The 72,089-nt window shown below is 45.3% G+C and overlaps 1 long non-coding RNA gene across 2 annotated transcripts; it reads left to right on the top strand.

The window, feature by feature from the left end:
* The first annotated feature begins 62,931 nt into the window (after nucleotides 1-62,931).
* On the top strand, nucleotides 62,932-69,836 carry LOC310703465. Of its 2 annotated transcripts, none has more exons than XR_014524154.1 (3): nucleotides 62,932-63,104; nucleotides 68,169-68,370; nucleotides 69,596-69,836. It is a non-coding gene; the product is annotated as an uncharacterized lncRNA (long non-coding RNA). The 2 variants fall into 2 exon arrangements; XR_014524155.1 differs by lacking the exon at nucleotides 62,932-63,104 and adding an exon at nucleotides 65,739-66,030.
* Nucleotides 69,837-72,089: the final 2,253 nt, after the last annotated feature.

Here is a 72,089-nt window from a genome sequence, read left to right as displayed (position 1 = left end):
TTTGACCCTGCTGCAAAGTTTTAAGACAACACTGTTTTATATATTTTAAAGTTTTCATTATTGCGATGTCTTGCTGTTTTAAAGGTTTTTTTTACAATGCTTCGGGGCCCTTTAATTTTCAAGCAGAGAATGCAGAATAAAAGTTTGAAATAGAGTAAGTTTAACTGAGGCAGACAGCTCCTGAGCCAGTGTGGTGTAGTGGTTAAGAGCGGTAGTGTCCTAATCTGGGGAACCGGGTTCGCGTCTCCGCTCCTCCACATGCAGCTGCTGGGTGACCTTGGGCCAGTCACACTTCTCTGAAGTCTCTCAGCCTCACTCACCTCACAGAGTGTTTGTTGTGGGGGAGGAAGGGAAAGGAGAATGTTAGCCGCTTTGAGACTCCTTAAAGGGAGTGAAAGGCGGTGTTATGTAGTGTAGTTTCACCCTGGGCCAACAGGGGGATACTGTATATAGTTTTCACTCAGGTCTGTAGATAGTTTTCACTCAGGTCCGCGTCTGTTATTTTAGGCGGGAACTCTGGGCTGTTGTGGTTACAATGTTGACAGCCGGCTGCCTATAAATACAGGCCGGCTGAGCTGTTCGCAGTCAGTTCTATTCCAGCTTACCATAATAAAGAGCTACATGAAGAAATCGCTGTGCCGGCTGCTATGTCAACCCACGACTTAATACTGGCGACGAGGATGGGATAGATGGACATCAGAGCACAGCCAGATGCGGCCAGCCTCTGAACTAAGCTGAATCACTGAGCTGAATCACAGAGCGAAATCACTGAGCGAAATCACTGGGCAGAACCAATTCAGAGCTGACTGTTCTGGCTAGAGCACTGTGTTCCATCCATCGCCCTTCACGCCGGCATCGGAATCATGGCTTCACTTGTGCCTCTACCGCCTTTTGCGCCAGCCTCTGAATCATGGGACTCCTACCTCGCTCGGTTCGACTGCTACCTCCAAGCCAACGAGCTGACAGAAGTACCACAGGAGCGGAAGCGGGGCCTATTCCTCAGCCTCTGTGGGCCTGAGGTGTTTGAGACGGCCCGAGCGTTGGTTGCGCCTGAAGCAGTCCAGGCAACACCATGGGACACGATCCAAGAGAAGCTCCGCAACCACTACGCACCAAAGCCGTCCAAGATTGCTGCCCGCCATGCGTTCTACCACCGGAACCAGGCAGAGGGGGAGTCAATCAACAACTACACCACCGCCCTGCGACAGGCTGCAATGCACTGTGAGTTCCGAGACTTAGACGATGCCCTGATGGATCGAATCGTCTGCGGGGTCCGGGACATCCATCTGCAATGGCGCCTCCTAGCCAAGCCAGACCTCACGCTACAGAAAGCCATTGAGGAGGCTGTGGCCTCAGAAGCTGCTGAACGCTCCGCCCAGGAGATCCGCAAGTCCAGCAGCCCGCGTCTTGCTAGGGAGCCAGTTCCGGTGCATCATGAAGAGGCCAGCAGTGAGGAGGCATCCTCCAGTGAAGACGATGACGTGCACCAGACAAAGCGGGAGCGCAGGAAGTTCCAACAGAAGTCCAAGGGCCAACCGGAATGTGCTGGCTGCGGAGGCAACCATTCCCGTGCCAAGTGTCGATTCAGAGACGCCATCTGTAGGAAGTGTTCCAGAAGGGGCCACATCGCTAAGGTCTGCCGATCGGCTCCGTCTGACACCCCCCCTTCATCGACTCGCAAGTCCAAGTCTTCACTCCAGTCTGCCAAGGAAAGTTGTTTCGCTCTCACCAACTGCCGCTGCCCGTCTGGAACCACGATTGGCCAAACCGACTCGCCTACGCGACGCAAGCTGAACGTCACGGTGCTCATTGAAGGAGCTCCATGTGACATGGAGATCGACACCGGGTCTGCCCTGTCCATCGTGTCATGGAGCACCATCAAAAGACTGGTACCCAGAGTGTCCAAAAGGCAACTCGACTCTCACCGCGTACACCTGAGAGACTACCAGGGAAACGACATTCCCGTGGTAGGCGTTGGCCGGTTCCGGATCGCCTTCAAGGATTTTTCGGGCCTGCTCCGGTTGGTGGTGGTCGAAGGTCAGCGGCCAAGCCTCCTAGGGCTAGACTGGTTTGATGCCCTCGGCCTGGAAGTCACCGGCATCAACTGCATCTCTAACGCAGAGACTGAGGGTCTGGTCAAAGACTTTGCCGAGGTTTTTGACGGCACCTTGGGCCAATATACAGGTACGCCCATCTCCTTTAGCCTTGATCCACAAGTCGCCCCCATCAAGCTAAAGCCACGCCGGGTTCCCTTTGCTCTCAAGGCTAAGGTGGACGAACAACTGGACAAACTGATCGCCCAAGGAGTTTTGGAGCCGGTTGACCACGCAAAGTGGGAAACCCCCATCGTCACGCCTGTCAAGCCAGATGGGTCGGTGAGAATCTGCGCTGACTACAAGTGCACGATCAACAAGGCACTTCAGCAGCACGCTTACCCGGTTCCTGTTGTCCAACACCTGCTGCATTCCCTGGGTGAGGGTAAGGTCTTCGCTAAGCTGGACCTTGCCCAAGCCTATCAACAACTGCCAGTCGATGATGCCACTGCTGAAGCCCAGACGATCGTCACCCACCGGGGGGCTTTCCGTTGCCGCCGGTTGCAGTTCGGGGTGAGTGTGGCTCCTGGCATCTTCCAAAGCCTTATGGAGCGTCTCCTGCAAGGGCTTCCGGGCGTGGTACCATATTTTGATGACGTCTTGGTGTCTGCAGACTCACACCAGCAGCTGTTCGAGCGCCTCCGTGCCGTGCTGACCAGGTTCCAGGAGGCCGGGCTCAAGGTAAAGAGGGACAAGTGCCAGATCGCCGTTCCACAGGTAGAGTTCCTGGGCTATCTTATCGATGCCTCCGGTCTTCATCCAACCACATCCAAGATCCGCGCTATCCAGCAGGCCCCCACCCCAAAGAACAAAACGGAGTTGCAGGCATTCCTGGGGCTGCTGAACTTTTATAACATGTTCCTGCCCCACAAAGCCACAGTGGCTGAGCCTCTTCACCGACTCCTTAGCACTAAGACGCCTTGGGGCTGGGGTCATTGGGAGACGGCGGCCTTCAACGCGGTCAAGGCTCTCCTTTCTTCAGACAGTGTGCTGGTACAGTACAGTGAATCCAGGCCGCTGGTCCTTGCCTGCGACGCCTCACCTTTTGGCATCGGTGCTGTCCTTAGTCACCGTTTTCCAGATGGAAGAGAAGCACCGCTCGCCTACTTTTCCAGGACACTATCTCCGACGGAACGGAATTACAGCCAGCTCAACAAGGAGGCATTGGCACTTGTGGCTGGAGTGAAGAGGTTCCATGAATACCTCTATGGCAGGACTTTTGACCTCATCACTGACCACAAGCCATTCCTGGGCCTCCTCGCCGGTGATCGTCCAACTCCATCGGTCCTCTCACCACGCATGCTGCGATGGACTGTTTACCTGGCTGCCTACCACTACCGGTTCATCCATCGCCCGGGGAAATCGATGGGCCATGCCGACGGCCTCAGCCGTTGCCCTCTTCCAGCATTTGTGGAAGACCCGGCTCCAGCTTCATTGCTCCTTCTGATTGAGGATCTTCCGGCAGCGCCTGTATCGGCTGCCACTGTGGCCTCCGCATCTGCCCAGGATCGCACCATCAGCCGGGTGCTCAACTGGGTGTGGAGGGGGTGGCCACAAGGGCCTTTTGCATCGGAGTTCCAGCCCTTCGCAACCAGACAACATGAACTCTCAGCTCATCGCGGCTGCCTGCTGTGGGGAGACCGCGTCGTGATTCCCCAGGGACTCCGTCAGCGCGTCCTGGAGGCTCTGCACGTTGGCCACCCGGGAATTGTCAAAATGAAGGCGTTGGCTCGGTGTTACGTCTGGTGGCCTAATATGGACGATGCCATCACTGCCTGGGTGTCCGCCTGTCAAGCGTGCCAGGAGTCGAGGCCTGCACCACCGGCAGCTAAGGGACACACCTGGGAGACGCCAAAGACACCCTGGTCGAGGGTGCACATCGATCTGGCTGGCCCCTTTCACGGCCGGACCTTTATGGTAGTGGTGGACGCCTATTCCAAATGGCTGGAGGTCGCCCTGATGCCCTCCACCACTACCGAAGCTGTCATCCGGGTGCTGCGAGGCCTGTTTGCAATGCATGGGTGTCCTGATGTCCTTGTCTCTGACAACGGACCGCAGTTCACGTCAGGCACGTTTGAGCGGTATCTTTTGGGACTGGGCATCCGCCATGCCCTAACGGCACCCTTTCATCCATCCAGCAACGGGCAAGCGGAAAGAATGGTGCGCTCGACAAAAGAGGCACTGGCGCGCCTGGACCGGGGAGACTGGCATGAGCGGGTCGCCGAATACTTGTTCATGCAACACATCACCCCTCATGCGGCCACAGGGAGGAGTCCTGCTGAACTGCTTATGGGCCGCCGCCTCAGGTCACCGCTCGACCGGCTACACCCAGACTTTGCCGTTGCTGAACCCCCAGGCTGTGCCAACGCACCACGGTCATTTGTCCCAGGAAACCAGGTCTTTGCCCGGAACTATGTGGGGGACATCCCTTGGGTGCCAGCCACAGTAGTGGGAGTCACTGGACCTCGCTCGTACCAGGTGGCACTCGAAGACGGACGCTTGTGGCGACGGCACATAGACCAGCTTAGGCGCAGGGTTGGGGACTTGGACACTACCGAGGTGCCCCCAACTGCGCTTGCGGCTCCAGAAGAGACACGTACAGATGGCGAGGCCCCACCTACACCTCCCTCGCAAGCTGCCAGCGTGGAGCCGAACCAAGCCGTTTCAGAACAGACTCAGACCACTCCACTTGCGGAGGCTCCACCCACAGCAGCGGATCCAGGGGAGTTGGTTCCAACGCCACCTAGGGTCGCACCACAGCCTCAGTGAGAACTGTGTGGCTCTCCGGACTTGGCTACCAGTCCCCGGCGGTCTGGCAGAGTTTCCAAGCGCCCAACTTATTTAAAGGACTATGTTGTTGGACAGGTATCACTGTTGGTCTAAGTATGGGAAATGTAACCGATATGCTTTTGTGCTTAATTGAACCATTACGCGTAGTGCTGTATATAAGGAAACCATTACGATTGTAACTAACGCCTTATCTCGGTGGGGAGGGGTGTTATGTAGTGTAGTTTCACCCTGGGCCAACAGGGGGATACTGTATATAGTTTTCACTCAGGTCTGTAGATAGTTTTCACTCAGGTCCGCGTCTGTTATTTTAGGCGGGAACTCTGGGCTGTTGTGGTTACAATGTTGACAGCCGGCTGCCTATAAATACAGGCCGGCTGAGCTGTTCGCAGTCAGTTCTATTCCAGCTTACCATAATAAAGAGCTACTTGAAGAAATCGCTGTGCCGGCTGCTATGTCAACCCACGACTTAACAGGCGGGATATCAAATCCAAACTCTTCTCTTCTTCTTCTTCTTCCTGAGCTGGCCTTGTCTGCAAAGCAACCAACACTGGTCTGTTGTAACAATGTGCAAGAGTACAAAGACAATAGTTCGGCACCTCACTGAGGCCACAAATCTGTAGGACTGCAACAACCATCTTCTAAGTTGAGTATCATTGACCCTGTGCCCAAATATGAATGATACCTTCAATACTCTGTATGCCTGGAGCAATAGGAATGACTTGCACATGTTCTTGTTTCCTCCCTCCACAGAATAGAATATCCTTTACAAATCTGTAAGTGTGCATAGGATCAGAGCTCCAGGTATGTTCTCAATCTAATAAGTGTGGTCCCTTCTAAGAACATAGACCAGAAAATAAAAAATTGCCTTGCCAATCAAGCTGAGGCCCATCTAGCTGAATGTTCTGCTTCAGCCAGAGTCCTTTGGGCATTCACAATCAAAGCGTAAAGTTGATGGCGTTCTCCTGGCCTGTGCAGTGCATTTCTGAGGGCTATTCTTGTGTCTGGTCTTGACTAAGGCACAGACAGAGCATCAATGCCAGCATGAGTAAAGCAAAACTCTTTCCTATTCTTCTGCCGCCTGTTTGCAGATGGTCCCTGTGCTATCCTAGTCCCAGATTCATATTTTATTTTTAGTAGAGATTGAGTCATCTCCTTCACGTTAATCTGCATTCAAGGCACAAAGATTACACTAACATACTACTGGCATGTGCCAAGCACATTTTGGTTTATATGACATAGTTCTAAATTTCTGAACTTCATGTAAGACCTGATCTAGCTTGGGTTAAAGCCAATAGAATAATTTATCGCTGGATCTGGACCTGCTTCTTAGGTTGGAGTCGTGAGATTGCTTGTGGCCAACATTTTTAAAGAAGAAGCATCCCTTGAAATGATTAGAAGTAGACAAAACAAGGGGGAAATTTCTCTCATGGCGAGAGAATATATCCAAATGACCTAATAGAGCCTTTCCAATGACAACATATCTGCGCTTTCAGGATTTGGAATCAAATTGTTAAATATTAGGGGATACATTTTCCAAATAGACGAGTGGGCTGAAGCCCAATAGTTTCTGGAGGGGGTTTACAACCTCAAGTTATAGAGAGTGCCATAATCTCTTCTCTCCAACCCACATATTGGAGTGAGATTTTTCGCTGCAAAATTCACTGTAATAAACAAGTTTCATTAAAAATACGTTCAGCAGCAACTGGAGCTATATGGGTTTCTCGGCCACTGATGATAAGCAAAATCAATGTTAGCACACAAAGACAATGTAAGACATTTTGATGCCTAAGGCAGAAAACCCAAATAGCAGCCATCTTTGTGAAGGTAACCTAACAACAACAAGAATAAACTGAGTATGCAATCATACAAACATTTTGTTGGGATTAAGGTAAAAAGGTAAAAGGTAAAGGACCTTTGGACGGTGAAGTCCAGTCAAAGGCGACTATGGGGTTGCAGCACTCCTCTCACTTTCAGGCCGAGGGAGCCAGTGTTTGTCCACAGACAGCTTTCCGGGTTGTGTGGCCAGCAGGACTAAACTGCTTATGGCGCAACAGAACATTGAGCACAGTGGGATTTCCAAGTAAAAGTGGGGTAGGATGATATTCTCAGGCAGAGATGGGGAAGCTGTGGCCCTCCATATGTTTTTGGGGCTCCAACTTTCATCAGCTACAGCCAGCATGGCCAGTGGATAGGGGCAACTTGGTGCCCTAAAGATGCTTTGGACTACAACTTCCATCAGCACCGGCCAGCATGCTAGGGAGCTTGTCACAGCAGAAGGGGGAGACACCCATAACTCTTCACCAGCCTGACTCATCTCTGCTTCTTGGCCTCCCTCATCCTACTCTCCTGCTTCAGCTTCTGCCTCTGATTCTGGACTTCTCTCTGCCACAGACTCTCCCTTCTCACTAAGCCCTACGGCCTCTTCATCTTCTGATACCTCCTCCCCACAGTCTTCTTCCTCTCCTTCCTCTGACCACTCATTGCCATCAATCCACTGCTAGGGTTGTCACCTTTTTTCTGTAAAAATACAGGACGGTGCAGTTGGGGGGTGATTCCCCCCCTCATCTGGTGCTGGAGTGACTTCAAAGCAATCCATTACGGTAGTACCTTGGGTTACAGACGCTTCAGGTTACAGACGCTTCAGGTTACAGACCTTGTTAACCCAGAAATAGTACCTCGGGTTAAGAACTTTGCTTCAGGATGAGAACAGAAATCACATGGCGGCGGCAGCAGTGGCAGCGAGAGGCCCCATTAGCTGAAGTGGTACCTCAGGTTATGAACCGTTGCAGGTTAAGAACAGACCTCTGGAATGAATTAAATTCTTAACCCGAGGTACCACTGTACAATCTTCTTGTTGTTTAGTCATTTAGTCGTGTCCGACTATTCGTGACCCCATGGACCTGAGTACGCCAGGCACTCCTGTCTTCCACTGCCTCCCGCAGTTTGGTCAGACTCATGCTGGTAGCTTCGAGAACACTGCAGCCTAACACAGTGGCCCCTCTGGAATTTGTCACACGCGTACGTGCACATGCAAATACACATTTATTTGTAAATCTTTCTGTGCTTGGCTATCCAGAGCTTAAATACATGGCCTTTCACACACCTTTTCAAGCACATGCATTTGGAGAGGATCCCTAACTTGGCAGAGACAGAGAGGGAGAGAGACCAGACCTGAAATACAGGACAAAACTGTATCAATGCAGGATGTAGCATTTTAACATTAAATATTGGACAATCTTGTATTATACGGGACAGGTGGCAACCCTCTGGACACTCTTCCCTTGGGGGTTCCTCAGTTGGTCCCTCCTATCAGTCCTCTGCATTCAACAGTCCGTGAGAATTTGCATCCACCCTTTTATTGCCTCTGTCAGGACAACTTTGATAGCATGGGCCTGACAGTCAAGCTGCTGCTGCTGCTGCTGATTCGGCAGAATCACTCTGCGTTAACTTTCTGAAACAATTCCAACGGACCTTCAGGGTGGAATCTGAGTCAGAGTCCAATCAGATCCCCTCACACGCTCTCCCATTCTGCCTGCAGGAGCTGATCAGAGATTGCACAGCTAAGCTTCGAACCAAACGCCTTTTGTAGCATAGCAGTGGCAGCGGCGGTAGCAGCAGCACACTTTTTCATGTGACAGGCATTTGCACATTTCACCATTCAGCTGATTGTGGGTGCTGTTCTATTTTAAACCCACATGGAAGTATGATTTTAGGCCCATCTGCTACCGGCCCTAACCCAGATGATACAGAGCCTACCCACAGCATCCTTTCCTCCTTCAGACAGTTCCAGGAACAAGCAGTGAGTCAGCTGCGCAGCTGAGCTTGGGTTGTGTTTTTTTTTATAGCTAACCCCTCCTGAGCTAGTGCAGGATGCAGCTCAGCAACAGCCGCACTCCAGGTGTGAGGCCTTGTCATTTTTCATTATCGAAAAACGGGACCTTGCTTTGGAAGGGGATGACTTGGGCAAAAGTCACAGCCGTGCACCAACTGCTCTGGTCGCAGGGAAGGTTGTGAAATCAAAACAGCAGCCTGCAGCTTGATAATTTCTCTCTTTCTCTCTCTCCCCCACCCCCTGGTCACGCAGCTTCTCTCTCCCTGAGGAACGAAACATCGCCACAGTGAGGACCATGTCCCTCTTCAAGAATAGTCCCCCCCCTTTTTCTTGGGATGGGATAATACCGTTGTACTTTATTATTATCATTTAGCTGGAAGTACCCACCCCGGACAGGATTTCTGTGCACAAAACATTCTTTGTGGGTCCTTATGGCTTCTGACTCTCGGCAAGACACCCTTGGCATTCTCCATCATGGACAGCCATTACGGAACACCACCTTGAGGTCATTCCCTCAGAGAGAAAATACTTTTGTCGTTAAAAGCCTGATGAAACAAGCTCAAGATATACACATGATTGTGTTTCAACAGTGGCAATCCTATTGTTAACATTGCCACTGTTGAGCTTGTTTCATCAGGCTGTTCCTGGGAACTCAACAGTTATCAAGGCTATGGGGCTTTTGGATTGCCCCTACTCCTGCTTAGAGAAATATGGGGGTGTTTTTATGGGGGCCTGAGACTTAGGTCTTTTGTGGTGAGCCCTGTTTCATTCCACCCCTTCTCTTTTTCTTAAGTGTGTGTGTGCGCGCGTGTGCAGGCCCTCCAAGTGTCCCTATTTTCCAGGGACAGCCCCAGATTTACAGAAGCCATCCCAGTTTCTGATTTGATCCTGGAATGTCACACATTTCCTTAGGACGTCCCTATTTTCATTGAAGAAATGTTGCAGGCTATGGAGTGATGTGACCCACCAAGCCCCCAACTGTACGTTTGAAGGCACCCCTGTATAGGGAAGTTTTTTTAAAAAATGTTTAATGTTTTATTATGTTTTAAAATATGTTGGAAGCTGCCCAGAGTGGCTGGGGCAACCCAGTCAGATTGGCAGGGTATACTTCTTCTTCTTCTTCTTCTTCTTCTTCTTCTTCTTCTTGATTGGACATTCCTATTTCAGCCCATAATGTCCTAGCCCCCGTTTTCATGTTCATATATACTACTGACAAATGTTTCATGTGGAGACCCATGGCAGTGGGGCAGACTTATCATTAAGCAGATCTAGATTCCAATCCCTGCTCTGTCCTTAGGTTCACTAAGTGACTGTGAACCAGTCACTGTCTTTTAGCCTAACTTACCTCACAGGGTGGCTGTGGGTTAACCCACAGAGCCTAGGACTTGCCGATCAGAAGGTCAGTGGTTCGAATCCCCTAGACAGGGTGAGCTCCCGTTGCTCGTCCCTGCTCCTGCCAACCTAGCTGTTCAAAAGCATGTCGAAGTGCAAGTAGATAAATAGGTACCGCTCCAGCGGGAAGGTAAACGGCGTTTCTGTGCGCTGCTCTGGTCCGCCAGAAGCGGCTTAGTCATGCTGGCCACATGACCAATAAAGCGAGATGAGCGCTGCAACCACAGAGTCGGTCACAACTGGACCTAATGGTCAGGGGTCCCTTTACCTTTACCTTTTACCTCACAGGACCACTGTGTAGTTAATTTAATAGGTTTGCAGTGTGTGCTTGGTTGTGTGGTACCCACAAAAGCCTGTCCAGTTTACAAATGTACCCACTGGCCCCAAAAGGTTGGCACCGCCGCCATAGCTCCTCTTTGCTCATGCTGTGTACACCTCTTCACTGATGTGGCCTTCTTTGTTTAAAGAGCCTGAAGAGATTTGTAGCAGGGCAGGGGCGGGGCGGGCGTTGCTGTCTAGACTCTCACACACAGGGCTTTTCCCCAGCCAGAATTCGCAAGAATTCAGTTCCAGCATCTCTCAGGTGGGTGCCATTGCCATTATAAGAGAGCAAGGTTGAGTTTTGGCACCCTTTTTTCTAGAAAAATAGCGTTGCTCACAATGGTTCTCAGGCATTATGTTGGATGAACAGAATGGGCTTAGTCAGACCAGCAATGTCTTGTGCAAGGGGAAGCAGAGACCTCTGCAAATGATGGGAAGGGGAACCTGAGGCATTTATTGGCAGGCATTGCGAGGCAACAGAGTAAGCCTGGGGCCTGTTTGATCAGTGCATGGCTCCTGGAACTGCCAGCAAGGCCAACATAGGCCACTGACACTGGTCCACACTCATGCCGTGTGCTGACCTAACTGTTTTCATGCTGTCACTTTACAACAACAACAACAATAACAACAACTTATTTATAGCCCACCCATCTGGCTGGGTTCCTCCAGCCACTCTGGGCAGCTTACAGCATACAGTGGTACCTCGGGTTACATACGCTTCAGGTTACATACGCTTCAGGTTACAGACTCTGCTAACCCAGAAATAGTGCTTCAGGTTAAGAACTTTGCTTCAGGATAAGAACAGAAATTGTGCTCTGGCGGCGTGGCGGCAGCAGGAGGCCCCATTAGCTAAAGTGGTGCTTCAGGTTAAGAACTGTTTCAGGTTAAGAACGGATCTCCGGAACGAATTAAGTACTTAACCCAAGGTACCACTATATATAAAAACATAGTAAAACACCAAACATTAAAAGATAGGTATCAGTTCTCCATTCCTCTCAGTAGTGGTAGTGGCCTGCCATTGCCCATTTAGTGCATTAGCTCATCAACAGCCACCAAAGAAGAGTAAACACCAGTAACTGTATGCCTGGGCCTATGTGGTTCTCTGTGAAGGGCATGGGAACAAACCACAGCAACACCATAGTTTTGTGTTTTTGAGGAAGCAGGCCCTCTCCTGGTCACTTTCCTACCCCAGGAGATGTCCAGATTTTCATCCCAGCTGATATTTGGTTAAAAGCTTTGGGACGCCAAAATTTTGCATGGGCAGCTTCTGCAGCCTGTTTCCAAAAGCTTTTGGGAACTTTTGACTTTGCAGGCGCCTGGAGAAGGCTGTATGTGTGCATTTCACGGAAAGCAGCAAATCCCATGTCTGCTGAGGGTCAGCCAGAGTACAAATGCTGTTGTTACCCTGCAGCACTTCGGCTGACACAGAGCAAACCCAGATCAACTGGTTTGTGCTGGAAGTGGAGTGCAGCCACGCAGTTGGAGAGCAGATTACAAACCACTTCCTAGCACAGAGATTGCTAGACCTCAGCAGGCCTGTATAGATGGATGCTGTCAAAAAGTTATGTTTCTCCTGGATTTTAGCTAGTTTTGATTGTGAGGTTTGCAGTACCCAACAGGTTAAAAGATCCATTGATTCCTTAAAGTGCAAAGCCCGTTTAGCATGGTGTGGATTAACTTCAGTATCCAAGCAGGCCAGGCAGAAGAAGACATTTGCATGCGAAAGGACAGTCAAAATGCCTCAGTGTTTCCCAGCCTTGGGTCTCCAGGTGTTTTTGGACTACAATTCCCATCATCTCTGCCCACTGATCTTGCTAGTTAGGGGTGATGGGAGTTGTAGTTCAAAAACAGTTGGAGACCCCAGGTTGGGAAACACTGCTCTACCTGCTCCAGTGAGTAATATGTATTGTTGCCATTGTTTCCAAAAGGATCTCGGCAGCAAGAAACATTGTACCTAGACACTGGAAGGGCTTATCAGGAGTGAACATAGACCACTGGTACCAAAATGTATGGGAAACCGCCCTACTGGAAAAGTTCGCCAACAAACTTAAATTAGCATGGGGACAAGCAAAGGAGGATGCTTTCACCCCAGTGTAGTTCCCCTTTATCTCATACACAGCACAATAGGCCAATGACCTATCCCCCCCAATAGCATATGAATCAATATGGTTTACCTGACCCAACAACCTGCCCCCCACCATATAAACAAGCCACACTGAAAGCAACTGAACACAACCAACCCAGCTCTGGATTCCCTAACCTCTCTCCCCCCCCTCCCCTCTCTCTCTCTCTCTCTCTCTCTCTCTCTCTCTCTCTCTCTCACACACACACACACACACACACACTATTCATGCGTAGGATCCCTACACTAACACTAGGTAATGGAATGAAAGAATAACACCTCCATCTCTTCTCTCTCTCTCTCTCTCTCTCTCTCTCTCTCTCTCTCTCTCTCTCCCTCCAACTGTACTTTTCTCCCCTTATTTGTCTTAAAAACAAAACAAAACCCTAATTACAAAAAAGGTTCTAGATTGCTTTTGACGCAGGGAAACCTCTCTTTCTCCCCAAGGGTCTCAAGAGGCCATTCTGTACAGAGAAGTGCCCGAGAATTGTGACTTATGAGAACAGGGTGATTAATGCATAACCAGCAGCAACCTAGGAGCATAAGTTGCCTTGCTTTGTATCCTGTATTTTAAAATGGCAAGTCTTCTGCCCCAGGGTGTGTGTGTGTGTGTGTGTGTGTGTGTGTGTGTGACACACACACACACACACACACACACACACACACACACAGTCATGTTTCTGTCACTGAGGATTCTGACCGGCCTTTCCAAGCCCACGCTGATGGCTTGCTCTCACAACGCATGACACTGAATTTGCTTCAGTCCTCTTCTGACAGGCAGCCTTTATCCTCCTCAACAGAAACATCCGCAGCTGTACCACAGCAAGCCCTGGGCTTCAGGGAGTTACTTCATCACAGCTTGACAGCTGTGTCCCCTGACCATTATCTGGCGGCTGCATACTTCAATAGCAGGGCGAATGTACTGCATGCACTCCACTACGGAGCAACCTGACAGTGCCGCTTCCTCTCCCAGAGTATATCTTCTGCTGCTACTCAGCGTCCTAACAGTTTATCTGTGGTCAGCTTTCTTTACCCATTTCCTGCCAGCTGCTACTGGTCTTTCCACTTGCATTGCACAGGCGTGTAGGGCACTAACGCTCTGACTGTGCCATGTATTCACCGAGGTGGCATCCAGGCACAGGATTTCCTACCGTTGAGCAACATTATCGCTGGCCATCGCTGGGTTTTTCCCTCCCCCCGCATAATAAACAAGAGGGTTTCTCTCTCCCCTGCCCCACAGCCACCTTCCTCTTCCTTGCACTTTTGCTAAACAAGCCACAAGATCAGTTTTATTCAAGAGCTGAGCAGTACTGAATTTTTATATATATATATATATATATATATATATATATATATATATATATATATAAGCATTAACTTCACACCCCACCTCAGGCACATTTCAGTGGCCTCATAGGATGACCTGTATAGTGGCAGGTATTCCGAGATGAATCCCTCAGGGCATTCCAGTGGGGTTCATAGAATTGCAGAGTTGGAAGGGACTCCAACTCAACAATTCAGGTGTGTGGGTTTTTTTAATAAAAAAAGCTATGTGGAATGTCTGCAGTTGAGGCACTGGTTAAAGGCACAACAGGGTCCACCTCCGAGGGTCTTCTGGCGGTTCCCTCACTGCGATAAGTGAGGTTACAGGGAACCAGGCAGAGGGCCTTCTCGGTAGTGGCGACCACCCTGTGGAACGCCCTCCCATCAGATGTCAAGGAAATAAACAACTATCTGACTTTTAGAAGACATCTGAAGGCAGCCCTGTTTAGGGAAGCTTTTAGTATTTGATGAATTATTGTATTTTATTATTCTGCTGGAAGTGGCTGGGTAATAATAATAATAGTAAATGACAACATTACTATTTAGCTATAAAGCTCACTGGATGGCGCTGGGCAAATCATTATCTCTCAGGCTACAATATTGCATACTCGTCAACTGTCCCAGAAAAACCGTTCCTGCAAGAGCATGGCGGCCATTTGGGCTGAGATCTCATCCTGAAAAAAGCATTTTTGGGGGGTTTGCAGTCTCATGCAATGCCCCCAACTGCATGTTTTGGGCACCGTGCCTGGAAAAAAAAAACTTTTTTCCAGGGCCACAATCTTCTATGGGTCATGTGACTCACATGGGAGTGTGGACCCAGAAATGACATCCTGTTGGATGGTATGTTATTGTCCTAGCATGGAAATGGGGGCCACGTCTTGAACTTCTGCCTGCCAGGCAGCTCTTCAATACCCCAGAGCCCTGACAGGGAAAACATGGCAACCCTTCAAGGGCTTGTGATTGCATGCCGAGTCTAGGCAGCCATTAATTGTCCTACGTAATAAACCGGGCAAACTTATTTATAGAGTTGTGGCTACAGCTGGGAGCACGCCATAAGCCTTGCATGCTGCTATTCCCTCTTTTCTTAGTAATATACTTTGATTTGCTGTAGTTCATTCCCCTCCGCAGTCTGCTTTTTGTAGATAACATAAAGCACTTGCCAGAGTGGTTGATAACTGAATGTACGAAGCATGACATTTTCCTAGATATATAGTGCACTACATGAATACTCTCCTTTCCTATCAGAACCTAGAAACTAGAGTTGAGTAAGGGCAAATAACTTGCATGGGTCCTTAAGAAAGAAGGCCGGTGAAGCTGTCTGCTACATTTCCGAGGCATTTGCCATACAGGCTAAAGGAATGCAAGTTTTATGCTGATGCCACGGCAAGACAGAAGCTGCCTAATGAATGGGCAAGCAGTAAAAGCTTGTTCAGTAGAGGAACAGAGGCTGCATCCAGACAGGACTTTATCCCATTCCTCCCCCTATGTTTCCTCACCTGATAATTTCCGTGTTTTGTGTGATCTTTCACACAACCCTCTTTTGGAAATACAGTCGAATACGGTGGAAGTTCAGCACTCATTTCCAGGTTATTTCTTTGCAGAAAAAATAAATAAATCTGTCTGCTAACTCATAAGACCATGGGAGTTTTGTGTTGTAATTTCATTTTATGAAATTTGGGGTGGTTTTCTGTCATTACTGTTCTTTCCCACCATTTAAAATGAATGCAACGTGACAGTATATTGATTTTTTTTTTAAAGCAGCAATTCCGTAACACGACAGACAGTGCAGTGTAAAAGCAATGTCAGAGAAGTGCTAGCATCAGGAAAATTTACACAGTAATCTGCATGTCTGAATGCACCCAGAGTGTCTTGAAACAACATGTGAGATTAACCACTTTCCTGAGGTGTCCAGGAGAGTCGCCAGCTTTCCCCTTGACTGTTCCCAGTGTTTGGTGATTGGCCCCAAACTCCTTGCTCTTAGTGCAGCCCAGCACAGGAGGTGCTGCTGGTTTACAATTTCATATTTTAGTAAAGGGAGAGGACAAAGAGATTTTGATAGGTGCATGTGACAATTTGTAGCAAAATCTAATGTATGTGTGTGTGTGTGGGGGGGGCGGTTCTCCCTTTTGGAGGAGCAAAAGCGGAAATTGTCCAATGTGTGACTTAAGGGGTTAATTCTGCTGTTGGTCTGAATGACAGCAGATTCTGATTGGCAGATAGTCAGTTAGAGATCTGATACCTGGAGTTCTGAAGAAGCCCCCCCCCCCCATGTAGGTCTGAACCCTGAAAATAAGGCAAAACCCTCTGTTTTTATTTCCCCTCTAGTTATACCCTGTTCTTGTTCAGTTTACCTCAGGGAATTATTATCCCATTTCTTTTCACTCTGGACTCTTGTCTGCTTTATTCCAGTCACTCACCCTCTGGATCAAATGAGGGGAGCATGCAGGGAGTGGAGGGGGAGCGACAGTACATATTACACAGTATATTTTTAAGAGCCCCATGCTTAGATTCTGTACCCCACTTTAAGTTTAGATCAACATGCACCTTAGGAATAACCGTGTGCATCCTGGGACTCAGGTGACAATAAAAGACAAATCTCTTGCAATGCCTCTAAGTAGAAAAAAAAGGGTAGACTGCAGGCTTTAACTAATCTTTCTATGTAATGCCTTTGTTTTGTGCACTAAACATGTACTTGTTTTGTTTAGGAAATGTGGTTTAACTCTGGTATTTAGTTTGCATGCGTAGAAGGTGAAAAATGACTGATTATCTCTCTTTTTTGCATACACGGAGCAATATTGCTCTGAGAACTTTGGTTGAAACTAAACTAAATCTTCCCCTAGAGGATTCTGAAGTCGAAATGCAAAAGCCACAGTGAGGAAGTAGTGGGAAGTCCAAATGGCATTATGGGACAGATATAGACAAACGAATGCATTTACGGTCACAGAGAATGATTTTGACGATGCACAGCTCTGAAGGTTCAAGTTGACTCTCTGAGATGCATAGATTCATTCCATACATGCACTGCGCAATTATTAATCTTTCAGAGTTAACTGGAATTAGAGTCTTAATAAAATGAGAAGGAAACTGTGTGGCTGACTTGCCACTAGTATGGGCAGCTGCTTCTGAAAGCTGAAAACTTCATGGTGTATAGTTGGAATCTTCAGTGGCTGTTTCCCAGCAGAGTTTGTTCAAAGTTCCTGTCTCTGTAAGTGAATGTTGCAACAGGTTACATCTGATAAAGTGTGACCCACATAAGGCAAGCAAATTAAATTCATGCAAATGTCTATACTTCGTATAAGTAGAACAAAAAGTAACTGCGGATTGCCAGTTGTAACTATGGGCAATTTCAAGGTATCTGATCTCTTACTGCTCCCATCTGCACAGCTTGCCACAAAACCATTGTTCTTTTTGCAGATTCCCCTCCCCGATTACTTACTGCTATCAGTCAATAATTATACTACAGCTTCAAGAGTGAGACAGGGCTAATAATAATAATAATAATAATTTTATTATTTATACCCTGCCCATCTGGCTGGTTGCCCCAGCCGCTCTTGGCAGCTTCCAACACATATAAAAACACAATAAATCTTCAAACGTTAAAAGTTTCCCAATGCAGGGCTTCCTTCAGATGTCTTCTAAAAGTTGTGTAGTTCTTTATATGCTTAACATCTGATGGGAATGCATTCCATAGGGAGGGCGCCATTTCTGAGAAGGGGCTCTTCCTGGTTCCCTGTAACTTCACTTCTTGCAATGAGGGAACTGCCAGAAGGCCCTCAGTGCTGGACCTCAGTGTCTGGGCTGAATGATGGGCATGAAGACCTAGCCACACCTCCTGCTGTCCCACTCTTTTGCGCTCAGTCCAGCAATTTGGGTTTTCTCTAGATTGACCCTGGCTCTGCTAGGGTTGCCATATGTCCTCTTTTTCCAGGACACACCCTCTTTTTCATGGGTAGAGTCATCCTAGCGATCCATAGGTAAAAGTAGACGTCAGCAAATATGTCCTTTTTTGCTCTTCAAAATATGGCAACCCTAGCACTAAAGAGCAGGTTTGCTGCCACAGGCACATAATATCTGTGGCTGATGCAGGGAGGCCTAAAACAACTGACAGGAGACTGGGATTAGGTTGAATTAGGCCACAACTCTATTGATTACAAGTAAGATTGCAGGTTTGGCTAATGCATTGGGCATTCTGCCTGATAGGAACCCAGTGAGGTTGACTCTGTGCTGGGGAGTCACCCCTGACATGAATTGTGTGCCACGACCCTGCATAGGCCTCCATTGGGAGAGGTTCATTGGCTCATTGGTGTGGACTCCTGGACAGAATCAACCCTCCTGGACCCCTTTAACAGGGCACCCCCATGACTAAGGATCCAGCCCAATGCCTTATCCACCAAAGTTGCTACAGTTGCCCATGAGGTAGGTGAAAACTTGCAAGGAGAAAATTACTCCCTGGCCCCAAATATGGCGACTGAGTAAACGATTGCATGGTGCATATGCTAACTCACTCACTCCCCCAGTTGGGTGGGCTGCTAACAGACTGGGTAGATGGGTGGCCTTGATTTGGATTCCATTGCCATTGGATTAACTGGGACACAGGAGAGAGCTTCCTCTGTTGTTATGCCTCAGTTGTGAAATTCCCTCTCCTTGGAAGCTTCATCAGACCCTCCATTGCTGGTGTTTAGATAAACTTCAATAGGGTTTTGTTTGCTGTCCTCTCCCTCCCACCCCCCCCCACAGCAGACTCTGCTCCGTTTTGTGAAGTTCTGGGTCTGCCATCATCTTTTTAAAATATTATTATTGGGTGCATTTTGTAGATAGTTCTAACTTACCTTGTGAGCTGCCTTGAGGGCAGAATCGAAATATTTTAATTAAGTAAGTAATCTACAAGGGCCTTAAGCAGGTTTTGCATATTTCACAGAAAACATTCAAGGGAGATGGAAACATGGGAAGCGAAACTGAAGAGCGTGTTTATAAGCACAAATATAGATTGATGCTGCAAAAGAGAGAGAGAGAGAGAGCCTCCCACCCCCGCCCCCGTGTGGGGATGCTGACAGAATTATTTTGGTGGCTTGTTCTGAAAAATTCAGTCCTGTAGTGTTAATAGCGAGGAAAAGTCAAGCCCGAGATTGTGACAATGACTTTGCATTACATGCTGAATTCCAGGAGTTCGATAAGACTACAGGGCTGTGAAGCTTATATAGGAGATAGGGATGGCAGAAGCATAAAGGTAAAGATGTTGTTATATTGACTTCAGTAGTCAGGCTTGATTAGAGTTGGGCAACAATGATGAGCTGAAAGGATTCAGAATAAACCAATTTAAAGTGTAATTATGTAGGGTTTGAGATATAGTGTGTGTAATTATTTTCTCTTGCTCGTGTGTACTATACTGCAAGTGATTTGTTCTCCGGGATATAGGGGGAGGGAGAGAGGAAAACTGGGAAATGAATGGAAATCAATAGATTGCTTTAAGAGTGTTTTCTGAAAGATGGGATCCTTTTGTGCATGGCTAGACCCACCCTCAAGTGCAGAGTTGCTGAAAGAATGTAGAGTAACATTCTCCCGCTCCTCAAACAGAATATATTTACATTAATAGCAAGAGATTGAGGTGGGGTGGAGGGAATACAGCAGAATGCATGTGGAATGTGGAAATTCATTGTGTGTCAAGAATGGCAGAACCTTGTATTTCAATCCTGCAGAAGTTTTAACCGGATTAGAGAAGATAAATATACACCTGTGATGGAGTAGGTATCTTCTGACAGGTGAGAAATCCCAGTGTAAGGGGTAAGGATCTTAAAGGGAGGCATTTGGAGGTACGAGAAAGGAGCATCATGACCCCCTTGACTGGGGGACAGGAAACAAAACAGGGCTGGTTTAAAAGATAATACCTCAATCAAATAAGCCAAAATATGCACCACCTGATAACTATCCAATGCCAAGTATCCTTTGGGTACTTTTCTCAGTTGCAAAGCAATCTAGTTGTTCTTTACCAAAATTTAATTCCATAAATAATCCATTCTATTTCCCTTTGACATTTGTTCTAACCCCCCTAGTTTCTCCTATACAGTTGTACCTTGCGAGTCGAACGCCTTGCGAGTCGAACGTTTTGGCTCCCGAATGCCGCAAAACCTGGTTTGCAAACGTTCTTTGGAACCCAAACGTCCGTCACGGCTTCCATGGCTTCCACTTGGCTGCAGGAGCTTCCTGTAGCCAATTGGGAGCCGCGCCTTGGCTCCTGAACGTTTTGGAAGTTGAACGAACTTCTGGAACAGATTCTGTTCGGCTTCCCAGGTACGACTGTGCTTCTTTTTAAAACCTGATTTTTAAATACTTTTAAATGCTGCAGCTGTAATAAAGATAACCTTGGACCAAGTAACCACAGCTTCCAAGTCTGGATGATACAAGAGGCTATAGTTAATTGGAGATGTCCATGCAGGAAGTCTGAAACCGGTGGTCTGACTCGATATATGGTAGCTTCCTTCGTTCCTGTGAAATATTGTATCCCTTAGGCACTTACAGTCTTTCAAACGAATATTAAACATCGAGTAACGCAGAGACTGGAACTTCACAAATGCCACCAGGCGCTCTTTTCCACACCTCCTTCTAGACGACTGCAATTCTTGTAAGATTACCAGGGGAATTGCAAACGGGAATGCTACTTTCTCCTGGTACAAGGTGGGAGCACTGAGTGCTGATAAGGCTTTCCCCCACTGACCCATATTCCTGGCTCTCCTCCAGGCACAAGGCTGGTGCTGCTGGAAATGGAGGTGATTAATCAGTTCGCTGCAAGCAGATAGCGCCATACAGAAGCACAGTTAATGCACCTGTTATTTCAATAACCTGAGCTTTAGCTGTTCCACTTTAAAAACTAATGAAGCAAACAACGATACGACACAGTTGTAGGCAGCAAAAATATGACAGGGAAAGGCAATTAACCTCTGTACTAATGAAGTCTTTGCAACATTAATACAGCATTTTTCTATACTGTAGTGCCTCCGTCTTACAAATGCCTTGGGAACAAAGGTTGTTTCTAACTCTAGACCAATTATTCTCCTTTCTATGGTCCTCCAGCAGCCCCACTCCTTCCCTTCCAAACCACTCTGAGAAAATTGCCTCTGCTACATGTCCACTCACCTTTCGTGATGGGTGGTGTTGTGGCCAGGCTTCTGGGCCCGTGCAGTGATCTGGGTTGGGGGGGGGGCGAAGGGTTGATGCCCCCCTCACACCAACCCTCGGCTGTGTCATACCGGCCAACCAATGCCAGCATGGGGCGTGGCCGCGGGTGATTTAAACTGCGACGCAGCCGTGGGACTTCCCCCTTTTGCCTCCTCACTGGATCTGTTTGGATCAGAGCATCGTGGCACTAGCTATCAGATGAAAAACTCATTCTCATTCAATGATCATGTGAAGGCACCTCAGGTGGCAGTCTGTGGATTAGAGGGGCCATTTTTACTATATGTTTCCCTGGTCATAACCCATATACCTTTAAATTCACTGCTAAATTAGGAGATGAGGCAGCCACAGCTGTATCTGCCTTTTCTTTTGGGTACACTTTGGCTGTGTACACACTGCCCCATCTGTAGCACAACAGTGTAGTCTTCTTTTTCAATTTAGAATCATTTGTGCTCATCTTCAGCATGCTGCTTTCCATCTAGACCAGCTTTTCTCAACTTGTGGGTCCCCAGATGTTGTTGAACTACAACTCCCATCACCCCTAGCTAGCAAGGCCAGAGCTCAGGGATGATGGGAGTTGTAGTCCAACAACATCTGGGGACCCACAAGTTGAGAACCACTGGTCTAGACCCTGCCATCCTTCCCAACTCAACAATTCTATGACTCTACAAGTTTTGAGACTCCTGCTTTTCAGGGGGTTGGAATAGATGACCCTTGGAATCCCAACGATACAGTTCTATGATTCTACAAGGGTGGATGTTCCTCTTTGAAATGTTTTGGTTAGGTCACCCATGCCTTTTCCTCCCTGCTCATGCCCCAGTTGAATGGAAAAGGAAGTGGCAATTGCAATCTTTGTATATGCACACCAGCAACGCTGTGCAGCACTGCCAAGAAAAAGGAAAAAAGCACTTGGTCTAGATTGTGTGTGGACTATGTTAGAAACCTCCCTCCCACAAGTACTCAGTCTCCGTTGATTATCGAATAAAATGCCATGTGTATGCAGTCATTGCCCACATGCCATAGTGAGCAGTCTGAGAAGCGTACTACACTGCTGATGGGAGAGAGGAGAGGATGAAATGGCTGAGGTTGGGACTTGAAGAAGCAATGGCTCTTGCCTGCTACTTCAGGGGCAAATTGATAAGGACAACTGGTATCTAACTTGTGACCTGGGAACTCTGCTTTGTTTCTTCTTGGAACATAGGAGGAGCCTTCCTGGAAAGAAACATGATACGTCAAAAGTAATCATGCGCTTTTCGTAGCATCAAATTTGACCCAAACATTGTGGCAGGGATTACCTTTAATATTGCACCTCGTGTGGCTGTTTTAACCTGTGAAGTATGAGATAAAGTGAAATTCTGAGAAAATAGCAAACCCAAGGAGCTTAGATTCAGAACCATGCATGCTGTTTACATCTTGCATGACTAAAACACTTCATACGCCTTTCCTCATTTGCCCTCATAACCATCACAGAGGGGAGGTAATTTTTATTCCATTTTAGAGAGGGAGATCTCAGGTTGACAGAAAGCAATTTGCCCAAGGCCAGTTTGAAAGCTTAGTGACAGACGGTGATATAAACTCAGATTTCTCCAGGGAGCAAGCCCACCATCTTATATAAAAGGTTTAGGCTGCCTGGGATTCTACTGTGGTGTTCTTGGTGAGTTGATCACGGCCCCAGAATTTCCTTCCACGAAAACTCTGCAAAGCTGAATCATTTATATATTTTTGAGAAGCATTGTAAGACATTTTATATGGCTTTACTTTTGATAGCTGGGACAAATTTGGAAAATAGGGTTTGGATAATTTTATATTTCACTTTGGGGTTTTGTTTTGGTATTTGTTCCTGCATTTCAAACATTTATACTCTGCCTTTATTTTGAGATACTCAGTGCAGTGTTTTACAAAGAACCATAAATAGACATTACTAAAATGTAATCTAAAGTAGTTCTGAATCTGAGATTTAAAATCACAAAACATGCAGCAAAGTAAATCATGGAAATACAGGCTGTTAGACCTTTAAAATTCTCCCTTCTAAGTTTCTTCCAAAGCTACCCACTTCCCTTAGCATCGAAAGAGACCACATGTCTGGTAAGGTAAAAATGGCTTGCTTATAAACACTTCAAAGGTCAGATTCCTGTGCTTTCCCATGAAGCAGCAAGAAAAGACAGGCAGTACAACTTAGTTGCAAAATTAGTAAATGCTTCTAAATTGTTTTTATAGAAACACAAAGATGGCTTGCTAAAGCCATGTAGTCTGGCCTTAGAGCCCAGACATCATTACTAGTCAGTTCACATAGTGGAAAAGGAGACAAAATGAATAGTTTGGTAACCCTTCCTCCGAAGGTGAGTGGGTTTAACCTAGCTAAGCCTGACAGGACAGCTTACTCTATGGTCCTAACCCCTCCATGAATTAATTAGTGTTAAGCAGGTTGGCTATATGAGACTGGATATATCCCACATATATGACATCAGGTGTAGGGCAGGGAGATGTGGTTTTGCCCAAATGGCTTTATACACCTACACCAAAACCAGCATCTTGAAATTATCCTGGGAACTATTTGGCAAGTAGTACAATTCATTCACCAGTGGGGTAACATGTTGACATGACTTGAAGGAAGGAAATCTGAGCATGCTAGCAACCAGGTGAAATAACAACTAGACCAGTTAGCCTCAAGATACCTTAGCTGGCTTCAGATTGTGACAACAAGAGGGAAGGGGAAACGGCACAGCCAGAGCAAAGAGCCAGTAGATCCAGTCAGGTTATTATTATTATTTTTCTGCCAGGAGACAGATGGGTGAGACATCCTGGCCATAGGAATCCTTTTGGCTTGAAACTGGCTGAGTGGTGCAGAGACCTGATTGGGCAAGGAATGGGACCTTGGCAAAGATCCTCTCTACAGTGAAATGGATTGTGTGTGACAGGAAAGAATGTGGCTTTGAGATTTGGGGGGAGGGGAAAACATTAAAAAAATAATAACAAAATTCAGATAACTTCATTTGGTAGAGCTTAGGTCTGGTTGCCCAGCCTCCACCGTGTTTACGTCAGTCACATCTGCCATGGGGCAGTAAATCACTGATTTATTTGAACATGCTCTCAGTAATGTGTTAAGGTGACTGAATTAATTCAACAATTTGTTTCAGGCGTCAGCTGACATTTGCCGAGCCTTCACCAAATTGTCTCGCGTTTGAAATCCCATTCAGAATGTTGAGCTGTTACTAAATCAAGAGCGGTATTGCGTAACCAATGAATCGCCTGCCGAATATAAAGTAACAAAAAGGGTGAAGGTAGATGTCCCTTAAAAATCCAAAACGAAGCCACATGTCAGCTCCCAAAGCTTTGTTCTTGTGGAACAGGGAATCACATTGATTGATTGGTTTTATTGTTTTTAGCACATTTTCTTTTTAAAAAACCATTCAGTTTGGTAATTTTTTTAATGTTAGGCAGGTTAGTGGTTTGGAAAATGTGTTTGGCAGTCTGTTAATTAAAGGGAGAAATTGAAATATAAACTGATTATTTTTGCACTCCTCATTTGTGGATTTCAAAGTTCTTTTGCAAACATTAATTAAGCCTCATAACATCCCACAGAGGTAGGTAACTTAAGTGTTGTTATCTTCATTCTGCAGGTGTGAGGGTCTGGGAAGGAAAAAAAAAAGTGTTCTGGGTCTGAGCCTGTAAATCCCAATAGGTAAGAGTGAAGAATATTCAGTAGTCACAGGAAATGATAGGAATAAGTCTTGGTTGGCGCAGTTGGTTTTGGACAGAGAAGGCCCAAGATCAAAATGCTGCTCCCAAGATGGCCTCTGACGAACCATTATCTCTCACCCAAATTTTCTTATTTTATCTGTGAAGATAAAATAAGACAAGACTATATGTAGTGTTATTTTTCTAGAAAAAGAGGTGCCGGGACTCTCCATGAACACCTCCCTCATTCTCTTAGAATGGCAATGGCACCCACCTGAGAGGTGCTGGAACTCACATCAGAGGTGCTGGAACTGAGTTCCAGTGAGTTCTGACTGGAAAAAAGATATGACATCTAGGGTTGCGGAACCTGAGAGATCCTTGGAACGTAGTTTAGACAGAGAAATCCTGTCACGTTTAGCTGTAGAGCGCCTGTGGCAAGACTTCGATGGAGAAAACTGCAAACAGACGGCATCCTTTTTATACCGCCCCCCCCGGGATTGTTACCCACCCTGAGCTCTGGCATAGACTGAGAAAGCAACCTAAATGCACGGACCTCTGAACTGACCCCTGAAAGCATGTTCAGTCGGCCATACAAAGGATTCCTTGCAGCTCCACTGTTAAGAATCTTATTAAGAACCTGTAAATAGTCTCCGTAAGAACTGGTTGAAGAAAGAGGCAAACTCAAATTCTTGCTGAACGACATTTCTCTTAGCAACCTTCTATTGAATGAGATTTTCCAGTGCAGGGACAGGAACACCAACTATATACTAATGGGCTTTCCGTAGCTCCTCTTGCCATTCACCAGGAAACCTCTACACGCATGAGTTGCTGAAGAGGCACGCAACTATAATGTTTAGCAGCAAAGCTGGCCAACCAAGCTCCAGGTGGTCGGATGTAGAATTATTGTCCCCCGTGTGGGTGTATCTTATCCTTCTAAACTAGCTGCATAATCTGAGGCATGTTCATGCAGACGTAAGTTCCACCAAGTTCAGTGGGACTTATTCCTTGGCTTTGGGGGCAACAGATTAGGGCAGTCTTCCAAATAAGACTACAAAGGTTGGTAGTGAAGTTTTAAATGGCTGGCATTCTATTGCATTTTAAATATTTCGTTGGGAGCCACCCAGAGTGGCTGCAGCAACCCAGTCAGATGGGTGGCATCATCATCATCATCAAACACAGGTGCTGTTTTTAAAAAATACTTTTCAAATCTACTAAGTTCATAGTCTCAGACCCTTAAAGCCAGCCACAGGGTTTTTTTTAGTGTGTGTGTGTGTGTGTGTGTGTGTGTGTGTGTGTGTGTATAACACCTGAGAACATGATTAACAACAGCCAAAAACCATTGGCAGTTTTAAAGGGGCGATTCTTCTGTCCCCTCCCCAAAAGGAGAAGACATTTTGGTAAAAACCTGGCCACATTTACACATTACCTCAGGTTATATATGCTTCAGGTTACATACGCTTCAGGTTACAAACTCCGCTAACCCAGAAATAGTACCTTGGATTAAGAACTTTACCTCAGGATGAGAACAGAAATCGTGCTCCCGCGGCATGGCAGCAGCAGGAGGCCCCATTAGCTAAAGTGTTGCTTCAGGTTAAGAACAGTTTCAGGTTAAGAACGGACCTCTGGAACGAATTAAGTACTTAACCTGAGGTACCACTGTACGGTTATCCTTCACCTTATTCTGGTTAGACAACAACAACAAAAGAGCCCTTTGTGTCCAACGGAAGCCTATCCTTTAGCAAAGAACTATTCACGCCATGACTTTGCAACGTAAGGTGGATGTCCTAGTTTTTCTCCCCACCCCCGCCCAATAACTAGGGCTTAATTTGAAACAAGGATTGGGTTTGTATATATGTGTTTGAACCAGGAATGGGGAACCTGTGACCTTCCTATAGCGCTTTCACAAGAACTGCCACCACCCCTGACAACTGGCCCATGCTGGCTGGGGATGATAAGATTTGTATCCCAGTAGCATCTGTCTGGCCACAGGGTAGGAGGGATATAATCCATACTGCAGTCCTTGCAGATTGCCATGGGTATATCGGACGCAGAAATGATTACATTTAAATGTGGCAATTTTTGTGTGTGCACAAGGACTTGAGAACACAAGGAACCCTTGTGCCAGTGTTATATGTGTTGTCGATACGGTGTGTGTGTATACATACACATACACATTGCTACATTCTCATTGCACATCCTGTAAAACTGCAATTAAGAAGGTTGCAAATCGAAAGGGTTAAAGGAAAAGATCTGAGGCACAAATGGATCGAGCTTTGTGTGTGAGTGTCTCAGAGATCGAGAATGAGAATGAGTGTGTTTCCTGCTCACTGAAGACAGGGAGTGATATACATTCATTGACAAAGCAAAAAACAAACAAACCACCACCCAATTTTTATTCTTCTCTTTTGCATATTGCAAGTATGGCATTTCAATAATTCTTTGCATGATATACTGTAGTAATATGTTGGTGGAAGAGGCATGTGTAATTCCCATTTGCTCGAGGCAGCTATTGTTACAGAACACAATCCCCTTTACCTTTCGCTGTGTGGCCGTTTGTCTCTGTCTCTAGAGGTTAATGACATATATTTCTTGACGCGTTTGTCTACATGGGAGCTGCCTTGCATGGGAATTACTACTCGTGCATGGGAAATTCACTTCTCTGTTACTTAGGTTGGTGGGGTTTTTTGTGTGTTTTTTTTGCCACAGCTTGCTATTTTCTGTTAATCATGTTCAAATTCTTGTTAAAAACTCACCTCTTCACTTTGGTGTAGTCAAATTGATTTCCCTCCCCTGATTTCCCTGCTTTCCTTTCCCTTTCCTTCTCATGGGTGGCTTGTGGGCAAATCCTATGTGTTTTTATTTCATTTCACGGCTGCATGCTGACTCCAGGTTCTGAGGGAGAAGAATAACCAGCTGGGAACAACATTGGGGGAACCTAGTGGGCTTCCCAAGATGCACCTATCTGGTCACTGTAGGAAATTGGATGTGGAACCAGATAAGCCCTTGGATTCTTATGCAGCAGCAGGGGCCATTCAGTTTGTAACTTAAGGGTTATTTCGATCACCAGTAAGTCAGCTAACCCCAGAGGGTGGGGGTGGTAGTAGAAGTGTTGCTTAGCAACCTGGCATGGTAACATGGTGTTCGCTGAGGTAGCACATGCCCTGATTTGTTGTGTAGTTCTGAGGGAGTTTTCCTCTGCATGTTTGGTTGAATGAATCCTTGCTCTGTACAAAGCCTGGCCTAAGAAAGAAAAAAACCTCTCTCTCCCTTTCTCCTCAAATGCTTTTCTCCAGTTTCCTCACCAAAGTGTTAGCAGAATTTATCTTCTCTCTGGACCCCATCTGCGTTATTTAAGTGCTCACACTCACATTGTGTTCTTACATTTCGCTTTATGCAGGCACTTCAGGAATACACCATTCATCCTCATCCTGAGACAGAATTTTCTAGGACATTAGCATCCCCCAAGCTTAGATTGCTTAGACTTTAGGTGCAATAACAGGACTGCACAGGATTTCATGGGTTACCTCTTCTAGCTCTGTGCAACCAGGCAGCGTTCACTGAACACTTCCAGTCGTGTTTATCCAGCCCATCTTATGAAACTGCAAATGAAGGAAGTTGCACAACTTGTGAGACAATGCGGTCTGTAGCCCAAATTATTATTTTTGTTTGCAGTCGAGAAGCTATCTTGCAGAAAAAACCCATAGCCTGAACCTATAGAACAGCAGTTGGTGTGTCTTGTGCTTCCCTAGGAGCTATAACACAGCGATGGCAAATGAGGGTTGACTCTCCCTCCTTTCTGTGGCTCTGGCAGGCTTGCTATGCAAAAGGGCCATGAAAAAACCTGTTCCCTCTTTCCCACTGCCCTTCCCATATGATGGGCTGAATACCCTTGCTGCTGGCAGCCGAACATACGAAGGCGCTATATAATGAGTCAAACAATTTGCTCATCTTGCGCAGCACTGTGTCAGCATGAGTTCTTCCCTCTTTCCCATGCCTTCCACCTGATGCCCTTTTAATTTGAGAAGCCAGCAGTAGATCCAGGGCTCAGATTTTTACTCATACGGATCATGCCCTCTGCTACAGAGGTTTGGTCTCTCCCCTGCCCTATATAGTCAGACCCTATCTCCCTGTATGCCCATCTTCTTCTCCTTTACCTGGGTTTTCAGGTGTCCACAGAAAGTGGGACAAGAAGGAGGGAGGATAGTGAAGTTCCTTAGGCCAAAGAATAACCCAAAGAATGACTCAAAGAATAACATGTGACATGAGCATCTGTAAGAAGGTGCACCTACAACAAAACCATAGTGCTGGAAGATATTTGGAGCATTTTAGTCCAAGACACAGGGCCTTGTATATATCAACACACTTGCACACCTTGCAAGAAACTAATCCTTAAAGCTCCTCCAGGTGACTTACTCAACTGAGCATCCGTCCTGATTTGTTTGTGCAAAACTTAAAATGGTTTACTATGATTTTGTCATTGTTTCTGAGAAAACTGCTATACTTGAACAATGCATACTTTTAATTTTTTTATGTAGTTGCTTTTACTCCTCAATTGCTAGCTTGCTCCTATGTTTTGTTCCTGTCTCCTTTATTGTGTTTGTGAGTTAGGTGCGCTTCTGAAGGCTTCATACTGAAATTTTATGTTCAAATCAAAATAACTAAAAAACAACAACACACCAAACCAAACCAAACCTTATGTGGTGATTTGCATGGCGGTGGTTTTATACAAAAGTGAGCATTCGTTCTTCATCATGGTTGGCTTGCAAGGTGTTTACACATATTCACATTAATCATTCATTCATCTCACACCTTTCAGTGTGTTTTCCTAGTGGCAAAATACTTTTTTTTTTAAGTGGCATTGTTGTGGTAGGGCAGCAGAACACTTAAATCCACTTTAATTGCTCAAACCTAAAGTTTGGTGTGCTCTTGAACCCTTGCAACAAAATAGTGACAGTCAGAAACAAGTTCATGCAAAGTTGCTCCTGTTTAGTAAATCCACTTCACATCCTTAACCCTCTTTCTCTGTACAGTTCACAGGAGTTTGGAGCAGAAGTATAAACTTCCCTTTTAAAAGGGGTACCTTAAAAGTGTGAGCAAAGAGTTTTTAGCAAGGTTAAAGCTTCCCCTCCCTTTTCTTTTCCCTGCTGGTCTCTTTCCATTGCAGAGCATATTGCAACTAGCGCTCTAAAGTCACATGCAGACCATACATTTAAATAAGTGTTTCTCAACCCAGCTGTTGTTGGACTACAATTCCCATCATGCCTGACCACTGGCCCCTGCTAGCTAGGGATGATGGGAGTTGTAGTCCAGCAACAGCTGGAGGTTGAGAAACACTGATTTAAAGCTCATGACTTCCTCCAAAGAATCCTGGGGACTGTAGTTTGTGAAGGGTGCTTGGAATTGTATATCTCTGAGGGGTAAACTACAGACGAATGCCTCGCAAGACGAAAAACCCGCTAGACGAAAGGGTTTTCCGTTTTTCGATGCTTGCGATTTTTTCGCTTCCCCCCTTTTTCTAAGCCGCTAAGCCGCTAACAGCCTTTTAGCCGCTAAGCCGCTAAGCCTTTAATAGCTGCTAAACCGCTAATAGCGCTAATCTGCTAATCCGCTAATAGGGTTGCTTCGCAAGACGGAAAAACCGCTAGACGAAGAGACTCGCGGAACGGATTATTTTCATCTTGCGAGGCACCACTGTACCAGGATTCTTAAGGGGAAGTCACGTGTACTGAATGTATGGTGTAGATGTATTCTTGGCCATAGAGCCAAGAAGAGGTCTGAGGTATCTCAATGTGAATACACTGAATGTGGGGCAGGTGGTGGAGGTCAGGGAGACAATGGGACTATTCCTGCCTTTGAGAACCTGGACTACAACTGTGTAGTCATAACTGTGTGATCAATGCCTTAAAAATGCTACTTAAAGGCTACACTAGACTTGTATTACTCTTTAATTTGCATGTTTTTAAAAAATGCAAATCGCCTTGGGATTGCAGCAGCAGCTGGGGGGGGGGGGAAGGAATTTAACCCTTCCTTCCCCTGTTGCATTCCTGCGGAAAATCCATTTTCTGAACTTGCTGTTTATGTTGAAAGGAAATCCCCTTGTTACCTTCTCAAGCATGTGTTAGATTTCTAAGTGGACCTATTCAGATTCTTCCTCCTTGCCCTGAAAAGTAGCTCTGTTAAGATTTTCATCTTTGTGAATGTTGAACTGGAGAGGGACACCATCCCATTCAAGATCCCCCCCCCCCATTTTCTTTCAGCCACTGAAACTGCAATCATGGCACTTCTAATGACCCTTTTGAGATTCTCCTCACAATCTGGCACCTATTTTGTAAGCCTGGGTTTAAAGCCTTTTAAACGCTGCCCATAGAGAATGCTGAGATTTATTTTCCACTGTCAACGAAAGGGAAAAGATGGGGGGGGGGGGAACAGACTGTAACAGATCTTTGGTTCTTGCACATGAATAATAAGGAGGAACAATAGGTGCTGTATATGGAAATGATTTTTCTTTTGAAAACACTTGCACCAAGAGGGCTATAAATACAGAAATCTACTACAGGTGCTTCAGAATGCAGGGGTGCCAAATGTGTGCGAGGAGGTAAAGTGTGTTTGCTTTTATTACAAAGAGAAACCGTATCTTTTCTCTTTGAGACAGCCAAAAATACTGATATTAGGCTAATTATGTTGAATACATAAGTATAGTTGGCTTGAAACAGTCCTGTGGTTTGTGCAGGTGAATTGAAATTATCCCACTTAATATTTTAGTTTCTTGGCCTTTTCGAAGGAGCTGTTTTAACACTGTTCACTAGCAGTTTGGAACATCCTAGTCATTGTGCTTTGCCTTCAGGGAGACTCGGGCCTTTTCAGGCAATGGAAAATTAACCATATTTTTTAATGTTATATTGGCACTAGCACTATAATGTACTTACTTATTAAAGTTTAGGGGATACTGGTGGTTATGTTTCCAATGAGTGCTTAATGTAGAACTGGTAAATGATATGCAAGACTGCTACCAACCCCCAAGAAGCTTGGCTGTTGTTGTGAATTTGGGGGTATATGTGATAGTGCAAATGCTTCAGGCATCTCCTGAATGTTTCTTGTGAAACAATGATTCAGCAATCAACTAATCAACTAATTAATTAATTAATTTTATTATTTATACTCTGCCCATCTGGCTGGGTTTCCCCAGCCACTTTGGGTGGTTTACAGAATATATAGGTAAAGGGACCCCTGACCATTAGGTCTAGTCGTGGCTGACTCTGGGGTTGTGGCGCTCATCTCGCTTTATTGGCCAAGGGAGCCGGCGTACAGCTTCTGGTACATGTGGCCAGCATGACTAAGTCTCTTCTGGCGAACCAGAGCAGAGCACGGAAACGCCGTTTACCTTCCCGCTGGAGCAGTACCTATTTATCTACTTGCACTTTGACATGCTTTCGAACTGCTAGGTTGGCAGGAGCAGGGACCGAGCAACGGGAGCTCACCCCGTCACGGGGATTCGAACCGCCGACCTTCTGATTGGCAAGCCCTAGGCTCTGTGGTTTAACTCACAGCGCCACCCGCGTCCCCTACAGAATATATAGAACATAATAAACCATCAAACATTAAAAACTTCCCAATACAGGTCTGCCTTTAGACGTCTTTTAAAAGTCTGCTTGGGATGTCCCTATTTCCATCGGAGAAATGTTGGAGGGTAAGAAATTGTTAGGATTCTATGGCTGAGATGGACATTACGTAGTTGAGATGTGCTGTTGATAACTTTCTACCCACCGGCTGCTATGCCCAAAAGTGGGAGGAGCTGAAAAAGCAATTTCATTACGGTGGTCCCCCCCCCTTTTTTTGCTTGCTTTTTGCCTGAACCATTTCTCCTCCTCCAGGCGAAGGGACACCTGAAGCCGACCTTTCCTTCTTTGTCTGTCTCACTCTGTAAGGTGGAGCCTTTGTGGCAGCCTCCCGCTAGGCAACCAATATGCTGCCATGGAAGCAGAGGATATACTGATGAGCGGGGAGTCTGCTCTGCACCTGTTTAAGCACCAGAACAAAAAAAGCGCAGGAGGTACTTAGCAAATGAGGGGCGCACACCTGTGTGTGTTTGTTTGCATTGTGCGTCTATGTGTGCGTATTAATAAAACCTCTTATATTTAATCATGTGCTATAAGTCATTTTAGAACTGTCAGGCTGTTTTTCAGCTTCTTGTCACCGTTGCCTGATGCATTTAATTAGCCCCGTCCTCCAGCTGACAAATATCAGCTGCTCCTAACTAAAAGGCACTTTCCCCCTTAAGTACCTCCCTCTGGCAAAGTGAAATACTAATTATGCCCCCCCCTGCCCACTTCATTCCATGATTATTCATGGGTACAAATGTCACCACAGGATGGGACTCATATATGTCGCTGTCATAAAATGCTCAAAGTGGGGATTTCGGAACACCAAACTGCTTCAGGAGGAGGAGAAGGCGTAAGGCTGCACTGCAGCTTACATGGCAGTCGTTTAAAACTGTGTGATTACGGTCAGGGCTCGCCTCCCCGCCAGAACTTGACGGAACTCGGTTCCAGCACCTCTCAGGTGGGCACCATTGCCATTCTAAGAAAACAAGGGAGGAGTTCACGGTGAGTTCCGGCACCTCTTTTTCTAGAAAAATAGCACTGGCATCGAAACGTGTGAAGGGCAGATGGGCATCCCGGAAACTCACCATGGTCATTCGCTTGAAAATGGTAGCTAACCCGGCTTTGCCTTGGCACATGTCCTCATCAAATGGAGATTTGTGCCTGATATTCTCACACAACATGTGTACTGTGGGAAGCTGGTACGGTGCAGGAAATAGGACTGCGATTCATGTGTGAAGCATCTGACATTCAGAATGGAGTTCCCCTTTGTTTACTTCAGAGTATGCCTGTCATCTGCAGAACTCAGGGCAGGTTACAGGGTTTTAGGATGACAACAACATGGCTACCTTAACTAAATAAAGGTAAGTAAAGAGACCTTTACAGTTAAGTCCAGTTGTGAACGACTCTGGGGTTGCGGCGCTCATCTCGCTTTACTGACTGAGGGAGGCGGTGTTTGTCCGCTGACAGTTTTTCTGGGTCATGTGGTCAGCATGACTAAGCCTCTGTTTACCTTCCCGCCGGAGCGGTACCTATTTATCTACTGGCACTTTGATGTGCTTTCAAACTGCTAGGTTGGCAGGAACTGGGACTGAACAACGGGCGCTCACCCTGTCGTGGGGTTTCAAACCCCTTACCTTCTGATCGGCAAGCTCTAGGCTCTGTGGTTTAACCCACAGCGCCACCTGCGTCCCACCTTAACTAAATAAGAGTGGGTAAAAATGCAGGGTTGGAACTTCCAATGGACTCATATTCCCAAAGTTTATAGGCGAGGTGCTATGACGTCAGAAGTGTCTGTGTCTCACATAATTCCAAGGTATGGGAATCTGCCATAGAGAAGGTTGTATCCTGTGTCACCACACCTGGTAGTAAGACCAAAAGAAGGGTGTTCTCCCTCAGATCTAAGGACTCTGACAGGCTGGGGTGGGGAGGGTTGCCCCCAGAAGCTCTGGGTGGCTTCTGACAAATTAAATCATCACACACAGTAAAACATCCAACACTGAAGACTTCCCTATACAGGGTTGCCTTCAGATGTCAGATAGTTGTTTATTTCTTCGACATCTGACGGGAGGGCATTCCACAGGGTGGGCATGACTACCGAGGAGGCCTTCTGTCTGGTTCCCTGTAACCTCACTCCTTGGAATGAGGAGACCTCCACTAGTCATTTAGGACCTTAGAGGTCAGTACCAGCATTTTAAATTCCGCGCAGAAGACAATAGGCAACTGTAATGTGTATGGGTTGCTCGTGCGTAAGTTGCCGCCTCTCCAGGCTTTGTTGCCTTGCTAAACCTTTCAGTCTGGGCAGCCCTTCACTTCGTGGCTGCCTCAGTCGCTAGCAGAATCCGTCAGTGGGTGTTTCTTAAATCTTTTCCAACATAAAAGTTGTTTGACACCCAGTCTCCTCCTACTCTCTCTGCGCGGAAGTCTTCTGCGCAGGGAGGGCATGGGTAGCGGAGGACCTGTGCTCTCCCCGCTGGTGTCCGGTGAAGAGTCCTGGAGCCCTCTCGCCGATTCCCCCATCAGCCCCTCTATATCCCTGGTGTTGCGCTGATTTGCTTCCCCATCTGCGGAGCTGCCTCTCTCCCTGCTGGGCCCTTCTCCAGCATCATTTGAGAGCCTTCCCTCCGCCTCTAGCTCCGATGTCAGTTCCCTGACAGGAACCAATGTAGATCATTTAGAATTGGTGTAATACAGGGGCCGGCAGCCCTTTGGGACCCATGGGCACATTTGCAAAATGGAGGAAATATTGAACAGCCAAGAACATTGTAAAACCTAATCCATTGGCTACAAGAGAAGGCTTATTTCAAGCCTAATTTCAGCAGGGGACCCTATGGGCGCTTGAACATCCATGGACATCATGTTGGTGGTCCCTGGTATAATGATCCATGCTGGCAATGTCTTGAGGTGGAATGTAACCAGGGCTATTTTTAAAGATGCTCCTTACAGGAGCTCAACTCTGGCACCTCTCAGATGGGTGCCGTTGCCATTCTAAGGGAACAAGGGAGAAGTTCATGGTGAGTTCTGGAGCCTCTTTTTCTAGAAAAACAGCACGGAATGTAACTTTTTTATAGTTAAAGTAAGGTAAAGGTACCCCTGCCCGTACGGGCCAGTCTTGCCAGACTCTAGGGTTGTGCGCTCATCTCACTCTAGAGGCCGGGAGCCAGCGCTGTCCGCAGACACTTCCGGGTCACGTGGCCAGCGTGACAAGCTGCATCTGGCGAGCCAGCGCAGCACACGGAACGCCGTTTACCTTCCCGCTGGTAAGCGGTCCCTATTTATCTACTTGCACCCGGGGGGGTTTTCGAACTGCTAGGTTGGCAGGCGCTGGGACCGAACGACGGGAGCGCACCCCGCCGCGGGGATTCGAACCGCCAACCATGCAATCGGCAAGTCCTAGGCGCTGCGGTTTTACCCACAGCGCCACCCACGTCCCCTTTTTTATAGTTAAATAATCATAAATATTCTGTGAGAGGCACATGGATGCGCTGCTATAAAACATTACTAATGACATCTTAATTTACTATTATTGCAAATTTGTCAGATTGCATTTGAAATGCTGTATTATCACATTCCCCTGAAATGCTATGGTTCTGCAGTTATGTAGAGCAATATAGTAGGGGTAGCCAATGTGGTAGTCTCTAGACATTGTTGGACTACAACTCCCATCATTCCTGCCAATTGGTCATGTTGGCTAGGCCTGACTGCCCCTGTTATATAGGGTCATGTTACAAGAGGGGGAGACATTGCCGATAGAATAGATAGAGGGCCAAAGTAAGTGTGTGGGGTTAAGCACAGGAGTGGCCCTTGTGCGCTTGTTTTTTGTTTGCTAAATAGCAGCCACAGAGTGGGGACGGATCCAGAATGGTGCTGGGAGGGGGGAATTTAACCATTTAACCCGGCCACAATCCTGAACTGTTGTAGGACTTAATACATTTCGATTTAAATTTAGAAACGCAATTTATTCATACACGTAAAGCAAAGCACAGATCTCCCACCCTTCATAATACGCGCATTTGCTCTCTGAAACTTTTTTTTTGCTATGAAAAGGTACTTTTGCACAGTCCCATGCCCATGTTGCCATAAAGAATTAGCATTTATATGATCTTCTAATTAAGCGTGCCTTTTGGATGTGTCCCTAGCCACTTAGACGAATAAAACTATAATACTAATGATTGCAGCATTCGTTTTAATATTTCTCTGGGGACTCATCCATGTCCATTATTTTCGGGATGCTCTTCTAACATTGGTGTTGTGCCACCAGCTTCTGTTGAGGAGGGTTCACATGACTGAACAACGTAATTGTAATTGTTTTCCATAGTATGGTACTGGGAGGGGGGTGGCAGCCATGACCCAAAGGTGTGTTTGTGTGTCTGGCAGAAGATAGATACATGGATAAGAAAGGAAGAAACAAATACCACCACCTTGTTCTCCCTTCCTCATCCCCTTACTGCTCATGAAATAATGTTGTTGTTTTTAAGGTACAGGTATCCTATTAAGTTACCTATGGTCGGCGGTTCGAATCCCCGCGGCGGGGTGAGCTCCCGTCCTTCGGTCCCAGCTCCTGCCCACCTAGCAGTTTGAAAGCACCCTTAAAAGTGCAAGTAGATAAATAGGGACCGCTTTATAGCGGGAAGGTAAACGGCGTTCCGTGTGCTGCGCTGGTGCAGGCTCCCCAGAGCAGCGATGTCACACTGGCCATGTGACCCGGAAGTGTCTGCAGACAGCGCCGGCTCCCGGCCTCTAGAGTGACATGAGCACACAACCCTAGAGTCTGTCAAGACTGGCCCGTACAGGCAGGGGTACCTTTACCTTTACCTATCCTATTAACAGATAGGTAGCCGTGTTGGTCTGCCATAGTCAAAATAAAAAAATTCCTTCCAGTAGCACCTTAAAGACCAACTAAGTTAGTTCTTGGTATGAGCTTTCGTGTGCATGCACACGAAAGCTCATACCAAGAACTAACTTAGTTGGTCTTTAAGGTGCTACTGGAAGGAATTTTTTAATTCTATCCTATTAAGTTAATCTGCAACATGAACCCGTCACAAAAGTTCAGGGAAGGCAGTGATAAGTGCAAAATCAAGATCAAAATCCCTCCTTTTAGGAAGACACAAGATTTACCCACTCTGGAAGAATGGCAGATGCAGGTGATAGACTACATGGAATTGGCAGAAATGACTGGCAGAATCCGAGACCTGGGAGAAGAGTTAGTGGAAGAGGACTGGAAGAAGTTTAAAGACTACTTGCAAAAACATTGTAAAATGTTAGAATGTTAAAATGATGCAAGATATAAAGACAATGTGGCATCAGTGACATAGGTAAAAGGAGTATGTAACAAATGTTTCAAAAGACAAGGGTGAAAAAACTAGATTACATTGTGTCAAATGTAAACAAAAGGATATAAAGGGAAGAATTGGCGACACAATGGGTTAAAATCTATAATATAGATCAAGATTTGAAAGAGGGTAAGATATTTGCTGAACATGGTTGTGTAAAAAGGAACACAAAAAAGGGAGATGTGAGGAAGTCAGGAAGAAGGGTTATGAAAACAACAAGTAAAAAATTGGACTTTTATGTCTTTGTCATGTTTTTTTTCTTTTTCTTTATTTCCTATCGTTTTTATGTTTTTTACTGTATTTTTCTGTTTTGTTTGAGTGAGATGATGATGTTTCTTTTTAGGTTTGATTGGAAGGTTTGTTTTACTGTTTAAAATTTCAATAAATATCTTTAAAAAAACAAAAACAAAACCCCTCCTTTTAAATGTTTTTCCAAAATACAGTGCTACCTCGGGTTACAAACGCTTCAGGTTACAGACTCCGCTAACCCAGAAATAGTACCTTGGGTTAAGAACTTTGCTTCAGGAAGAGAACAGAAATCGTGCTCCACCGGCGCAGCAGCAGCAGGAGGCCCCATCAGCTAAAGTGGTGCCTCAGGTTAAGAACAGTTTCAGGTTAAGAACGGACCTCCGGAACAAATTAAGTACTTAACCCGAGGTACCACTGTATAATATTATTTAAAATATTATTATTATTATTATTTACTTTTTAAAAAGCTACGAAAGCATCATAAGTGTTTTAAAAGATTTCCTGTCCCTATTTCTAGTCAAATGTGTTGCAATAGTTCTGAAAGTTGCCAGGGCTCGATGTGGTGGTGGTGGTGGTGTTGTTGCTGCTGCTGCTGTTTATACTCCACCTTTTTCCCAGATGAGGTTCAAGACGGCTTACAGATAAAAAGAATAATCACCAAAAACATAGAAAAACCATTCACTGAAAAACAACTTTTTGGATCGAAACTATATACACATATAAAAACTGTTTAAAACAGGGTCAGCAAACTTTTTCAGCAGGGGGCTGGTCCACTGTCCCTCAGACCTTGTGTGGGGCCAGACTATATTTTGAAAAAAACAATGAACAAATTCCTATGTCCCACAAATAACCCAGAGATGCATTTTAAATAAAAGCACACATTCTACCCATGTAAAAACACCAGGCAGGCCCCACAAATAACCCAGAGATGCATTTTAAATAAAAGGACAAATTCTACTCATGTAAAAACACGCTGATTCCCAGTCTGTCCGCGGGCCGGATTTAGAAGGCGATTGGGCCGGATCCAGCCCCCGGGCCTTAGTTTGTCTACCCATGGTTTAAAAAATACTAATAATTACAATAAAAACAGCACAGCACCAGTTCTTTAATTACTGATGACAGACACCGGTTTACAACTGAGTGGGCCTCCTTAGATATAGGTGGAAAGTTAAAACGGATTTGGGAAACAGCTCTGCCGTGGCATGCTCATTGTGATGAGAATTACTACTACAGTACTACTACTACTACTACTACTACTAATAATAATAATAATACTGTTTTCTTATGAACACTGTGGTTGTCAAACGTGCATGACTCAAGACTGGATAAGTGCCAAAGGATTACGTTGACGCCGTATTACATAACCTTGCCTTGTGCTGTGTCCTGTGAGTGCAAAACTAATAAGGAGCAGAGTGACGTCACTTGACATGGGAGAAACGTCTCTTCCCCCTGCAAGGCAGGCAGATACCTGCTTACCATTCAAAGACAGAGGGAGCCTCTGATTGAAAGTTACTGAGGTGAACAGAATCACTGTGAGCACTAAAGCCTTCCAAACTGGCATACACGGTGGGTATCCAATCATTCTAATTATTTCCAAGTAATTTAGCATATCTCTAATTATAATATGAGGTCATCTTAATTAGAATGACATAAAATAATGTTTAATTAGACACAATTCCCTCTTTCAGATACTCGTCATGGATTCTAGTGGAAAAACCTTTGGCTCCTCTTGTGGGGAGCTCTTTATTCTTAATTTACATTTTTCCTTTTTTCCTTTTTTTTTTTGGTAACTAATTTCTTTTTAACAAACAAGGCAAATCAAGCCATTTGAATCTAATTAGTGTTTCTTCCTTGGCTCGTCATTCTCTCCCTGCTCCTCCCTCCTTTTATCTCGAGGTTGTTCTAATTTATACATGTTTGTTTGCATAATGGCCTCTGGCTCGAGGCTGGCAGGAGACCACCACAAGTACAGCGGTGGGAGCTCTGGGGAAAGAAGTGGCAGGCTGCGTCCTGTCCCATACGTTCCCGTGACATGGACATTAAAATCTGTCTTTCTCTCTCTGTGTGTGTGCTTGTTGCACATGCCAAGTTCTCAAACTTTTGTTGCTGAAGGCATCATTGTAAAGAGAGGGCTATCTTTCCCCCTTTGCATGTTAATGACACCTATATCTGTGCTCACAGAAGAAGAGAAGATTTGATATCCCGCCTTTCACTCCCTTTAAGGAGTCTCAAAGCGGCTAACATTCTCCTTTCCCTTCCTCCCCCACAACAAACACTCTGTGAGGTGATTCGTGCTGAGAGACTTCAAAGAAGTGTGACTTGCCCAAGGTCACCCAGCAGCTGCATGTGGAGGAGCGGAGACGTGAACCCGGTTCCCCAGATTACAAGACTACCGCTCTTAACCACTACACCACACTGGCTCACAGAACGCACGTACGATGCTTCTGCTCCATTCCTGGGACCAGCTATAGAGCTGATGTGTCCTTCGCCCTGCATGATCTCCACGTTTTGGAGGTGATTTCTGTAGAGGATGTTGACGTGCAAACCTAGAACCACCTTCCTCAATCTGGTGCCCTCCAAATTTCTTTTTGTGCACAATTTTGACCAACTCCCACCATCTCCTGTCGGGATCTCCACTCGGCCAAGCTGATAAAGCCTCATTTTCCTCCGGCCGAGTCCTCCGACGATAATTAACGACCTGAGCCTTTGATGAGGCCTCAGGCACATTCCCATTCAGCAGAGTTTCCAGCTATGCTTTATTTCTTACTACGCAGACAGCAAAGAAATATACACCCTCTCTCTATGAAAGCAGAGAGCAACTGAAACAAAGGAACAAGGAAACCACTAATGTCACATCCGTCTCCTGTGAGACTTCCAATAGCCTGGAATGTCTCTGGAATGTAAACAGAGCCTTGTGACTCTAAGCAGCTGCACAGTGGCAAAACAGAAACTAACATCTTTGTGGTCATCTGGAGGGCATCAGGTTGGGGGGAAGATGCTTCCCTAGAAAAGTGAAAGGCACAGATTGCAGAAGCAGAGCTCATGTATGTCGGCATGTGAATGCACAGAAACCCCCCTGTAAGGCATCACCACCAACATCTGGAGGAAGTGCAGTGATGAGCATGGCTGGTTATGGTCCTTACCATGCTGTAAATCCAGCTGTTCATGGAATGGCCATTTGCACAGCTGGAGTGAAACTTAGTCTGGGCTTAGAAGAGGAGACTGGCAAGTTGGCAAGGCAGATGGAGAAAACTTTGCTTGGGAGTTGAGGCTTGGCCAATAGATGTGGAACCTGCGTGCGTTCAGCATTTTCCAGCATAGAGGAACCTCTTTGGGATTTAATGGCTTGCGTTCTTAGACCCTTGTTTGGGAGTAATAACTTCAGAGATGGGTTAAGCTTCACTGAGATTCACTAGAAGTGGCTCAGTGAATAGGGAAAGGCTGCTGTCTACTGCTGTCATTCCTTCCCTGTGCTATGGCCAGCAGCTCCTCAGTCTGCAGCCTGCCATTTACAAAATGGTTTTAGTATTCCAGAAATGAGTGGCACAAAGCATGCGAAGTGTAATGATATGTTTTCAGAGTGGTGGGGATTACATAATTGACTCTAATTACGATGGAATTAAATTTATTTTGTGCTTTGCACATTCAGTCAGCTTCTCAATTCAAGGTTCCTCCATTCAAGCTCTCTACGTACATGTCTACTCGAAATTATTCAGCGAAAATGAAGAAAACAACAACCCATAAATATCCAAAAATGGAATTTTACTGAGGCTGGAGTAAATTTTGCCAACGAGATCAGCCAGTGCTATGCATCACACACTCTACTTAAGCAGCTGTGTGTGTGTTAAGCACACACAGTATAAGTAGATGAATACAGGATGTATAAGATGATCAGTTAAGCCTTGTTGAGGACTAAGAAGAATATGTGGAAGTGTGTGTGAGATTATTGTTGAGACCAGGGGTGGGGGGGACCTGTGGTCCTCCAGATGTTGACAGGGTTTAACTTCCATGAGCCCCAGCCAGCACAGACAGGGATGATGGGAGTTGGAGTCCAGCAACATCTGGGGGCGGCGACAGCAAGCCCCACCCAATGCAGTAGGCTGCTAGGTTGTTTGTTTAAAATAGTTGGACACTACGTGCAATCTCTGCCGAGCTATGATAAGATTTCAGGGGGTCCCAGGTGCTCATCCAGGGTCTGTGTTCCTTTGGAGGTTGTTGTAGCTTTAAGAAATATGATTTATTTACATACTTACACCTGAGTTTGGATGGATGGAGTCCAGATCCTACAGCATGGTCATATCAAAAGGGGCTTGTTCCCCACAGCAGTGCAGCACTGGAATCCAAGGTGTCTCTCCCAGGCTCGATCTAGACACATGAAAGAAATGTTTCAGCTTAAACACACTGTAAATTTAAATAGGGAAAACCGGTAGAGAAAAAGCAGGACTCCACAGCACCATCTGGTGGCACAACGTTATATTGCATATACAGCGCGTATAAATTGCTTTTTCTTTACCAGTCGAGCTGAGTCCCCAGACTGCCTTCAAATTCACCAACAGACTCTTAGTACTCCAAATCTTTAACAATATTTGCATTCTGCCCTTTCACAGAGGGTGACTGATTATTTCTTAGCACCCGTTGTCTATCTGGACAGCATTCTGAGAACAAGGGTCTGGGAATGAGTTAACCATTTGTGCTTCACCTGATGCCTGCAAGAACTGAGAAATTTAAAAAATGAACAAGGCTCAGAGATCAGGTGGCATGTATTTATGACTTCATACGGAACTCATATGTGCCATTTGTGGGTTTTGTAACTTAAATAGGCAACTTATTACTAAAATCAGCCACCTGATTTAGCATTGCTAAATGCCTTCTCATTGAAAGCAATGATTAGGTCTATTGCGTGCAGTGTTAACTTCTTCTGGACTGCACCAAAACATTCAGTGTAAACAGAGTACTTTGCACTCTCCCTACCTTGGATCAAATCTATGCTTCCAGGTGCCATAAGAAAGCTGAAGAGATAGTGCAGGATAGTGCACACCCCGGAAATGATCTCTTTCAGCTTTTGCCTTCTGGAATAAGGTACAGGGTTATAAAGGCTAGGACTAGCTGCCTGAGAAACAGTTTCTACCCAAATGCGATTTTGGTTTTAAACGCAGTGTAAGGTAGTCTCTATGGGAGTATATTGTATTTAATTGTGGGGTGTCAGAGTTTTTAGGGGGCTAACCAGGCTGGGATAGCGGGGATAGCAGGCTTGTTGGTTTCTGAATGTCTGGTGTAGATTTTCAATTTCGTTGTTCTGTATGGAACAATGACAATAAAGATTCATATCGTATTGTACATGAACTGTCAGAGCAGCTCATCTCCCCAACTTGGTGTCCTCTGGATATTGCTGGACTGCAACTCCTATTGTCGTTTGCCCTTGGCCATGCTGGCTGGGGCTGAAGACAACTGGCTGGAGAGCCATAGGTTGGAGAAGGATGCTGTAGAACTTTCAGAAAAATCCGCCTATAATCTGCCCCTCCCTCCAACAAAACAAAACAACAAAACACAACAAAATCCCATGGACACTAGATCATGACTTGCCAAGAGAAGTAAACACCTGTCACATCACCAGCATGCTTGCTAGCTGAGACATTACTAAGTGGCAGCATTTGTCCTTTCCGGAGATGATTCAGGCTGTGAAGACTTCTGGTAGGGATGGTACAAACACAAGCTACTCGCTGGAAGCAGAACTAATGAGCAGTGTCACTCATGTAAGCATCTGGTTTGACAACAGATGCACCTGTTGGTAACTAAGTATTTTCCTACGTTATTTTATGCAGGAGCATCTCAACTGCTCACCTGTTAAAACCCTCGGGGGATATTTACGAAGTTTCGTAAAGTTGCAACCTTTCCCCAGGGAAACTGGAGAATAGCACCCAGTAGACGGGCATCAGCGAGAGTTGAACCAGTGGGTGCAAAACAGAATTTATGGAAAGAACAGGAACCCTAACACAATTTTCACTAGGGAGAATATGATTTTTCACTAGGAATAATATGATTTTTAAGAGGTTCAGAAATGCATATGTTCCTCCAGAATTTTGGATTTTGGAACACAAGAAGCTGTCTTATATTATTGGTGCATCTAACTCAGTACAGTGGTACCTTGGGTTAAAGATGCTTCAGGTTACATACGCGTCAGGTTACAGACTCTGCTAACCCAGGAATAGTACCTCGGGTTAAGAACTTTGCTTCAGGATCAGAACAGAAATCGTGTGGCAGCGGCGCGGCGGCAGCAGAAGGCCCCATTAGCTAAAGTGGTTCATCAGGTTAAGAACAGTTTCAGGTTAAGAATGGACCTCCAGAACAAATTAAGTTCTTAACCCGAGGTACCACTGTATTATCAACAATGATCAGCATCAATTTTCCAGGGTCTGAGGCATAGAGTCCTTCCCAGCCCTTCCTGGAGATATAAGGACTCGAACCTGGAACCTTCTGCATGCAAAGCATATTCTATAACAAAGACTTTTACTCAGTCATATTTTTATATACTCTACTTCCTCTGGAGTTGTGTGCTTGAAACATGCTTGGATTTCTGTTCTCTGAGCAAGCCTTATTTGTTGACACCTTTCAAGTTTATTCTTTCTGTGCGCAAATTAAGTAATTTGCTTACTTCAATATTCTAGGAGTCCCTAGAATCGTTCACCACTCTTTGGGGTGTGAGAGATGATGGCATCAGACAGGGTTTCTTCTGTGGTAGCTCCAAAACTGTGGCATTCCCTCCCAACAGAAGAAGGGTCTAGAGTCAGCATGAGTATTATTTCAATTCCACGTTTCCACTTCCCCAATCTTAAGTTTAATTCTCCAAACATCAAGTTTATAGTGTGTTTTTTAAAAAAAAATCTTGTGAAAATTCATTAGAATTTCAGTGGAAATTTCCTATACTAAGCAGCTTTGCCTGATGTACACATTCTTGTAACAATTTCCTCTACAGTAATATAAAGCATTTTTTGTGTAAATGACTAATATGTTCATTTTTATGCACACTTTGCCCGGTGCATGCATTTTCCTACACATTAATTAGTTGCAGAACTGCGCTGAAAAATTGAAACAGGTGCTTTACAAGAAAATAAAATAAAAACCAGGAGGAAATTTATGAAGGATGGTTGCATTTCGGTTTATGCATTGTTGCAGCACGTATGAATGAGGTAGATTTGCCTTTAAATGTGAACTGAACCAAGTTTCTCATCCATCCCTGCGACTCTTTAAATTGGTGAACAGTGTTTTAAATGTATGCTGTGAATGTGGCCACTCATGCAAGGTGCTGCAGGGGGTGGGCTCCCAAAAGCTTCCTGGCTGGGGTCTTCCATTCCCTCTCTCCTCTTTTTCTAGCCAATGATCAATGGCAAGGGAAGTGAGAGGACGTTGTAATGTGCTGTGCGGTTATGTCTGTTCACCAGCGACAGCTGCTGATTGGCTGCTTTTCCTTCAAAACAAAATGGGCAGTTTTTAAAGTGCAGTTAACCTAATGTGCCGTCTGACCTAAGGAAGACAAGAGCATGCTGCTGAGCCAAATTGTTTGAGCTTGTAGAGGTTACTACATTTGTCTGTTTTAACTTCTCTGGTGTACTTTCTGGCAGAAATCGAAGCACTGTTGTGATTGCCTTTGGAACAAAGGACCAGAGAGCCCAGTGGCGAGGACATTTATGAAGGCTCAAATATTGTTTAAGAAAGAAAGAAAGAGAGAGAGAGAGAGAGAAAGCTCTGCCCCCCTCCTTTTCTTTGGCATTCAAAAAACAAAATTGGGACAGATGGCAGAAACAGACTCAAATTTCCCATGGGATGAAGCAGAATTGCTACAGAAGATCGGGATCAAACCTAACAGGTGATTCTGAAATCAAACTATCTGAAAACTTAATTTGCAGTGGACTGATAGAAATGCAAGACAGCCGAAGAAGCATTCCACAATCTTGAGCGATGCTGTACACAGGAGAAAATGGAAGGAAGTGAACCACATGACCAAAGAAAATCAGGCACCATCTAGATAAGAATCAAGCAGAGATGTGACTCGTACAAGAAAACCTTTTATTTTGACTAGGGATGAAGAAGTGGATTTATAAACTGAATTTGGCGGTTCCGACTTGATCGATCTTCAAGCACCTCTTGCAACAAGCACCTGCCTATTTTTTTCCGACTGTAGATTTTTATTTTTTATTTTTTTAAGGCCCAACTAATCATATGCAAAGTTTTCCACATTATTTTTGTATATCATATGTATAATGCATATGAAAGAGTCAAGCTTCATGTGGTTCTGTATTTCTGCTGCATAATTTTAAAAGTATTAATATATAAGTATCTTTGCATGGCTGAATGTATCTGTTTATATTCTGGATACTTTAGGAAACGTGGAGGGTATATGCATATAGTTCTTGCTGGTATCTGTCTGTCTCAGGAGACATTGGAGGGGTCCGTTTTTGAAGGTTAAGTCAAACTGCTGGAAGGTTACAGCACCTGCTGTGACTGTAGAGAGCAATACAGGAGAGTCATGTTTTATTGCAGCTGGGGTAGATGAAGTTGCCCAGTTGAGCTGCTGCAGACACACCATGGTGTTTCTTCTCTCTGCGCTTCTCCCAGCAGTCATTCCTCCTCTGGTCACTGCTGTAGATATGCAACCTGATGGTCTATCTCTTGGCACTGGGGTCACCTGCAAGGGATTCCTGCACAGCAGGGTTGATGTTGCCAGACTTCATGTCTTATTTGCATTGTTGTTGTTTAGTCGTTTAGTCGTGTCCAACTCTTCGTGACCTCATGGACCAGAGCACACCAGGCACTCCAGTCTTCCACTGCCTCCCGCAGTTTGGTCAAACTCATGTTCTTAGCTTCGAGAACACTGTCCAACCATCTTGTCCTCTGTCGTCCCCTTCTCCTTGTGCCCTTCATCTTTCCCAGCACCAGGGTCTTTTCCAGGGAGTCTTCTCTTCTCATGAGGTGGCCAAAGTATTGGAGCCTCAGCTTCACGATCTGTCCTTCCAGTGAGCACTCAGGGCTGATTTCCTTCAGAATGAATAGGTTTGATCTTCTTGCAGTCCATGGGACTCTCAAGAGTCTCCTCCAGCACCATATTTCAAAAGCATCAATTCTTTGGCAATCAGCCTTCTTTATGGTCCAGCTCTCACTTCCAAGCATCACTTCTGGGAAAACCATAGCTTTAACTATACAGACCTTTGTTGGCAAGGTGATGTCTCTGCTTTTTTTTTTTTTTGCATACATTTGCACACATCTTTGTAATGCAAAGCTGGATACAGTATGCATGTAACGATGCATACAGTATGCATGCAGTAATTCACAGGATAATTGTTCATATTTTTGGTGGAACTGGAGAAGAACAACAAATTGCTTCTCATCAAGATCAAGCAGCAAGATTGGGGTGGGTGGGGGTGGAAATCCATGTGTATAAGCTTGACGTTGAGATTTTCAGAAAGCCCCATCCCTAATTTTGAGAGACACATACATTTACCAGTTAGGCAAAGATCATAAGATGACCTGGATGGTCGCCAGATTCTCTGTACAGATCTGTACGTGCAGACCACCCCTCAACTCAAACTGGTTCTTTAAGAAAATCCCCAAACTCGGTTCCATGGGTGACTCTGGGTCATCTCTCTGCGGTAGCTTATCTTAAAGTTTTAAGTGTCTATACGCTTATCACATTTATAATTTTTAAATTTATTGCTGTACATTGTTTCAAATGTTTGTTTTCCTTCTGGGATTGAACCCCCAAGTGTGTTTTATAAGCTGGTCTCCGACCGTAATAAATTATCTATCATCTATCTATCTATCTATCTATCTATCTATCTATCTACCTATCTCTATACCTCTATCCATTTACCAGATTCTGCAACTAACATCATTGACATGAAGAAAGAGGAACTGGATGCTTTTGAAGTGCTCTGTGGTGGCAACCAGAATGATCAAGGGGATGAAGCAACTCCCTTGTCAGGAAACATCTGGGGCTTTCTAGTTTGGAGAAAAGGCAATGTAAGAGGGGACATGACAGAGGCGTGTATAATTATGGAAGGTGTAGACAGAGAAACATTTCTTGCAGTCTCTCATAACACCAGAACTCAAGGACATTCATTGAATGTTGGATGATTTAAGACAGTCAGTGGAAGTAAAAGAATGCTTCTTCTTCTTCTTCTTCTTCTTCTTCTTCTTCTTCTTCTTCTTCTCCTTCTCCTTCTCCTTCTCCTTCTCCTTCTCCTTCTCCTTCTCCTTCTCCTTCTCCTTCTCCTTCTCCTCCTCCTCCTCCTCCTCCTCCTCCTCCTCCTTGGACTTGTTAGTCACTTGTTACACAGAAGTCTTCAAGCAACTCACTACATATTTAAAAACATAGAATGCCATTTCTCAAGCTTCAGCAATGGGTTTTCAAGAGCAACCCATCTGCTAGTTCAAATTTTAGCAGCTTCCACTTAGTGCATAAATTAAATATACTAACAGCAGCCTCAATTTAATGGTGAGGTGAGAGAGACTTTGTCACCCACCCGCCTTGCTTCACCTTCCACCCCTGAGAACCTTTGTAAAGGAGTTGCTGACGGGACTTCCTGGCCTTTGAGGTTGAGACATAAAGGGTTAGGTGTACTAGGTACTAGGTGTTCATATTTTCAGCTTTGGAGCTACTTTTGAATGGGAAGTTCGTGAGTATTTTCATTTCACCTATTGGTGAGCTTTATGCTCACTTAAATTTTGATATCTATTAGTGATTTTGATATCTGTTAATCATTTTTTTGTGTTACCTTGTACTGATAGTGCAAGTTTTATTATTTATCGTTGTTGTGTTTAGGCTGTATTTATGTGAATTGCTTTGAATACAGGTGTATTTGTGGAAAAACACAGTCCATAAATAAATTGAGTGCAACCAATTCTTCAACTATGGGTTCTTATGCAGACAAAACAGCACCATTTGGACACAAGAAGGAGGTATTGGCAAGCTTTGGGAGGAGCGACCCCAAGCTTCACAGAAGTACAAAAAATATTTGGGAAAAACTCAAGGGGGAGACACCCTAATGCAGCTCAGTGAGAACTGAGCATGCTGAGTAGAAACAGAACTCTGGCAGATTTTTTGGCGATGGAATGGAGCATCCTTGACCCCCAGTTTCTCCAGCTGTCCTCCCTTACTGGGAAAGAGGAAGGATCCCTTCAAGGCAATCTGATGGGAGATGGAGTTCCTGACTTCCAAAGCCCTGGAAACCTTTTCCTCCTCCCATGTGTATCTACCAGTGTGGTGTAGTGGTAAGGAGCGGTAGACTTGTAATCTGGTGAACCGGGTTCGCGTCTCTGCTCCTCCACATGCAGCTGCTGGGTGACCTTGGGCCAGTCACACTTCTTTGAAGTCTCTCAGCCCCACTCACCTCACAGAGTGTTTGTTGTGGGGGAGGAAGGGAAGGGAGAATGTTAGCTGCTTTGAGACTCCTTCGGGTAGTGATAAAGTGGGATATCAAATCCAAACTCCTCTTCTTCTTCCCCTGCTCCCCAACCCAGTCTGCACACAAGTGCTCGAAAGCTTAGCATCTCCTTATTGTACCGGGTCTGTGAGCATTACATAGGTGCAGGTTTTGCTTACACCAGGATGGAAAATCCCAAATGACAGAGTCTAGAGAAGAACAGGAACAACCGCTACAGCTGCATGTTGATTTCCCCAAATGTAATTTGGGGCCAAGCAGAAATATAAGAGCACTTCTGGGTGTGTGCATGTGCAATGAGTTCACGGGGAGAAGGGGAATTCATGGCGGCTGGGAGGGAATCCCCCCTGCACTTTATATGTTAAATAAATATTATTTTACATCTGGACATCTTAACCTCTAGAGTTACCCGTTTTGTGTTGCACAATTGGACGTGCAGTGCTCTGAATTGAGCTTAAGGGCTTCATCGGGTTTTGACGCATGCACACAAATGGTTGTAAGCACATTGCACCCAAATGCAATCTGCATGGGACAAAACATGCATTTTACCACCATAAATGTCATGCACACTATGGAGGCAGTTAGCAGCATTTTCCCATGATGATAAATGCGTATTTTCTGCCACGTCTTTTGCAAAACAGCTCCTGTTAAATGTAACACCTTTATTAATTGAAAAAAGACCCCCACTGTCCCTTTGTCAACTGAAAAATAATGTTAAAAAATAGTAATGAGCAACACCCTACCCTCAATAAATGCAGATATCACTCTGGACCTAGGAATGGATGAATCTGTCTGTTTCAGGGTCACCCACTTTCTCATTTATCTCATCTTAAGTTTAGTTCTCCACATTTCTGCATCAGTTTGCAATTTTTACTATACACATTTTAATGCAATTTTGCCAATATGCACATTTTTGAACACAATTTCCCCTAATTAATGGGTTTTAAATGTTATTTTTAGGTACACTTTCTCCTTCCTTAGAGGTTTTTCAGCAGAGGTTGGATGGCCATCTGTCACGGATGCTTTAGCTGAGATTCCTGCATAGGGGGTTGGACTAGATAGCCCTTGGGGTCCCTTCCAACTCTACGTTTCTGTGATTCTGTGATTCATATACACATTTCTGTACAGATTACATGGTTGGAGAACCGTGTCACAAAACGAAGCCTGGGTTTTGAAGGATAGCTGTGTTTCAGTTGGTATATTGCTTTGGAAAGTAAGAATGAGGTAGGTTCACGCTGTACAGTGGTACCTCGGGTTACATACGCCTTCAGGTTACATATGCTTCAGGTTACAGACTCCGCTAACCCAGAAATAGTACCTCAGGTTAAGAACTTTGCTTGAGGATGAGAACAGAAATTGTGCTCTGGCGGCCTGGCGGCAGCGGCAGGCCCCATTAGCTAAAGTGGTGCTTCAGGTTAAGAACGGACCTCCGGAACGAATTAAGTTCTTAACTCGAGGTAACACTCTACAGTGGTCCCTTGGGTTAAGTACTTAATTCGTTCCAGAGGTCTGTTCTTAACCTGAAACTGTTCTTAACCTGAAGAACCACTTTAGCTAATGGGGCCTCCTGCTGCCACCATGCCGCCGCCGCCACACAATTTCTGTTCTCATCCTGAAGCAAAGTTCTTAACCCGAGGTACTATTCCTGGGTTAGCGGAGTCTGTAACCTGAAGCGTCTGCAACCCGAGGTACCACTGTATTCATTTTTCTCCTCCACCCCTGTTCTATGCTTCTTGTTTATTTATTACCTCGAAGGTGTTCAGCTCAATGCTGTAATCTGTCGGACTGAAGTAGCCGGTGTGGCGGTCGGTTCAGCACTTCTCTCTGTGCAAGATTTAATGTATCTGATGTCTGCATGACAGATGTCAGTCAGGGTTCTCTGGGGGGTGGGACATAAGGCAAAGACAGGCTTGGCTCTAGAGCCTAGCAATTCCGCTGAAGTTCATTCGAGTCCTTTCCAATGAGATTCCCTCGGAACGACCTGCAGTCAAAGTCCAGTGAAGTCAATGAGATTATTAGCATTAGCTAAGATTAGTTGCCTGAGCAGACATTTGTGGGATCAGATCCTAAATTTACCTCTAATCTGCCTTTGCAGAAAGATGTACTTCATGATCTAGCCAATAGCCTCCTTAACTCCCATGATCTTATATCCCTGTGCTGCTGCTGTTGTGCTGCTAGACACAAAATAGGTATGAAATGTTGCAAACCTCAACTTTGAAGAAAGTGCCTGTTACTTAGAGGTAATAAATAGGAACTAAATTTACATTTCTCTCCCCCTGTCTTTTGGGTTGTTGTTGGAAGCAATTTGCATGTTATGCTGCTGGATCCTAAAGTAAAAGGAAATGTGCTTGACGCTAAAATTGGCTTCGTGGCTCCAGTTTCCTCAGCTCGGCACCACCTGCCTCTAATCAAACTGTCCAATTACTGGAAACAATTGTTTTCTTGCCTTCTGGGAAGTAAAGACTTTCCACCAGAAAAAAAAGCCTGCTTTGCAAAATGTTCCTTTTTAACCAAGATGCTTTCATAACTTAAAATAAAATCAAATAGCACAATACTTGAATATGGGATGCAATTAGGGTTTGGATGGGAGGACCCTGCAGGACCGACAGCGTGGCTGTGTGAGATGGCACCGGGAATATGCAAGCGTTGCTAATAACAGCTGCAAAAATAGTCAGAGTATCCTGTCTAAAACCGGAGCAAAGCATCAAAGAGTTATCTAGGGTGTAAAAGCAAGATCAGAATGATGCTCCAATTAGTCCATATGCTAATAGGGCTGATTAATATAGGAAGGCAAAGTTTTCTGCTGCCTCTGTGTGAAAGGATAATCAAGGGCTCTCTTTGTATTGCAGATAACTCAGTGGAAATTTTGCTCAATATGTGTCAAGTGCCAAAGGCAGAGTTGTGTCAGCTGATGCAGCTCAGCTTTCTGTCGATGGCTCCCCCAGAGACACGCACACTTTTGCCCTCTTGCATGGTGGAATTAAAAACCTGCCTGGCTCGGATTGTGTGCCACGAAGGTAGAATCATGACACCTAGCACGAAATCCCAAGAACACAAGCAACTTAAAGCCATGTTGCTAGGCCACATGATGGTAGAGACAAATTTGAAAATGTGTCAGCAGTTTTAGTTTAAAATATAGGGGGAAGTGTCAGTGTCTCTGTGTGTCTAAATGGGGTAAGCACAAGATGACAAAAGCACAGAGCCAGTTCATTTGGCAAGTAAGAATAAGAATAAGAATAATATTTATTTTATACCCCGCCCACCTAGTTGGGTTTCCCCAGCCACTCTGGGCAGCTTCCAGCACATATAAAAACATAATAAAATGTCAAACATTAAAAACTTCCTGATACAGGGCTGCCTTCCGATGTCTTCTAAAAGTCATGTAGTTCTTGATCATCTTGACATCTGATGGGAGGATATTCCACAGTGAGGGCACCGCTACCGAGAAGGCCCTCTACCTGGTTCCCTGTAACTTCACTTCTTGCAGTGAGGGAACCACCTAAAGGCCCTCAGAGGTAGACCTCAGTGTCCAGGCTGAACACTGGGGGTGGAGACGCTCTTTCAGGTATACTGATATAAACAACCAAGCTACATGTTTCTGTCTACTGAGTGTTTGGTTTCGTCCTGGTGATGACTAGTATGCTGGAGGTACCTCTGTTTAGCAGTTGTTCCCTGAGTGACACACACATAATAACGTAGTTGAAAGCAAGCATTTCACTTACCTCAACAATTCCAAATAGCGGTGCTAAGAAAACGTCCCACAAAATACTACAGCAAAATTAATATAAACCCTAAAACATACCTTTCCATACATGGTTGGCAATCACATTAAAGCATGTCCAAATATTAGGAGCATGGAAATGAAAAGGTCTTTGCTTGGCTACAAAAAGGCACAGGAGTGGTCACTAACCAAACTGTGTGTGTGTGTGTGTGTGTTCTGCGTTGGTGAGGGGGCAGCACTAATGAGAATGCCTTTTTGTTCCACCCACCCACCATGGCTCAACTTGTAAGGGGACATGGAGATGGTCCTGTGCTGACAATCTCAGGACTTGGGTAGGTTTATATGGGAAGCAGCAAGCCTTCAGTTATTGGGGACCCAAGCACGGTTGGTGAGGAGGTGTGGCCTGGGAGCCAGGCAAAGAGCCACATCCGGCCCCCAGGCCTCAGGTTCCCCACCCCTGTTCAGTGCATTGTATGCATGCAGGAAAGGTTGCACCATGTCGCCATTATGTCCCAGCTATCACCTTCTATTGACTGGGACCATCCATGTATGGCTAATATAGGGGTGTCCTTGGTTAGTATTATTTTGGTTGGTGGGTGGTGCCATTGTTAGATAGGTGTGGATACCTATAGACGTCATTTCTTCTGCAGCTACTACGCTTTCAACTTTGCCCCTGGGAGCACGCAGGATCACAAGGAAGTTGCAGCACTGGCGTTGCTTTCGTGGAATGGTTGCCAACAACACACTAACTTCCCTTGCACCAGGTCCTTTCTTTACTAGAAACTTGCCTCTCTTTCCCTTTGTTAATTAAAAGTGAAGCATGAAAAAAACACGATCAGAACTGCTTTTTAAAAAATGAAGAGTGTGGATGTGTACTGGGGACACACACGGGCATTTGCTGTATTAGAAATATCAGCAGTCAGGGCTGTACTTGAATCACCAAGGAAGCATTAGGCTCACACAGCGGCAATGGAAATTATATACATTATATTCCATAAGGGTTTATCTTTATCCTTATGACTATTCCACCCCCACAGATCCATCCTTTCTAAAGCCCAAAATTGTGCAGCAACAATACCAGGGATTTATATATGTGTCTGTTGACATGTACTATTTAGCAACTTTTGTTTATCTCTTAAGAGATGGGGGTGGAAAGAGAGGCATTCTTCCTCGTGTATCTGAGCTTGTTTTAGTTACACTTGAGTGGCTAGACTTACTACATATGTCTCTCTCTCTCTCTCTCTCTCTCTCTCTCTCTCTCTCTCTCTCTCTCTGTGTGTGTGTGTGTGTTTGTGTGTGTGTATCTTTTGCAGGCAAAGACTGAACAGTTCACATACAACAATAAGGATTTCTGAAAGTCAAAATAATAAAAGCATTGGCAACAACAAGGGTCAGTGGGAGGGGTTTTAAATAATGGGTTTAAATAATAAAAAGTATGTCCATTCAAACCACTATACAAATGGAAGGGTAGACCGAAGTTGATAGAATTAGGGACTGATCTACTTACTTTGAAGTATAGGCAGTAGGGTTTGCTTTTTGTTTTTTTAATCCCATGTGAGAAACTCCCTGCATGCAGTGAGCGAGTCCATGAGAGAATATTTTTGCATAGCTTCTCTCTGTTATGCTAGTTTCCTATATGCACATTGAAAAATATGATCATTCCTCACCTACAGGCTGAAGTGGTACAGTTCAGAGTTCTGCCACTCCAGTCTATCACTTCATTCTGCGTAATTAAGAATTTATTGATATTTTAAAATGGCATTCAAAGACCTTTTTTTTTTAAACTGTGGCTTTTCGTGACTGACTGTCTGACAGCTCTGACAGTTTTTAGTTTGACTGTGTTATGTTGAGTATTTTGTCTAACTAGTGCCGGTTGTAATAATTTTGAACGTGCCTCCGTAGTGATGTCAACAAACTTCAGAAGAGATAACACTACAGCGACAACCTGTGTTGTGCACCTGATAACTAGATATGCTCTAAAAGGCATTAATTTGAGACTAATGAATTTAACACAGATATCTCAAGGAAGCTCAGTGCGGTTCTCTCATGTGACATTAAGACAGTGGATCACACAGTGGAAAGAAAAGAATAGAAAAAAAGGAACCAAACAGAAGGCTAAAATATTGGGATTTTTGCCTGGGAAAACTGCAGATGGGACTGGTGTGTTCACCAAGTTTGGTCCTGATGGGTTTCTGGTTCTGTAAATTGTTCTTAGATTTGGGTGTCTTTGAAGAGCCCTTTTGGACCTTTGGGGCAGGGGAAGTGGGAGAGAGATGGGGAAAATCTAGAAATATACTTGTGCACAGGTAGGCGTCATGGGCTGGCCACATGGCCCTATGGATCGTTTCTGAGCCAATCATGAATGAGTAGTCAATAGCTGATCTTTAGGAAGGAAAATGGGGTATAGTGGATGCAACCAAAACATACATTTGTCCTGAACTGTGCTTAATACATTCCACAGCTTAGACCCGGAATGCTGCCTTTCCCAGAAAATGCCAGGTTTCATCCTGAGACTTGTGATATAATAACAGAATGCCTCTGAGTACCTTTCCCCAGCTCTCTAACTGGGAAGTGTTCATGAATCAAAGGGCTTGGTTTCCAGCCCATTGGTATGACCACCCCACCGGTTCTGAACAGAATAGCTAGCTTAATCAACTTACGTGTGATGTATGGAACAAAAAATCATGGAAGACGGCCATGAAGTAATCATCACTTCAGTTCAGGCCTTGCAGAATGGTTACACACCAAACCAAGTGGAACTCACCAGCCTTGAATTGTGATCTATTGGAGCTAGCAGATGCTTGTAAGTTTCTTCTTCATTCAATGTTTATATTTTATAGTAAGAGCAACTTATTTTAATAATTGTTAGAAGGGGTGGAAGCTGACCTATAGAATTTTGATGTCTATATGCATTGGGGTTGACACCTGCAAAAGTTGTTTGACAAGCTTTTTTACACGGATAAATAGGGCAGATGCAAAACTGCATTGGCACGAACTTTATTAAGTAGGTTCTTTGTGGTAACATGCAGGAAGTGAAATTGTTTTCAGGTTGAAAGTATTTCTCAATTATTTCATGCACCAGTAATCTTTAAGGTTTAGGCTTGTTTGGTCTCCCTTTTAGTCATTTAAGTGAGATGAAGTTCCAGATGGCAAGGGGAAGATTTTGAAATTTCCCCTGGAACCCACAAGCTTCTACCTTCCCCTTCCTGTTGCTCAAGTTAGTAATGAAAGTTTCGGGCAAATGCCACATCTCTAATTAGTTTGTTATTGGGTAGTTTTGTGGCGTTCACTAGACCAGTCTGCGTGTCGTAAACCAAATGGGCTTTCCATCTCCCCAGCGTCAAATAATGCTCAGCTGGCTTTCAGTTTTTGTCTGGCTCGCTCACAGTCAGTTCAAGACAGGGATGTCTGAATAAATCATTGATGGGGGACTTGTGGCACTCTAGGTGTTTTTGGACTACAACTCCCATCATTCATTATCTTTGGTCATGTGAGTTGATGGTGGGTGTCAGGGTCCAGCAACCCCCGATCCTGGAGTAAATGCTTGGTGGTATGGCCAAAGGATAGGAACACAGAACACAGAAAGCCACCTGCAGTTGTGAAGGGATGCATACTTGTTTATTATTGATTTGACAAATGTCATTCCTCGCCTTTCAGCTCCAAAGAGCTCCCAGAGAAAGAAGAAGGATAGAAAAAGTTGGAAGGTTAGTGCCACCCCCATGTCCCCTGCCGTAATATTCCAGCAGCATTAAAAACATGGAATAAAAGTTTAAAAATGCTTGGAGTAATAGAAAGAATGCAGCAAACCTTCCAACATTTCTCCAGTGAAAATAGGGACATCCTAAGGAAAAGTGGGATGAAATCAGAATTGGAGATGGCTTCTGTAAATCTAGGACTGTCCACTTGGCGGGTCTGAATACAGCCAATTCAGCAGAGTTGGGGATCAAATCCCTATTCACCTGACAGCATTATGACACCAGGTGACCTGTTTTTGCTTGGGCATACAGTCAGAATAGCCTTGAATAGCATTGCACAAAAACAAGAGAGCAAGAATATTCCAGCAGCCTTAACAAGACAGAATGAAAGTTTAAAAGGCTTGGAGGAAAACAAATTTGATTAATAATAATAATTTGTTCTGAAAATACATAAGGCTCTGCGCTACGTAAACCTCTGTGTGGAGAGCATACTAAAGCATGCTACAACAAACCTTATTTTTGCAGGCCACCGTCTATGCATGTAACATGGTCTTTCAAAAATAAAAAATAAAAAATAAGTGACTGTAGAATTTCCTTCCATCCTAAGAGGAAACAGCAGCAGTGACTTATAGGAATGTGATCTGTTGGCACTGCAAACACAGAGGCTGAGCAAATATTTAGCATCAGGATCTTAAAGTGAGTTAAGCTGGCTCAATGTCTACGAGGTATTTACTTCCTTTTGTAGTTCCGTGTCATATCCTCATCATATAAATCCATTCCCTTAAGTTGGTGCAAACGTTTTCTGCTCTTTTTTGTTTTGTTTGTTTATAGCCTGCTTGGAAATGTGGGTCATATACATCTCGCCCAGATCCATTTGCTCTTTGCATCTCTATCTATATGGAGGTGGGGGAGAGGAACAAGCCGCTTACGATTTCTCAAGCTACCTCTGGTTTCGGTGCATCACATTTCCAGACAAAAGCTGAATTTAGGGTTTCTTCAGAAAGCAATGGCTTAGCCCTGAGACCAGAAAGAGCAAGATTATGGCAGTCTCATACTGAGGTGTATTCTTGGGTAAACAGAAATGTAGAATGTCAGTGCCCCAGGGTAGGCATTGACTGGGGATTGGGCTGCATGGATACACTTCTGCTAGTTACAGACCTTCCAAGTGCACCTATTTTCCAGGGACAGTCCCAGATTTACAGACGCCATCCCCCTTTCTGTTTTGACCCCAGAATGTCCTACTTTCCCTTACGTTGTCCCTATGTTCATCAGAGAAATGTTGGAGGGTATGGAGTTATGCATTCCCCAAGCCACAGAGAGATATAACCTTTAGAAGACACCTGAAAGCCGCCCTGTATAGGGAAGGTTTTTAAAATGTTTTATTATGTCTTTATATATGTTGGAAGCCTTCTAGAGTGGCTGGAGAAACCCAGTCAGAAGGGCTGGGTATAAGGTAATGAAATTATCATTATGGAATAGGACATCCCTATTTTCATTGGAGAAACGTTGGAGGGGATGCATCTCTGCAAGGTATTACATATAGAATCATAGAATCATAGAGTTGGAAGAGACCACAACGGCCATCGAGTCCAACCCCCTGCCAAGCAGGAAACACCATCAGAGCACTCCTGACATATGGTTGTCAAGCCTCTGCTTAAAGACCTCCAAAGAAGGAGACTCCACCACACTCCTTGGCAGCAAATTCCACTGTCGAACAGCTCTTACTGTCAGGAAGTTCTTCCTAATGTTTAGGTGGAATCTTCTTTCTTGTAGTTTGGATCCATTGCTCCGTGTCCGCTTCTCTGGAGCAGGTGACATCAGGTGTATGGGCAGGCAGGTGTGGTTTGGGGAATACAGCCTCATGGACCAAATTTGAACCCCTAAAAGACCAGGTTTGACTCATGGGCCAGAGTCTCCCCATCCTCCCTTAGTCTAACCCACTACCACAATGTAGGACCTCACAGTCACAGCTCAGTGTGTGCTGGGAGCAGTTTTCCCATGTAACAGATACACACTCAATGCAAATCTCATGAAAAAGATTTCAAATGATTCCTGTCGGCTTCCATAGATTAGATCAGTGTTTCCCAACCGGTGTGCCGCGGCACACTACTGTGCCGTGAGACACCGGCTGGTGTGCCGTGGGAGGGAGGCGGGCGAGTCGGGCGGCGAGAGGCGGCGGCGGCGGCGGCGAGGATCCGCGTCGAGCCGGGGGTGGCTCCGCGGTGGTGGTGCCGAGCGGCGGGGCAGCTCGCGCAAAAGGGAGGAGCGCGAGACAGCGGAGGAGGAGGAGGCCGGCATGTCCGGGCAGCAGCAGCAACAGCAGCAGCAGCAACTCCCGGCGACGGCTCCTCCTCCGCCCGCTATCGCCGCCGCCGCCTCAGCTGCCCTCGCTCTGCTGCCTCCTCCCACCCCGGCAAGGGGAAGGGAAAAAACGTTCACTTTTGTGCGTCCCCCCCCCGCGTGACGCTGCGCGCTGACGTCACGGGGCGGGGCTTTAATGGTGGTGTGCCGCGAGATTTTTTTCCGGTAAGCAGGTGTGCCGTTGCCCAAAAACGTTTGGGAAACACTGGATTAGATGAATCCACAAATGTTGACGTTATGCAAGCCGTTCTCAGTTTTGTGTCAGGAGAACAATGCTATGAATGTATAGGCTTTTTGCAACAGTATTTCTTTTCTGCTCTGTAATTAACACTTGCAGACGGTTTGGTTAGGTACATTATGAGCTGGTTGTAATATAAGAACACGAATGGAGTAATAAAGCAATGTGTATGTATGATGTGGTGCTCAGTTTACTGCCGGTTGAATTTTTTTAATCAAGTGTTTGACTAAAGAGGGATCTAATGCCCTAAAATGAAAAAGATGTGTTTATTCCTCAGTCTTGGACTATGAAGGAGCAACAACAACAACAACAACAACAAAATCGCCCCAAGTGTCTGCAAAACGATAAGTTGGCAAAATAAATATTTGGATGCTGACTGTAAAGACGTCAAATGAATATTACCAGCGGTGCTTTGGGGATTTTGAAAAAAACAACAACAGCTAAGAAAACTCATTTCTCTAATGAGCACAGTTTGTGATTCAGAATCTGGTGGATTTTTGAGCCGCGTCCCCTGCGCTTTCAATACATGCTGCAACATCAAGTGATGGCACACATGATCTGATGCTTATAGTCGTGACTTTTACGTCCCCCTCGTCCCTGGGCTTTTTTAATGGAGCTCATTCACACATTCAGCTGTCAATCATCAAGTGCAGAGAAATCAAGTGATTTATGTGAAACCTGCCCTTTAGAAAAGAACTGCGCTGTGTGGTTGCTTTTATACATATTTATCTCATCTATTTCATTGTTTTCACTTATTTATACGAAGAGCAATAACCAACATTCAACAATCCCCCCCCAGCAGAAGCACCAAGTGCCAAAATGTTAGCGCTAAGCTTTGAAGCAAGGAACCAGTGGTCTTTGGGATGTCGTTGAGCTCCAGTTCCCATCATAGCTGACCACCGGCTGTGCTGTTTGGAGCTGAGGGGAGATGGTACCCAACAGCCCTTATAAGGCTGACAGCTCCCAGTCCTAAATAGCTTAGGGCCACTTCATACATTTAAAGCACCTCCTCCTGGGAGCTGCAATTTGTTAAGGGGAATTGTAGCTGTGTGAGAGGCAGGGCTCCCCCCCCCACAACTGGAACTCAGTTCTGGCTCCTCTCAGATGGGCGCCATTGCCAGTACAGTGGTACCTTGGTTTAAGAACATCTAAGTTTATGAACAACTTGGGTTAAGAATGCTGCAAACCCGGAAGTAGGTGTTTTGGTTTGTGAACTTTGCCTTGGAAGCAGAACACGTTCCACTTCCTGTTTGTTCAGTGTGTTCCATTTGTAAATTGAGTCCCCCGCTGCTATGGGAAAGCACACCTTGGTTTAAGAACGCTTTGGTATAAGAACAGACTTCCGGAACGGATTAAGTTCGTAAACCAAGGTACCACTGTATAAGAGAACAAGAGAGGTGTTCATGGTGAATTCTGGCATAATAGCACTGGTGAGAGGTAAACTATAGTTCAAAGGTTTCTCGTGTGTGTGTGTGTGTGTGCTTTAAATGTGTACACAGCACAGTGGCTTCCATGATACTCCACATCTCCAATCATTCTTCGTAGCATTTGTATGTCCTGGCAACCAAGGGGAAACCACTTGCAGATGGAGGACCCCTCCACGGGTATAGCAGAATTCTTGCAGCTGTACAAGATGAGGTTAAGTGCGGGAGACCCACCCTCAAAGCCAAGGCACGGCGACGGGTGTTGGGAGGGGGGAGGTCAGAATGTGGACATGAAGTCTTTGAGGAGGAGAGGAAGGAGTAGATTGTGAGCTTTGTAAAGCTGCCCGCTACAAGGACATGGACTGAATAAGGAGATTGTTATTAAAAAGCAAAAAAAGCAAAAGCTTCTGTAATCGATAGGGTGTATCTGTTGGAAAGGTCTGCATTGTAAGGGAGAAAGAAATACTGCAGCGAGATCTTCTCGCAGGTGGAAGCCAAGTGTTCAAAGAAAAGGGTCTTTCAGCACCTGCTTTCGTTATCTAACCTTTGCAAGTTGGCATTAACAAGTTCCTGTTTATCCTTCTGCTGCAATCGCCGCTGCTTCTTGAAGGAGCCGACCATGAGAGGGATCTTTTATATGCCAGGTTTCCATTAATGGGCAATTGGCCTTAGATTTTATGGCACTGAGTAGCACTTCCTTCTTTAGTCTCTCTCTCTCTCCCTCTCTCCCCCCGCCCCATGCACATGTTTTGGGGATATATTTCCATAGGAAAGTTGATAGGTATACATAGACTGGGCAAGTTGTTGTTAGATTTTTTTTTTTTGCACTTTTCACAATACAATTATAAGAGAACAAACTGATCTATGAGAAATAAAGAAAAGAAAGAAACCAAAAGAAAGAAGAAACAGAAAAAGAAACTACAAATTCCTGTTTCACTGCTATATCTTAACTTTCATCCCCTGCAGAGGAAGGTGTGTCCTGCAAGCTCTCACCTTTCAACTTCATCTGTATACAGTTCTTACCAATACAGTGGTACCTCGGGTTACATATGCTTCAAGTTACATACGCTTCAGGATATAGACTCCGCTAACCCAGAAATAGTGCTTCAGGTTAAGAACTTTGCTTCAGGATAAGAACAGAAATTGTGTTCCGGCGGCGCGGCGGCAGCAGGAGGCCCCATTAGCTAAATTGGTACCTCAGGTTAAGAACAGTTTCAGGTTAAGAACGGACCTCCGGAATGAATTAAGTACTTAACCCGAGGTACCACTGTACAGTTATTGGTAAGTTGTTGTTGTTGTTGATGATGATGATGTTTCTTCTTTTAAAAAAACCAAGACCACACTGGAATCGTGGAAGACCAGTGTTAACGAAAGCCCAAGGTGCTGCACAATGCAAACAGGAACACCAGGGACTTTTATTTCTCTCGCCTGAGCAGCTTGCTTAGCAATATCCTCGGGTGACATTTTTGCAAGGGGTCATGGGACCTTGGAGCGATGCCAGCAGCAGCATTGGAAACTTGGCTTGCTAATTACTCCCACTGCCTTTCTCTCCCTTTCCCTCTCCTACCCCACCCCATCTCTCTCTCTCTCTCCCTCTCTTGTCGCCTCAGTTCAGGTAGTGAAACCAACATGTTTCAACATGTTCTGGCATGTGAGTTCCATTTGTGGCCTGCTCTCTCTCCCCTCACACACAACTCTCTCTCTCTCTCTCTCTCTCTCTCTCTCTCTCTCTCTCTCTCTCTCTCTCTCTCACACACACACACACACACACACACACACACACAGAAAGAACACATGCGGAATACTACAAATAACAAAAAGCTCTCTCTGTACTCAGCAGTGCACCACTGCAGGTGTAGAATGTGTCCCAGCAGCGTGGGTGTGTTGAGATAAGCAAACTTCCACTTTTGGGGGGGGTGGTTTGGTTGCTCACACTGAGGCAATTCTTTCTGAGCTGTGCATGCATAGCAGTGAAATCTGAAGGTTATGGGGGTGGGAATTTTGGATATGAGTGAAATGGCAACTCAGAACTGACTCAGGGGTGTTTTTCTTTGAAAAGTAGTTTGGAAGAGGGAGCAAAAGTTTGTTTGCTTCTTTTCTTTTTTTAAAAGAATACTCATGAGGTAATCTAATCTCCTCCCTCACCTGCAGGTGCAACAGGGATGGCTCACAATATACAGAAAGGAGGAAATTCCTTGTTGACACAGGTGATCGGTGCTAAGTGGCCAAAATTGGTAGAATAATATCAGTGCTCTCCAGCTACCAAAAGCTGCCAATTTCAACCTACCACAGTGAGGCTGCTTTCTCCAGCTCTGTGTTCCACAGGAAGGTGATCCTGCAGCTTCTTTTCTAGGGGGAGATGATGGTGATTATAGCTAATTTCTTACTCCTCATGAATGCTCTGATCCCTGAATGCAACGTGCAGTACAGTGCAATGCAATGCAATGCAATGCAATGCGAGAGACACTAGGCCTGCTAGGTTTGATGGACCATAGGGGGAGCATGGAGAGAGGAGAGGAAGGGGGATTCCCATTGCCAAGGCAGAAATTCTTGCACAAATGGGACAGCAGTGTTGGCTATAACAATGTGAAATGCGAATGATAGCAGGAAGTCTGCTGCATTTCTATGTGAAGTTAAAATACATACAGATAAGAACAGCTTTACCCCACTATTTACAGGCACCCATGTAATCTACTACTGTACCCATGTAATGTACTAACCACAGAAAGAGGTGCAGGGGGCATCTAAACCACTGAGCCTCTTGGACTTGCTGATTGTAAGGTCAGCAGTTCAAATCAACATGACGGGGATTTCTCTGTCCCAGCTGCTGCCAGCCTAGAAGTTTGAAAGCATACCAGTGTGAGTAGATAAATAGGTACCACTGCAGCGGGAAGGTGCACTCTGGCACTCGGCACGGTGTCCCGTTGTGCCAGAAGCAGTTTAGTCATGCTGGCCACATGACCCTGAAAGCTGTCTGTGGTCAAACGCCGGCTCCCTTGGCCTAAAGTGAGATGAGTGCCGCACCCCATAGTCGCCTTTGACTGGACTCAACTGTCCAGGGATCCTTTACCTTTACCTACCTTTTGCCTACCACAACTTCACGCTCATGCTGAACTACAGTGGTACCTCAGGTTAAATATACTTCAGGTTACAGACTCTGTTAACCCAGAAATAGTACCTTGGATTAAGAACTTTGCTCCAGAATAAGAACAGAAATCGTGCTCTGGTGGCACGGCAGCAGCAGGAGGCCCCATTAGCCAAAGTGGTGCTTCAGGTTAAGAACAGTTTCAGGTTAAGAACGGACCTCTGGAACGAATTAAGTACGGAGGTACCACTGTACTGTAGTAGTTCCATGAAGAGAAGTGTTTAAGGAGGTCACAAGGACTCTCAGTTGTGTGTAATACTCATATCTGTTGATCCATATTGTGAGCTGCTTGGTTTATGGTTTTTACTATTTAATGACACGGTCAGGCAGAGTGATGCCCTCAGCAGGTCTATTGACGGAGATGTATGCTGGACTCACCTGTTAGAGAGTTGGGTTTCTCAGACTCTGGTAGTAAAGAAAACACTCATCACTTCCACAAGTATAATTAGATAAAACAAACAAACTTGTACAGTAGATTGGCCTCTCATCCAGGGCCTTGAGGCAGGTATATCAAGCCATGTGACATGCAGGTAGTGTTACAATCTATTGTTTGTTCTAAATCTCAGCCTCAGGGAACAGGCAATTAAAGATAAACATAGCCCAGGCATAAAATAAAAAGAGCATCCTGGCCAGGCCAGTCAAAAGATCAACCAGGTGCGGAGTGATAAAAAGTCTTTGAATTGTTGCACCCCAGAGAAACAGAACAGGTGACTGGCAATTGTGCTCGCCCCCTCTCTCTTTTCTCCTCCTAGCATTAAGAAGCATTAATGTTTGAGGACATAGTTAGTCCCTCTTCAAACTGCTTGTGGGTAAAGTGCTATAGCTCAGTGGTAAATCACATGCTTAGTATATATAGAAAGTCCCAACTTTGACCTCTGGCACCTTGAAAAAGGACTGTGAAGGACTCCTGTCTATGGTCATGGAAAGCCACTACCAGTCAGCATGGACATTCTATGCAACCTCAGTCTCCAAGCCCTCACCTAGGGTTTGGTTTCTTTGGAATGAAGGCCAGCAGAGACTGTGGTGTCCTTAGGATATGTGGTTATATTACGCATATATATAACCTGAGCATAGGGTAAAAAGGGTCTCACAGCTTTAATACACCAATCGAACTTGCTTCCCCAGTTAGATTCCATGAGAATTCCATGAGAAACCCTGATTCAGCTGAAGGTTGAAACATGTCCTCTACCTGCAGCTTCTAGCTTGCTTCCAGATTCAAACCTACCCACCTTGGCTATAGTTCTCCTTGTAGCAGCTAGGTGAGCAGTGTTGGGGGGAAGGCCCATCCATTTGTTCTATGGCACAGAGCAACCTCCTTGTGCTAAATTGTGGTCCTTAACTAGCCAGCCAAAGCTAGTTGCCAAAGGGATTTGGTTTGGTAAGCTTGGGATACAGGATCCCAAGAATTGGAAGGGACCTAAGATACCAGCAGGTGGCGCTGTGGGTAAAAGCCTCAGCGCCTAGGGCTTGCCGATCGAAAGGTCGGCGGTTTGAATCCCTGCGGCGGGGTGCGCTCCCGTCGTTCGGTCCCAGCACCTGCCAACCTAGCAGTTCGAAAGCACCTCCGGGTGCAAGTAGATAAATAGGGACCGCTTACCAGCGGGAAGGTAAACGGTGTTTCCGTGTGCGGCTCTGGTTCGCCAGAGCAGCGATGTCACGCTGGCCACGTGACCCGGAAGTGTCTTCGGACAGCGCTGGCCCACGGCCTCTTGAGTGAGATGGGCGCACAACCCTAGAGTCTGGCAAGACTGGCCCGTACGGGCAGGGGTACCTTTACCTTAAGATACCAGCCAGACCGACCCCCCCCCACGCCCAGTTCATAACAGTACTGAACTAGATGATCCAATGGTCTGACTGGGCACAAATCACTGCTCATCTTGACCCATACATGCATAAGCATACATAAAATTTAAGGTGGCAGGAGATGCAGCAGGAGTTTAGAAGATGCTGTGGTGTCTTCCAGGAAGTCCATGTGTGCTGCTGCAAGAAACAACAGGTTGTGTTCAGCTGAGTTGCTTGAAGGATGGAGGGAGGTTGTATTCAGCAGATGTCATGCCGCCAATAAAGAATGGCTAGACTAGAGCAACTGCCTGGATTTAATTTTTTGAAGGTAGGTTGGGGCGAACATGAGAAAACAATGTACTTATTCATAGTTTCTGTTTCTGATATATACTGGTCTACATACCCTTTAGTATCCAATTAGCATCATGGCTGCATGGACCATACCACATCAATAATAAAGGGCTTATCAAAATGACTCATAATTCAGTCTTCCTTGGGAAAGATGCTTATCGCAAGTTCCCCTTCTCTCCCTCATACTGTCCCCTGAGATTTGAATCATCGGTTCTCTTTTGTGGTTGATATAAAGGTCCTCTGGGGTTGGTGAGTTATTGTTTACATGGGATTTTTTACATGATAAATATCACAGAACTTTTTAACGGTGAGGCTGTTTCGACAGAACAGTTTATAGTACAATGCTGTTTCTCATTGCAGACTGGTCTCCTTCGAGGGGGTGAGGGGCATGCTGGGACATTTATGGGTCCATAAATGCAGGCAAGAAAGGAGGACCAAATAAAACCCAACTACTACAGCAGTTTCTAGGTGCCCTCGCCATGTCCCACAGTCCTCCTGTGAACATTAGGCCTCAGCATCGTAAGAGTTTCCTCAATACTTGTTAGCAACTGTTCACACCAATCAGGCAAGAGTGTCCATTTCCAAAAGCAGAGCTGAAACTGTGTACATCACACATTGCAACGCTCAAGTAGTTCACTGCAATAGTCAATAGTCATTGCACATTACACAAGCTGGCAAGTTGTGCCTACATTATGAGCAAGGCCATGCATTAGTCATGTATGTATTTATAGCTCTGTCGGTACAGCATCAGAGTCTTAATCTCAAGGTTGTGGGTTCAAGCCCCATGTTGGGCAAAAGATTCCTGCATCTCTCTCTCTCTCTCTCTCTTCATCATAGTCATTAAGAAGGGTAAATCCAATTTAAAAATCACTATTCTGCAATATTGTCAAAGCCGTTTTCTGGATTAGCTACTTCTTGGCATCCTTAACTACTTATTTTAATTGAAGTAACCTAAAAGTTACTGTGGGTTAAACCACAGAGCCTAGGGCTTGCTGATCAGAAGGTCAGCAGTTCAAATCCCCGCGACAGGGTGAGCTCCTGTTGCTTGGTCCCAGATCCTGCCAACCTAGCAGTTCGAAAGCACGTCAAAGTGCAAGTAGATAAATAGGTACCACTCCAGCGGGAAGGTAAACGGTGTTTTCGTGCGCTGCTCTGGTTTTCCCAGAAGCGGCTTAGTCATGCTGGCCACATGACCCGGAAGCTGTACGCCGGCTCCCTCGGCCAATAAAGCGAGATGAGCGCCGCAACCCCAGAGTCAGCCACGGCTGGACCTAATGGTCAGGGGTCCCTTTACCTTTACCTAACCTAAAAGTTACCTCACAGTGCATCAGTATCAGAACCACCTAACACTCGCCGATATGTATGGATCACAGCTATTAAATCATTTTTTTAATGGGTGAATGGACGGCCCCTGCCCCCCACATTTACTTTGACTGCATGAGGAGGGGAGGAGTGTAAACATGTATGGGTCTTAGCAGCCCACTTATGAAGTATTGCAAGCATGCAGTTAAATCTGTTATTCTCTTTTTTTATGATTTTGCCAGGCTCAACCTTCATTTGAAACGAACAAGGGATCCGATCCTATATACATGTAGCGATAGAAGCCTTGTAAGAGAAGGAAAAGAATAAGACAACTTATTCATTCCTGCCCCTCATGTATTTGGACCTCCTAGATTTGAAAATGGTTGTTCTAAAATTTTCAGGCCAGTTGTCTAGGGTATGATTCTGATTTAGAATTCCAAGCTTGTCCTCCAAAATGCTTGCAATTCCACACAAGTTTTTGTAGGTTATTAGTAGAATAATATTCTGTAGCCATCCAGCAAAATCATGATTAACTGCGACAGCGCTTTGCAGAGTTCCACTTGATATCCCTGTCCAACCTAATAATCACTCTTTTGAGTAGGGTTCATCCACTAATTTGTTGCCTATATTTTAGTGCTTTGATATTGATATCTTGGCATGTTTCAATTTTCATATAAATATCTAGAGAGAGAGAAAAAAGTCATAGGACTGGTTCACATACACATATACTTTGCTTGATCCCATCAGCTGATTTATCGCTACTTGATGTGTGAAATATTCACACTGGAAAATTTAAACTGTTGTCGTTTGCAGTACACAAAAAGAAGGTCCCTCTGAATTCAATGGGAAGCACACACTTGTTATGGTGCTTAGGATCTGCACATGCAAACCATCACTGGATGTGTGTTTCAACTGGCAATGAACATTCTTGTGAGAACCAGATGGGGGAGTGGAATATCTGCTACAACCGCAGGCATTTGAAAGCTTAGTCCTGAACACAAAAAAGCCGTTTCAAGTAAGCAAACCAAAGTCCTTTCTGAGCTTAAAGTTTAGGAAGGCCCTGGGATTCCATGGCTAGAACATGTGGGAAGTTAAAGAACTTCATACTCATCTAAAGTCTGAATTCGCCCAGAGTGGCTGGGGAAACCCAGCCAGATGTGCAGGGTATAAATAAAATCACCATCCTCATCCATCCTCATCACCATCATCTTCACTTGACCTGCTCCATCCCCACTCACCCGATAAGCTTTTACCTGGTCTCCTCTGGTGAATAATATTTGGCCGCCAGGTGACTAGGCAGGCAAGCTTCACATTTCTCTCTCCCTACTCCCTGTTTTTTTAAGCACATAAATGACTCATCATATTTGTTCTTCCATGCCTTTGCTCTTAATAGACAAAATATAACGTATATTGTCAGGGAGACTTTGGCAAGAAAACATCACTTTCCTTGGCCCTGAATGTCAAGCTCAAACCGAGCATTAAATCTTATAAACAATGATATGACAAAGACATTCCTCCCTCTTGCTGTTTTTATTACAGTTTTGTCAGGCTACAATTTATTGTCTGCATTGTTATACAAAGCAAGTATCTCAAAGCAGTTTAATAACATAAATTAATTTAGGCCTGTATTTCAAAAAATTTGTGAGTTAAATTTCAGTGTTAGTTGTTGAGGCATCCGCTCCCCCTCCACTTGCCCTGGAATTTGATTACAAGGAATAAGTTGTATTGTATTGTTTTGCATTGTATTGTATTGTATTGTATTGTGGGGGGTCCCTGAAGTTTATTCCTTGCTTAATTGTCAGTTGTTTCTTAGAAGCATTTGGAACTGGGGTTCACATTTTGTGAGAGCCAAATTCATGGACAATATATAGGACCAGCACATGAGAGCCAGTGTGGTGTAGTGGTTGAGAGTGGTAGACTTGTAATCTGGTGAACCGGGTTTGCGTCTCCGCTCCTCCACATGCAGCTGCTGGGTGACCTTGGGCTAGTCACACTTCTCTGAAGTCTCTCAGCCTCACTCTCTTCACAGAGAGTTTGTTGTGGGGGAGGAAGGGAAAGGAGAATGTTAGCAGTTTTGAGACTCCTTCGGGTAGTGATAAAGCGGGATATCAAATCCAAACTCTTCTTCTTATAACTTGAAATACATTGGGCCTCAATATATTTGTGGCTTCTGACATGCATCCCTCCTTTGTTGCTATGTTGATGGATCTCCTCCCCACCCACCCCCAGTATTTATTTAGAACTTCCCCCTACAGAACATCATGTTTCATCTCTCATCAACCAGCAATGAAGGATGCCAATAACGATGACCAAGGAGACAATAGAAAAGCTGCTCCTCCACAGGCAAGTAGAAGTTGAACAACTGCTGAAGTTTTTCTCCATTGCCGCAGTTTTCTCCATGCCAGGAAAAGTCATGTTGCTTGCTCATGCAAATTAGAAGTGAAAGTGTGAAAGGCATGGAGGTCAACATTAGATGGCGCTGGAGCCAATGACAAGGGGAGTTAACTACCTTATTTTTTGCCCTATAGGACGCACTTTTTCCCCTCCAAAAATGAAGGGGAAGTGTGTGTGCATCCTATGGGGCGAATGCAGGCTTTCGCTGAAGCCTGGAGAGCGAGAGGGGTCGGTCCCGCTGGGCTCCCAAGGCTTGTGGACAGCAGCCTGCAGCCCAAAACCTGGGGAGCACAGCGGAGCACGCCCCGGGCTTCAGGCAGCTCTCCGCAAGCCTTGGGAGCCCGGTGCAACTTCCCACCGGACTCCCAAGGCTTGTGGACAGCAGCCTGCAGCCTGAAACCCAGGGAGTGCAGCGGAGCGCGCCCCGGACTTCGGGCAGATATCCCGCCGGGCTCCCAAGGCTTGCGGATAGCAGCCTGTTCTAAGGGCTGGGGTCGGGGGAAGCTTGGGCTTGGGGGGAAATAATTTTTTTTCTTTATTTCCCCCCTCAAAAAAACCCTAGGTGCGCCCTATGGGCCGGTGCGCCCTATAGGGTGAAAAATACGGTAATTCTAGTTTTGTTTTGCTCTTCCTCTCTGTTGAGTTCTATACAGGTAACAGTGAGAATAAGGAGGATGAAGCTCGTAGGCAGTGACAGGCCCCTAGGTAGTTTGTAAATAAGAAGGAAGTCAGGTTAGGTAGCTAGCTGAGGACAAATCGAGGTGATAGGACACCAACCCATCTGCCTTAATTGACCAACCTCAACTAGTTCCTTGAAATTCTTTCAGGTAATGATTTAAGCATGCAAGAGCCATGTCAGGAAAAAGTAAGAAGCTGAGCATTATGAGCAGTAGCGTTCATCATTGCAACATGTGCCAGATGAAAATTTGCAGTCTCAGCAGTGTGCTCTCCCAATAACAAAGAACAAATTGCGGGGGATCATGGCCACATGGACAGAGTTCCTCCCGGATTTTGGGGGGACTAATTTCTAACTGGACAGAAACTTAAAATAGTAAACTGTCCAGAGTAACAGTGGACACCTGGCCAATGTATTTCTAGATCTACCTGGAGATGCCAAACATTGGGCCTGCAACTTCCTGTATGCAAAGCATGTGCTCTACCGCTGAGCGATAGAACTGCCTCGAAGTTCTTACCAAGTGTGAAGAAATGGAGTTGGTTGGATAGGCCCAGCCCTGCAGAAATCGAAGCATCTACAACAGGGGCATTGGGTCAACCTGGTAACTGGCCCATCTATCTGCTATTACCTTCCTAAACTGAGTTATGGAGTCTCCACTCTTGGAAACTGGCTCCAGGAGTCTAGCAGTGCCCCACTGCTGTGTTTCTGCCCTGCATGCAGAGCAACAGTTTGCCAGCAATTTGCAAAATTAAAGTTAGAACAAACAGTTTGTTCAGGTGGAGCCATTAAATCTGCTGCTGTTGCAGGTCTCGAAACTACTGGAAGTAGTGAAAGCTGGAAGGAGATTTGGAATAGATCGCCCAATAAACTGGTGTATTTATTTACATTGGCATGGTTTTCTGCTGTAGGCAACCCTGTTCCAAGAGGTGTTAGTCTGGGCATGGTCAGCACTGGCATAGAGTTTACATAAAATGAAGATTCGGGAGATTACTGGGCACAGGAACAGGCTTCAGGAACATTATAAATGTTAAAGCACTTAAGAATGTTAAGCCAGCAAGATTGCCGTTTGCTCTGAGCATTCTAAACACCTCTTTGGAAAAGAGAGTTTTGGCATTTGTTCTGGAACCGCCAAGACAGTGTCTCATTGTCCTCAGGGACTGGGCTGTGAGATGGCCGGCAGCCACTGATGATATGTTTGGCAGAGACCTCTATAGTTTTCAGAGACCAATTGTTTGCTAGGACCCAACATTGCCACTGTTCAAGCTGTGAACCAAACTACGTGAAGACAGAAATCCCACGTTAACCCCAGAAGCTCAGCCATCGCTGTTGAGCTAAACTGTTCCACTTGCCCCCTTTGTCTGTCTTCTGCTGGCATTGAATGCAGTGCACACTTAGCAGAGCCTTATTCCAACATGATTCATTGGAGGGGGGGTGTCTCTCGCTCACCCCAGTTCCTTGCACAACTGCTTCACATACCTCTGGAATTATTATACTGGTTCAATATGTTTCAGAGTACACAATAGTATATCTCCTCTCAGAGACTGTTCTTTAATTCTTATTATTTAATTATGTTCCCCATGCCCTGTGCTTGCATGTAAACTTACTACGAAGGTTTGAGAGCTGAAGCTGGTTTGTGCCTAGTGTATTTTGCAAGATCAGGTCCA

This window comes from Podarcis liolepis (assembly GCF_965112155.1).
Source record: "Podarcis liolepis genome assembly, chromosome: 3".
Lineage (NCBI taxonomy): Eukaryota > Metazoa > Chordata > Lepidosauria > Squamata > Lacertidae > Podarcis > Podarcis liolepis.
The sequence above is the reverse complement of the archived record's forward strand: the minus strand, read 5'-3'. Positions and strand labels throughout refer to the sequence as shown.